This window comes from Gastrolobium bilobum, unplaced genomic scaffold, assembly GCF_033153095.1.
Source record: "Gastrolobium bilobum isolate Gb01-03AN ecotype WA unplaced genomic scaffold, APGP_CSIRO_Gbil_v1 utg10370, whole genome shotgun sequence".
Taxonomy (NCBI): domain Eukaryota; kingdom Viridiplantae; phylum Streptophyta; class Magnoliopsida; order Fabales; family Fabaceae; genus Gastrolobium; species Gastrolobium bilobum.
In genome coordinates, this window is record NW_026895774.1 from 83076 (window position 1) to 155164 (window position 72089).

Sequence of the window (72089 nt, forward strand, 5' to 3'; positions counted from 1 at the left end):
ATATTCGGTTATTGAAGTCATGTAGTGTATGAGAACTTCATAGTGGTGTCTTGTAATGGCTGTATGATATGTTATGCTAGGTTTAAATATTCTGCATTGTGATTGAGTTATAATTACATTTTGAATTATTTACGAATATGAAAAAATATTTAAGCAGCAAACGTTATATTTTAAGAAGGAATAAATTAAGTCGTATTTTAGTTCAACTGTTGTGATTCTAATTGCGCTTAATATCATAAATGATAACATACTGGTATACAATGGGTTGTTACATTTTCTATTTTTAAATTTTTCAAACGTATGATTTCATTTACAAATCAAATCAAATGCATCTATAATGATTCCCGACAGAGTCTTTAGAACTTCACTACTGAATCAAGGTGGAAAAAGCTATGGTGACCGAAATGTGAAGTGCAAACTCCACAGTTACTATAAGTCAATTATAGAAGTAAGTGGGAAACCTTGCTTGTGATAATTCCATTTCACCTTTTTGCCGAAGTTCATTCAAATTCCCAAATCTTCAATTAATATTATATGTATTCTTACTAAAAAATTTCTTCAACTAGTTGCTCAAGCAATATAAAGCTTTATCTCTTCCTTCCTAATGCAAGTTAAGTGTTTTTAGGTTATGTGTAACTCATACTAAAGAGTGAAAATGGTAAGAAATAAGAGGGAAAATTCATAATATACAAAGTATCAACAAACAAAATGCCTGCTTTGATGATATGACTTAATTATTGGTCTATATTAAAGAAAATTGCTTTGTGTAATTGATTCATTTATCATATACAATTAGTGAGAATTTAAGCATGGGTAGTGTGAATTTGATGAAGAAATTTCTTATTAAATAGAAATGTACAAAGTAAGAAACATATAAAGCAGAAGGTAAAACTCATAAAATATTTTCTCAAATATTGCAGGATCCTTTATCATTAAATATGTGGCCTTAAGGTAAAAATGCTACTTCTAGAGCATAATCAAGAGACAAATAATATAGATAACATTTTCTCTCAATATCTTATTTCAAACTATTTTGCAGATCTATTGGATCTTATCAATCAATCATGGTCTAAGTTATAGTTCTTCAGGAACTATACCACAATTTTTTTTTTGGTAATCTAGAATTATACCACAATTATTCATAAAGAATGATGACCAATTTTTTTTTTCATTTTTTGCAATCCTCCCGGGATGTATATGATATAGGGATATTTTTAATGGCGTGAGATTTATCATTCTTGCCTTTATTTTAATTAGCCATATTCATTTCATTAGCAACCTTCGTTTGGCTTCTTTCTTTTATCGTGATATGACCCAAGGTAAAATTTTATATTACCCCTTCGATTGTTATATCCTTTCCTGCGCTCATAGCCCTCAAAAAGGCTAGAGTCTTTAATAAAGTTGACATTTGTTTTAGGCAATGCTTTTGAACTAGTTGATCTAAAATAATAATTATTTCTACTTATTCGAGATGTGAAATTTTGACTTTTCAATATTGCAATAACATAATGAAAAATCCTTAAATTCTTAAAATAATAATATGGATTACCAAATGCTTAATGCTACTTCAGGAGCAAAAATAAGGATGAAAATAGAGATTTGGTAGTAGAAGATGAATTAAAAATTGATGAAAGAACATGTAAATAAATAATTATCAAATACGCACCTCGAAGATAAGAATTTTCTATGGAGATATTTGAACCTTAATTGATAGAGAGTATTATATTTGTTCGGTCCTGGAAAGACCGTATTGCTCTACCGTATGGTATGCGCTCAGAGATAGTGTATATTAGGTGTATACTAGGCTTATAGGCGAGGTCCCAATCATTGCGCATAAGCAATAGGCTTATAGCCAAGGGGTGGGTGTGTGCACAGTGTGGGCAGTAGTAGTAAATGAGTTCAGCGTGTATACCTGGGGTCTTTAACCTTTTATTTATAAGGGTTACCTCTTGGGCTTTTGTAGATCTCTCAGTTGTAGTAGGATTTAACTTCCTTTCTGTTGGGATAGGGACTCTATCCTTAGTTGCCTTACTGTTTTATATTGTTAGGATAATTGGAGAATTATCCTTTAAGGGATTCTTGGGTAGGTGGTTAGGATATGGAAATATTCCATAACAGTTGCCCCCCAGCTCGGCAGTTCGGAAGCTCGGACTGCTGGGGTGCCTAAGTTTGATTGATAGGTCGACCCTACCGAGGTACTATGATCCTGCCTTGGGTCTGGTGCGACTACCTCTTCTTGGTTTAGCTTTTTATATTGGCTTCTTTTCTCTTGAAGTCTTTGAGTGGTGAGGCGGTGTTTGTCTTTTTTTGACTTTGAGCTCGGCTTCTTATACCATAGCTTTCTTTAAATTGACTTGACCTTTGTCTTGCCTACACTTTTGAAGGCAGTATATTTGCCTTTCTGATTTTAGCCCGGCTTAACGTACCGTGGCTTTTCTAGACTTTTTGCCATATTTGTTTGAGCCCGGCTTCGCTTACCGTCTCGATTTGTCTTTTATCTTAAATTGGGGTGTGATCCTTTTCTAGGATCACGATCTCTCCAAATTCGTCTTCTCGGATTGGGGTGTGATCCTTTTTCGTAGAATCACATCTCTCCAATTCTATCTTTCTTTTTCTTCTTTTTTCGGATCGGAGTGCAATCATTTGGCTAGGATCACAACTCTCCAATTTCGTCTTCATTTTTATCTTAGATTGGGGTGTGATACTTTTCTTAAGATCACATCTCTCCTTTTCTGTCCGAGGCAATCTTACTATAATAGTAAATTTGAAGCTCTTCATTGGGCTGAGCTCAAGGCCGAGACCGAGCTAATAAATTTGAAGCCCTTCATTGGGCTTTGTTGGAGCTCAAGGCCGTGGCCGAGCTATTAAACTTGAAGCCCTACGTTGAGCTGAGCTCAAGGCCGAGGCCGAGCTAATAAATTTGAAGCCCTTAACTGGGATGAGTTGAAGCTCAAGGCCGATGCCGAGCTTTTAAACTTGAAGCCCTTCATTGGGCTGAGTTGGAGCTCAAGGCCGAGGCCGAGCTATTAAATTTGAAGCCTTTAACTGGGCTGAGTTGAAGCTCAATGCTGATGCCGAGCTTTTAAACTTAAAGCCCTTCATTGGGCTGAGTTGGAGCTCAAGGCCGAGGCCGAGCTAATAAATTTGAAGCCCTTAACTGGGCTGAGTTGAAGCTCAAGACTGATGCCGAGCTTTTAAACTTGAAGCCCTTCATTGGGCTGAGTTGGAGCTCAAGGTCGAGGCCGAGCTAATAATTTTAAAGCCCTTTGTTGGGCTGAGTTGAAACTCAAGGCTGAGGCTGAACTTTTAAACTTGAAGCCCTTTGTAGGCCTTTTTTATCTGAACCCGGCTATTTATGTCGTGGTCTTTTAATTTGTGCCCCGCTTCTTTCGTGGGGGCTTTTTAATCTAAACCCGGCTTTTTATGCCGTGGTCTTTTATTTTATAGCCTTGCTTCTTTCGCAGAGGCTTTTTTCTTTTGATTTGAGCCCCGCTTCTTTCGCAGAGGCTTTTTATCTAAACCCGACTTTTTATGCCGTGGTCTTTTAATTTGAGCCCCGCTTCTTTCGCAGAGGTTTTTTTATCTGATCCCGGCTTTTTACGCCGTGATCTTTTAATTTGGGCCCCGCTTCTTTCGCGGAGGCTTTTTTAATCTGAACCCGACTTTTTATGCCGTGGTCTTGTAGAGACGGAGATTCTCGTTGGCATTCGGGTTCTTGAGCTTCTTGCACGACGATCGCCCTTCATGCTCTTTTTTATTTCATGGTGAGCCCCATTGTATTAAGATTTGGTTGTGGCATCGCTTCTCTTGCTACCGCTGTGATTATCCGTGGCTTTACGCTTGTGCTCTGCGTGCTCACTATAGTTGGGTGGGAATCGAAGTTTACGGTTTCCCACAGACGGCGCCAATGTTCGGTTCTGGAAAGACCGTATTGCTCTACCGTATGGTATGCGCTCAGAGATAGTGTATATCAGGTGTATACTAGGCTTATAGCCGAGGTCTCAATCACTGCGCACAAGCAATAGGCTTATAGCCAAGGGGTGGGTGTGTGCACAGTGTGGGCAGTAGTAGTAAATGAGTTCAGCGTGTATACCTGGGGTCTTTAACCTCTTATTTATCAGGGTTACCTCTTGGGCTTGTGTAGATTTCCCAGTTGTAGTAGGATTTAACTTTCTTTCTGTTGAGATAGGGATTCTATCCTTAGTTGCCTTACTGTTTTATATTGTTAGAATAATTGGAGAATTATCCTTTAAGAAATTCTTGGGTAGGTGGTTAGGATATGAAAATATTCCATAACAATATTGATAACATGTTATTAATTGATAGAAAATATAAGAGAAGGGTATAAAATTCTAGATAAAAAGAGATTGTTAAATAGGGAAAAAGAAATTCCTATTAGGCTCAAATAATAGCACTTGAATACCTCTACATATATGTGAATAAAAAATAGCATTTGAATAACTTTTGGGGTTTTAGTATGAAAAGTGATAAATTTTCTATGGATAGTTGAATATTACAAAGAAAGAAAGAGAGGTTGAGGTAGCAAGAAAGATAAAGAAAAAAAGGTTAAAAAGTCGGTTGCAACGTGGGGACCTTGGAAAAGGACCTTAGCTCTACATTTTGAAAATTTCATGTCACTATAAAAGGATACAGGGTGCAGAACATTTTTTTCTTTAGGATTTGGATTCATGTTAAAAAAATATTAAAAAACTATGTGATCACGTTATTTGATTATATTTACTCATTGATAATAATATAAAATAGAAAAATATATAATTTTTAAATAAATAACCGTGATCAAATAACAATATAATATTATCACCTGATCACATTTTTACAATTATCCAATTTTTTTTTTTTTTTGGCCTCTTATACTACTTTACACTTTTTAAAACGCGTCTTTGCTTTGGGTTTCGGGAAGTTTCTCACTCTTCTGTAACCTTTTCTTATTCTTTTGGACCATTGCTGAAGTTGGGACTATCTCTGTTGAAGTTTCTTGGAAGCTTAGCAGGATTTAATTGAGCGCAACATTTTCCAAGTTCTAGATGTCATTTCTTCTTCCTCTTCTACATTTTAATTCTATTTTCTAAATTCATTTGTATTAAACACATACTCTTGTATTTCTTTATTCAATTTGTGAAATTCCAATGGATGTTGTTAGTCTGTATCTGAATTTGAGATTTAATTTCATGGAGAACTAGAAATTTTGGCCAGATCTGAAATGTATTGAAGATTACTTTCCATTTTTTCCTTCCCATACCCACAGAGGTATATTAAAACCCCATAAATAGAATCTGTATGAAAGTGATTACATTACTTATAATAGAGAAGATGTAGAGATACGAACACAAATTTATTTCATAACACTTTTTATTGTATTAGTCTCAAAGTATGAAACATCACAAATTTATTTAACAGTTTTTATTGTATTAGGCTCAAAGTATGAACAAAGCATAAGTGCATAGTGAAATCTTCGTCAAGGGACATTTGTATTTTATTTTTATTATTAAAATAAGGGAGCGGTAAGAAATCACTTGATGGTAGAGATTGTGATAATATATTATGAACGAACTCTTTTAGAAAATAAAATTATTAATTAAAAGAGCATAAATAATTTTATATTATATCCTAACCATGATCATGGTTCCTTCGTCACTATATACTATATCTGAAACAAGGTGGCCTCTATAAGTATCGTGTCTCCTTCACTTATCACGTGAGAGTATCTGAAACATGAATAAATCTTTGGTACTATTGTTGTATCAAAGATTCAGTGCATCCCACCAATAAAAATATTACATATCAATTAAATTTTTCTTCTCTCCTCTGATGTGTAATGCTCTCATTGATGAGATGCACTGAATCTAGGTACAACAGTAGTACCAAAAATTTATTCCTGAAAGAGGGTGGCCTATATAAGTAATTTCCAAGCCTTTTCTATTGTAAGTCTTCGATGGTTCCCCGAAAGGAGTGTCTTATTCACTTATTGGTTGTCTTTCCTATGTCTAGCGGTGAAAGTGGGTTGGACTGAGTCGAGTTTTGTTCTGAAAAACTCAAATTTATGTTAAAAAATTTCAATTTGCTCTTACCCAATAGCATAGTATGAGTCTAATTGTTAGCCTGACTTGGCCATTTATAAAAAAAAAAAAAAAAAAAAACAAATGGCCTGACTTGGTCCGTTAGCTTGTTAATTTTTAACTTCCAACCAGAATCATGAATCAACTTCACAAAATACTCAAAATCTATTGTTAAAACAAAAATTACAATTTCAACGTCCAAACAGAACCATGAATCTCAATAGCAACTCATCACAATTTGCATTTAAGTCACTTTCAGAAGCAAAATGCTCAAACTAAATAACCTATATTTCATAATATCCAACAAACCAATCCACACTATGTAAATTAAAATAACTACATGAACACATCATGATGCTTGTAGTAGCTAAAAACTTCTCAGCATCTTCCCTCCCCTCCAAATACAATTCCAAGGTTATATAAGTTGACAAACAATTTGTAAATGTAAAAAACAAAAAAAAAAGATTAAGAAACAAAAAACCTTTTAATGTAACGCCCGGCCGCTTTAAGAATCAATGATTATCCCTACATACTAACACGAGACTTTTCAGTGTGCTTTTTCCTCACTCGCACACTTCCTAGGAAGTTGATTCATTCGTGCATGTAACCACCCAGCTAGAAGCCTGTCAGGAGCCGCTCTTTGTCCATGCCCTTTCGCACTGACATCACTCCCCGCCCTCGTCAGCGCTCGGGATGTTACATGCCCACCAGCTTCTGCCTGGTTCGTCTTCGAACCACACCGTACTGGAAGAGAGGCCTGCTCTGATACCACTTGCAACGCCCGGCCGCTTCAAGAATCAATGACTATCCCCACATAATAACATGAGACTTTTCAGTGTGCTTTTTCCTCACTCGCACACTTCCTGGGAAGTTGATTCATTCGTGCATGTAACCCCCCAGCTAAAAGCCTGTCAGGAGCCGCTCCTTGTCCATACCCTTTCGCACCGACATCATTCCCCGCCCTCGTCAGCGCTCGGAATGTTACATGCCCACCAACTTCTGCCTGGTTCGTCTTCGAACCACACCGTACTGGAAGAGAGGCCTGCTCTGATACCACTTGTAACGCCCGGCCGCTTCAAGAATCAATGACTATCCCCACATACTAACACGAGACTTTTCAGTGTGCTTTTTTCTCACTCGCACACTTCCCAGGAGGTCACCCATCCCAGAATTGCTCCAAGTCAAGCATGCTTAGCTGTGGAGTTCTTCCGTTCTGGGTTACCGAAAAATAGATGCATCTTGTTAGTATAGGTAGTACCAATTAATTCTTATAAGCTATCCCAAACTGTGCAGTCTCATACCTGCACAGTCTTTGGAATCCCTCCCTTTCGGGGGTCGATTCGATTTATTCGTGCATGTAACCCCCCGCTGGAAGCCTGTCAGGAGCCGCTCCTTGTCCATGCCCTTTCGCACCGGCGATCACTCCCCGCCCTCGTCAGCGCTCGAGATGTTACATTTAATATATTCATATAGACAATCTTATATACTGAGATGCTGATTCCTCCTACATAAGAAATAAATTCAGATTTCTATTAAGATTTAATCAAATATAATTAAATTATAAAATAATTTCAATTGATTAAATTTATGTCTTTTATTTTTTCTTCAAGCCATACTTATTACGTAGCCAATCTCCATCACATATTAAAGCTTGGATGATATCTTCAGCCAAGGAAAAATGATAACCATTAATAACTCTTCCTCTAGTACTAAACGTTGATTCTAATGCTACTGTTGAGATTAGTATCGATCTTATGCCTCTCCTAAAGGTGGTATTGATGGGGATTGAACCGAAGTCCTTCCAACGCCTACTCAGCTCACATGCATCAACTGAGCTATCACTATTTGGTACTACTATAAATAATATTATTTTTTTATTTAAAATAAATACTTATATGCCCGGCATGTAAAAGAAAAGTCTATGAGCTACTTTCTAAATAGACTTTCCTAAAAGTCAGAGCCTGTTCTATTTAACTATATGTAATAAGCAGAGTTTGACCTAATATAGGTTAGGTTGTAGGCCGGCTCAACCTACTTTCACCCCTACCTATGTTATCTCATGTCCAAAGGAATGAGATTAATTATAAGTTATAAAAAATGTATGAATATAAAATAATGTATATATAAAAATGTATAATTATATATAGAGGTAGTATATTCAGGTTATTAATTATTTTTTCTACCAATTCATTATCACTATAATCATAATTCAATCCCACTTTTTAGCAGACAATTTCTGAAAAGTTTCTAAAGAAAGGGAAAAGAAAAATAACCTTTAATATAATCCCCGAAATACATAGTTATATTGGAGTGATAGTGGATTAATAATAAAAAAATTGATAGTATGAATATATTACCTCTTGTATACATTATTTTTAATTCAAACTTTTCATGAATATTTTCATTTTTTGAATTATTATTATTATTTTTTGTCGTAGTTGATGGAATCCTTCGTTTGAACGATGAAGTCAGCAAGTAGCAAGTGAATAGATATGCTATCAATTTAAGATAATTTGCCATGAACAGTTTGCTACGTTTGAAAACATGTGGCATACACCATAATTTGTCTTTGATCTGTTAGCAAGTTAATGTATGTTTTCTTTGATTCCCCACTTGTCTTTCTTTCATCTGCACAAACGCTTCACCTTAATTTGTCATTTGAATGGCTAAATCGAAATTCCTTGTCTCTCTCTCTACGCTTCTCCTGTTGTTCTCTCTCCTCTCCACCGCCGCCGTCACCGACGATGGTGTGTTCATGTTGAAGCTGTGGAAAGCAATAGGGTGGTATTCGGATACTGAAACGTCTCGCTACGCATTTTGCAACTGACGGCGTGAAGTGCGACACCTTCAACCGCGTGATTTCTATCAATCTGGCTTCCAAGTCACTTACCGGAAAACTCCCTTCCAATCTGAACGCACTCTCCCACCTAACTGACCTCTCTCTCCAGGGAAACTCTCTCTACGGTTCGTTACCCTCCTCGGCGAACCTTTCCTTGCTCCAAACAGTGTACCTCGACGGCAACAACTTCACCTCCATACGTGACGGTTGCTTCCAAGGGCTAACCAGCTTGCAGAACCTTAGCTTAACCAACAACATTAACCTCGAACCCTGGACCTTTCCCACCGAGTTGACTCAGTCAACCAACCTCTTCCAACTCCACCTCGGAAACTCAAACCTCGTGGGTCCCTTGCCGGATGTGTTCGATTCCTTTGTCAGTTTGCAGAGCATTCGTCTCTCTTACAACAAACTCACCGGTGGTTTGCCGAAGTCCTTTGCGGGATTGTCGATTAAGAGTTTGAGGCTCAAGAGTCAGAAAAACGAGTTTGGCCTCTCCGGTTCAATCGACGTGCTTTCTTCCATGACCTCATTGTCTCAGGTGTGGCTTAGCGAGAACCAGTTCACGGGTCCAATTCCGGATTTATCAAATTGTACCAACTTGTTTGATCTTCATCTTCAGGACAATTTGTTAACTGGTGTGGTTCCACCTTCTTTGATGGCTCTCTCTAGCTTACGGAACGTTTCTTTGTACAACAACATGCTGCAGGGTCCTGTTCCTGAGTTTGGGAAAGGTGTGAAGGTCTCTCTTGATGATGGGATCAATAGCTTTTGTCAATCAAGTCCTGGTGTGCCTTGTGATCCCACTGCCACCACTTTGCTTCATGTTGCTGCGGATTTTGGGTATCCCCTTCTGTTGGCTAGTGCCTGGAAAGGGAACAACACTTGTCAAGATTGGAGGTTCATTGTGTGTGAAGGAGGGAATATCACTACGGTGAATTTAGGAAAGAAGAATTTGACCGGAACCATTTCAGCTGCATTTGCCAATTTAACTTATTTAAGGAAATTGATTCTCAGTGATAATAATTTGGTTGGCTCAATACCTTGGAGCTTGACAACTTTGCCTCAACTTGAGATTCTGAATGTGTCTAATAACAACCTATCTGGAAAGGTTCCCAATTTCTCAGCTAAGGTGAAGTTCATTCTTGTAGGTAATGTTTTGCTTGATCGTCCAGGAGATGGGGGCAATGAAACTCGTCCATCATCGAGTTCTGGTGATGCACCGAGTGTAAGTCCATCTAAAACAGAACATGTGTTGTAAATAGTGATTATGTAGTCATTTATTAGTAATTATGTAGTCATTTATTTGTATTTATTTAGTCCGTTACTTGTATATTGGGCCAAGCCCATTAGGTCAAAATTAGGTCAAGAAGTCTCTATAAATAGAGACCCCTATGTACAGATTCAAATACGATTCAATAATATTTCAAATACCCTTTTATTTCAAGTTGGTATCAGAGCTCTCGATCCTGAGGGCTCTGCTTCCGCGCCTATTGTCTTTAGAACAAAAACCTTTTATTCTTTTTGTCTCTCGCTGCCATCAGCCGCCACCGGATTTTTTTTTCCGGGGACCTCTTGGACCGAGAAGATCTCTGTTATACTGGATCTCTGTTACTGTTCATCGTCTCCATTATTCTTCATCACAAGACAACATCTGTTCATCACAATTGGACCATTTCCCGGTGGTTTTTCAACTCCGAACAGACCCAGAAAGAACCGCGCTCACCGGACGACGTTGCTCCAGAAATTTCAGACCAGACGGCCACCGCACGCGCCCACACGCGCCGCCCCTTCAACCGCGAGTGAAGCCCACGCGCAGCCAATCTCACCGGCGTGTGGAGGCGCGTGAGATCATTTTTCCGGATCGGACCACCGCGATCTTGATCGTCCCTTCATCCTCTTTCTGGATTTGTGCTCCTCTCTTTGATCAGACATCGTTTGGTATTTATTTGTGATTTTTTGGCTTCTTGGAGCTTTTCTTTGACCATTTTCTGTGCAGTATGACCTCTTCTCAAAGGTAGTTCTTTTTCAAAATTTTATGATGGTACCTCTTCTAGACCTAAGAGAGATGATCGATGGTGTTCTTATTGTAAAAGAACAGGTCATATCAAGGATTTATGCTTTCGCCTTTATGGAAAGCAATCTGTCTTAGAAAAGATGGCAAAGTTGCGTGGTCAAGCGCATTTTACTTCCTCTGAAATAACTCCTACACCTAATAAGACCCAACCTGCATTTCGTTCAGATGAGATGGAACGGCTCCGAACCATTCTTGATTCTATGAGTAAGCCATCTGATACTAGTGCTTTGACTATGACTGGTATGAGCTCCAAAACTTATTCTTTCCTTTCTTCATGTAATGATTTTAAACATTCTTGGGTTGTTGATTCTGGTGCTACTGATCATATGGCTTGTTGTGCTGACTCCTTTACCTCTTATCATCCTACCATTGGAACTCATACAATAGCCGTAGCTGATGGCTCTCATACATCAGTTGCGGGATCTGGTGACATAAACTTACAGCAGTCCTTACATTTTAAGGATGTTCTTCATGTTCCTAAACTCTCCACGAATCTTCTTTCTATTCATAAAATTACAAAAGATTTGAATTGTACTGTAACCTTCTATCCTACCCATTGTGTTTTTCAGGATCTCGCCACGGGGAAGACGATTGGTAGTGCTAAAGAGCAAGGTGGGCTGTACTATCTGGTGTCACAATCTCCTGCAAATAAAGTAACAAATCACATCTTGATGTCTCATGGTCAATCAACTGCTGATTCTTTGATTTGGCTTCATCATAAGCGCTTAGGTCATCCTCCATTTAGTTTACTCAAATCTTTATTTCCGTCATTGTTTTTGTCTAAATCTGTTGAGTCTTTTCATTGTGATGTTTGTGAATTTGCTAAGCATCATCGTGTGTCTTTTCCTTCTAGTATTACTAAGAGTGTTGAACCTTTTGATCTTATTCATTCTGATGTTTGGGATCCCTTTAAAGTCCCTCATGGTTCTGGAAATAGATGGTTTGTTTCTTTTATTGATGATTGCACTCGTGTAACTTGGGTGTACTTAATGCGTGAAAAGTCTGAGGTACCACAACTGTTCTTTCAATTTTATAAAATGATTGAGACCCAGTTTGGTAAAAAACTCAAGAGACTAAGAACAGATAATGGTACTGAATATGTTAATCATAGCTTTTCTCGATTTATAAGAAATAACGGTATGATTCATGAACTTACTTGTGTTGACACCCCCCAACAGAATGGGGTTGCTGAAAGAAAAAATCGTCACCTTCTTGAAGTGGCTCATGCATTAATGTTTTTGACACATGTACCCAAATACTATTGGGTAGATGCTATTCTTACTGCAGCATTCTTGATTAACCGTTTACCCACTCGGGTACTTGACCATGTAAGTCCTATTCATTCTATGACTTCTTTTTTCCCTTCTATTCCAACTATGATGAGTCTTCCTCCACGAGTGTTTGGGTGTGTTGCTTTTGTTCATGTTCATAAACATCATCGCAGTAAGTTGGACCCTAGGGCTATTAAATGTGTTTTTCTTGGTTATGTTCCTGATAAGAAGGGCTACAAGTGCTATCACCCTAGTAGTAGAAATTTTTTTGTTTCTATGGATGTTACATTTCAGGAATCTGAGTCCTTTTTCCAAGATCCTCATCTTCAGGGGAAGAATCCTTCACCAGAAATCTCATCACCTCCCTTCTTTGAGTTTGAATCATCAGTGTCTACTCCTTTACCTATGTCAGTGTATCCTCCACCTGGTCCTGGTCCTGTTCCTCCTGTGTCTGTTTCTCCTTTGTCTGTTCCTCCTGTGTCTGATCCTCTTGTGAGTAATCCTCCTGTGACTGATTCTCCTATGATTGATACATCAAGTACACCAGAGATACGAAAGATTATGACACCTGAAAGAAGGAAACAACCCACATTGTCTCAGCAGCAACCTCAATCGTCTGAACCACTGGTAAGTCCTGAATCTCATATTTCTGATCATGATGTTAATACTTCTGATGACTTACCCATTACTACTGATTCTGATGATTTACCCATTGCTCTTAGAAAAGGAAAAAGAGCTTGTCTCAAGAAATCTTGTCCCTCCTGTCCCTCTTGTACTCAATACCCTATCTCCCATTTTGTTTCCTCTGCTAATCTTTCTGTGCAGCACAAAAGCTTTGTTTCAGCACTAGACTCTATTGCAATCCCAAAATCAGTACATGAAGCCTTGAAAGATAGGAATTGGGCTCAAGCCATGCAAGAGGAGATGAATGCATTGGAGAAAAATAAAACATGGGAGGTTATTGATAGACCTACTGGAAAAAAAGCAGTAGGGTGCAGATGAGTTTATGCCCTGAAATATAATTCTGATGGAACTCTTGAGAGATACAAAGCTCGATTAGTTGCCAAAGGTTACTCTCAAACCTATGGCATTGATTATGAAGAAATATTTGCTCCAGTTGCAAAGATGAATACTGTGAGAGTTTTGTTATCCCTTGCTGCCCATTACAATTGGGATATAAACCAATTTGATGTGAAGAATGCTTTCCTCAATGGTGAGTTAGAAGAAGAAGTCTACATGGAAATTCCGCCTGGTTTTGATTCTGTGAAGGGAGAAAATAAAGTTTGTAAATTAAAAAAGGCCTTGTATGGATTGAAGCAGTCACCTCGTGCCTGGTTTGGAAAGTTTACTTAGGTTATGATGACCTTAGGATATAAACAAAGTCAAGGAGATCACACTCTTTTTTACAAGCACTCCCAAAATGGGAAGCTTACTGTGCTCCTTGTATATGTTGATGATATTATTATCACAGGTGATGATTTTGTGGAGAGACAGATTCTGCAAACACGGCTTGCCTCTGAGTTTGAAGTCAAAGACCTTGGGAAACTGAGATATTTCCTAGGGATAGAAGTAGCTCATTCGAGCAAATGAATCTTTATCAGCCAGAGGAAATATGTTCTTGATCTTCTCAAAGAAGCAGGAAAGCTCGGGTGTAAACCCTCTAATACTCCTATTGAGCAGAATCACAAGATGGGTTATGAAGAGGAGAGTCCTCCAGTTGATAAAGGACAATATCAACGGCTAGTTGGGAAATTGATATATTTGGCCCATACTAGACCAGACCTAGCTTATGCTGTTAGTGTTGTTAGTCAGTTTATGCACGATCCAAGGGAGAAACATATGCAGGCAGTAGAGAGAATTCTTCAGTATCTGAAAGGTACTCCTGGTAAATGGTTGTTATTCCGACGTGATGGCAATCTATCTTTAGAAGTCTACACAGATGCTGATTATGCTGGATCCGTGACTGACCGTCGTTCTACCACTGGTTATTGCATGTTTCTTTGTGGTAACTTGGTGACATGGAGAAGTAAGAAACAAGATGTGGTCGCCAGATCAAGTGCAGAAGCTGAATTTCGAGCTATGGCTCAAGGCATTTGTGAGTTACTGTGGCTGAAAATTGTACTTGATGATCTAAAAATAAAATGTGAGGGACCTATGAAGCTGCTATGTGATAATAAGTCCACTATTTGTATAGCTCATAATCCAGTTCAACATGATCGGACTAAACATATTGAGGTCGACCGCCATTTCATCAAAGAGAAACTTGATAGCGGGTTGATTACCACTCCATACATTCCCACTGGGCGTCAATTAGCTGATTTATTGACAAAGGGGCTTTCTTCAGATAGATTTCAAGAACTTGCTAGCAAGCTGGGAATGATAAATATCTATTCCTCAGCTTGAGGGGGAGTGTTGTAAATAGTAATTATGTAGTCATTTATTAGTAATAATGTAGTCATTTATTTGTATTAAATAGTAATTATGTAGTCATTTATTAGTAATTATGTAGTCATTTATTTGTATTTATTTAGTCCGTTACTTGTATATTGGGCCAAGCCCATTAGGTCAAAATTAGGTCAAGAAGTCTCTATAAATAGAGACCCCTATGTACAGATTCAAATACGATTCAATAATATTTCAAATACCCTTTTATTTCAAGTACATGGTTCTTCGTTGTCAACTGCTAGGATAGCAGGTATAGCAATTCTTGTTGTATTTTTCATAACATCTCAGGCTGTGAAATTCTTAACGACTAATTCATTGACTCTGTCTGCTAACAGGTATTATTGGTGGAGTGGTAACAGGATTGTTGATATGTATCACTGTTTATTTTTTGGTAAGCAAGTCCTCGTCTTGGCGTGGAAAATTTTGGTTGACCAAAAAAGATAACAAAGATATTGAAGCATTCTTGAAAAGTCATGGAGCTTTAACTCCGAAAAGATACAAATTCTCAGACATCAAGAAAATGACCAACTCGTTCAAAAATAAACTAGGACAAGGTGGTTTTGGTGCTGTATACAAAGGACATCTCTTTAGTGGTTGCCCTGTGGCTGTAAAGATATTGAGGTCAGCCAAAGGAAACAATGAAGACTTCATCAATGAGGTTGCCAGTATCAGTAGCACTTCTCATGTCAATGTTGTCACCCTTCTTGGATTTTGTCTGGAAGGTCGCAAGAAAGCTCTCATCTATGAGTTTATGTCCAATGGTTCCCTTGAAAACTTTATTCACAAAAAAGGACATGAAACTGTTGCATCATTGAGCTGGGAGAATTTGTATCAAATTGCCATAGGGATTGCTCGAGGGATGGAGTACTTGCATAGGGGGTGCAATACTAGAATTTTGCATTTTGACATAAAACCACATAATATTCTTTTAGATGCGGATTTTTGCCCTACGATATCAGATTTTGGGCTAGCAAAGCTCTGTCCGAGAAAAGAGAGCATAATTTCCATGTCAGATGCTAGAGGGACAATTGGGTACGTAGCTCCAGAAATGTGGAATAGACATTTGGGAGGAGTTTCTCATAAATCTGATGTTTATAGCTACGGAATGATGCTGCTAGAGATGGTGGAAGGGAGGAAGAACATTAATGCTGAAGCCAGTGACACTAGTGAGATATACTTCCCACACTGGGTATACAATAGGCTTGAGCAGGGCATTGATTTGAGACCAGATGAGGTGATGACCACAGAAGAAAATGAGATAACAAAGAGATTGACCATAGTGGGTTTATGGTGCATTCAAACGTTTCCAAATGATAGACCTACAATGAGTAGAGTGATAGATATGTTGGAAGACAGCTTGAATTCCCTAGAAATTCCACCAAAACCTATGTTTTCTTCTCCTACTAGACGCGTATCTGAATCCTCCATTTCTTGAAATATCATTGCATTTTGGGTAAATAGTTTAAGTTATACTGTAAAATGGATCATTTAACGTACTTGTGTTGTACTTTTCAATTATCCTGAAAAACAAATGTATCTCATATGTGTATTAAATTGTTAATATATTGAATGCAAAAGCCAGTGCAATTGATGGAGTAAACTCTATGTCATGCAGAATGCTAAATGCTGAATAAAAGGCTGAATTAGATGAATTTGTTGCAGAATCCTGAGAATAGTTCATCTGATGGCTCAAATGAAGGAAGGTTCAGGACTGATTGATAGGATTTATAGTGAGAATCATCTCCCTATTGACAGTCTCCTTCTTCTTCCTTCTCTTTCCCCATCTGTTCATGAGTTCTCCCTCGTTGTCCAGTGTAGATTTTTTAATCATTATGACTGAGAACTGAGTTTCTGCATTGATCCATTGGAAATTTGGAATCCTATTGTCATTCTTTGGTACCGTTACACTCTGATTAATGTCATATGCAGTATTAATTTTGCGATAATAATAATAATTTTTTTTTTTTGGAATTTCATAATCAATTAGTTGCAATATTCTTGAAAATACTTTTTTCTTTCTTTTTTCTGCTGATGCCTAGAAGTATAACACCACGTACTACTTAAACGTTTTGTTTCATGATCTACGTTTAAAGAGCCATGTTTTATGTTTAAAAAAAAAAAATGAGCCATGTTTTATGCAAGTTTATATCTTTGCAAGTTTCCTGCAAAGATTACGTCAAAATATAAAAATGGTCATATCAATTATAATAGTCTTCCTAGCTATAATAAATATTTTAAAAACGGTTATATTATTTTTTTTATTTTTTTGATAACAAAAACTGTTATATTATTTATAATAGCAGAGAATTGTACTCGGCCGAAACCCCTTTCCTTCAAATTTAATTTTTCGGTTCAATTTAGGTTCAAATTATTATATTATTTAGGCCAGGAACAGGAAAGTGAAAATTCAGAAAATGCAACATTTCCTAATTTCGATTTTAAAAACAATGGTATGTCAAATGATCTTGACAACGGAAGGAAAAAAAAATCTTGAAAGCAAACGTACTGCATTTAATGGTACCTAGCGCGATAGAAACGGTACAAAGCACTCCTTTTAAAAACGACATAAAATAAATGGTTTCTATTGTTATAGGAGATAAATTTATTTTTTACACACATAAAATTATTAAATTTATATGAGGAAAAGAAAGAAAAAGAAAAATATCTGCCTCATTACTTCTATGTGTAAATAAGATAAATTTATCTCCTATAACATAAGAAACATTAAATTCTAAAAAAAATTGTTAGTTATCCATATAATTTACAAGGTTTATTGTTTGTCATGTCTTAAAAGATGATTTTATTTCTTATACATATAAAAATATATAGGTAGTATGAGGAAAAAAAAAATGAATCCTAAATTTTTTTTATGTATATATAAAAAATAATTTTATTTTCTAAAACATAAAAAAAATATTAAAGGAATAAATTATATTTACAAACTCAAAATTTATAAACTCTTACAAACTACACTATATATTATTTGTAGTGCATTTTACTATATACTTAAATAATATATACTATCCATAATATATAATATAATTATAAGAATTGTAACACCCCGTTCTAGAACCGGTTTGTTAACATCCCATTATGATATTAAGCGCAGTTACAATCACAGGGGTTTAATTAAAATCCGGATAAATTTTTCATTTTAAAACATGCCGAATTTATAATACCCACTTTCGTGATTATAACCACATCACCTTGCGGAATCAGATAATTCAAGCTTAACATCATGTTCCTATGCCATTTTTAAAATCCTTAATCGTTATCGGGCGCTAAAGCCTCCATCTGGGCACTTAAGCGCTCGGAGGCAGGAAGCACCAGGTATTTCAGTGTAAATGGGCGCTTAAGCGCGCACCAGGACGCTCAAGCGCTATATCCTGGGCGCTTAAGCTCCCATTGGGACGTTTTAGCGCGCAGAGACAGAAGCATCTCCTCCTTCAGTGGCTAAGGGCGCTCAAGCGCGAACCAGGGCGCTCAAGCGCGCAACCCTGGGCGCTAAAACCCCCGGAGACAGTAAGCATCCCATCTTTCTGCAGCGAAGGGCGCTTAAGCGCAAACCGGGGCGCTCAAGCGCGCAGTCCTGGGCACTTAAGCCCCCACTTTGGGCACTCCAGCGCGAGGAGACAGAGAGCATTGGCTCTCACAGGGGCAGCAGGGCGCTAAAGCGCGCTGCCAGGGAATTTCATTGCCCTCATTTTTCAAGTCCAAGTCTAGGGGAAAATGTATCCCCATTCCAAACCCCAATGGTTCATGCCTCAAAACTTAATCCTAGCACTCATCCAACCTCTCCTCATGAGATTTAGCTAGAATTTGGGCAGTATAACCTTTGTTTACTCAACGTTTCCCAATTTAAACAAAAGGTACCTAATTGATTCTCAGCCCAACCAATTCAATAACTCAATACATAACAAGCATGCATATATTGAAATTCAAGTAGGCATCATTTACAGTACATACTCATTACAAATCATGGAACTTAGCTTACAAAACACTATGATCATTCCCTTGGCTCCCACCAACAAAAGAAATGACCAAAGGCATGAGCATAGGCTAAGTCCATTCCAATATACAATCATACATCTATCAATTGTCTATGAATTACAATCCTATACATCTGAGCTACCAAAACAACATGTATAATCTCAAAAAATGCAACACTTCATGCATATGCTAATCCAGATATGGCCACTTGCCACCAGAGGCTCCTGCAGCATCCTTACCTGAAAGGGGGTCCCCACAACACGGGGTGAGATATACGAATATATCCAGTAAACCAGGGGTCCTTGGAGCATCTCTCCACCCCACAGTTCCATATCAGTGTAATAGCAATAACAATAATAATGCAGTAAATACATATCTATGCAAAGTGCAATAACATCTCCAGGAGAAATCTCTCAAGCTCTCAAGCTGTCCTAAGGAAACTCAGATGCAAATAGTCCTACTAGCCAGCTAACTACCAAGTATGATTTACGCATCGTCATGCAACATACCACATAGGGAAACACATCCTATGCCACACCAAATACATACACATACGTATAACAAAGCATTACACTATTTCATTGCAATTATATACACTATAATTACCACTACCCTTTCAGGGCTTGGTGGAACAATCAAGGGAATTATACTCTGATACCATAAAATGTAACACCCCGTTCTAGAACCGGTTTGTTAACATCGCATTATGATATTAAGCGCAGTTACAATCACATGGATTCAATTAAAATCCGGATAAATTTTTCATTTATAAAACATGCCGAATTTATAATACCCAATTTCGTGATCATAACCACAGTACCTTGCGGAATCAGATAATTCAAGCTTAACATCATGTTCTTATTCCATTTTTAAAACCCTTATTTTACTTCTTATTCATTTCACAACTTCTACTATATTGTAGATCTCTTCGTTAGCTACGTGTGGCTTCAAACCGCACTCAAATCGGAGCACTGTAGCTCAAGTTATGACAATTGAAAGCAACACAAAAAGGTGTTGATCACAGGCCCCGCGCGCTTCAGCGCGCTACCGGGCGCTCAAGCGCGCGTTATCAAGCGCTAAAGCCTCCATCTGGGCGCTTAAGCGCACGGAGGCAGGAAGCATAAGGTATTTTAGTGTAAATTGGCGCTTAAGCGCGCACCAGGACGCTCAAGCGCTATATCCTGGGCGCTTCAGCTCCCATTGGGACGTTTTAGCGCGCAGAGACAGAAACATCTCCTCCTTCAGTGGCTAAGGGCGCTCAAGCGCGAACCAGGGCGCTCAAGCGTGCAACCCTGGGCGCTTAAGCCCTACTCTGGGCGATAAAACCCCCGGAGACAGTAAGCATCCCATCTTTCTGCAGCGAAGGGCGCTTAAGCGCAAACCAGGGCGCTCAAGCGCGCAATCCTGGGCGCTTAAGCCCCCACTTTGGGCGCTCCAGCACGAGGAGACAGAGAGCATTGGCTCTCACAGGGGCAGCAGGGCGCAGAACCAGGCAGGTGTCTCACGGTCAAAATGGGCAAAGCAAAGGACCAACAATGCTAGAGAAGCAATTGTGTGACTCCTATTGTTTAGGTATACATTAAAGGTCGACAGTTCAAGTCGCCCAGACCACCGATTGACCGAGTATATCCGATAGGTTTTGACTAGAGAAGGTTCAAAGATAACTCTACCTATCTCGATGCAGTTGTTTTTCGTTGAGAAAATTACACTTTGCATTCATATTCTTATGCATTCTAGTCACGATGAATTGACTTCTTATCCATGTGGGGGATTGTTGGAATTTATATATAATTATGTAGACAATCTATTGATTATGAATAAGAAGTGGGTTGAGGAAGAAAAGAGAAAAGGGAAGTTGAAGGGGTGTGTGGGTTTAAACTCACTCACCTCCTACTAGTTGTCCAATATGAGACTTCTTAAACAATCAAAGATTGGTTAAGGTGGTACATGTTTGATTCCGTTTAAACAAGATTTTGGATTTAAGTCTTCGTGAATGAAAAATAATCCCTTTTAAAAGAGCTAACTCCATCATAATGTAAATGTTCCCGACCCGAACATGATTGTCTTCCTAAATAATACCTGTAATTTATCCAAAGAAAAAATACAATAACTAACAAAGTATAACCGTGGAAGTACATTCCTTATCATTTTCAAAATATATTATAATTATGGGAATATAGTTTCGTGAGATTGTCTCATGGACACAAAAAATAGGTGAAACTCACTTGTTTTCTTTAACACTCTTCTCCTTAATGGTCTCATCCATTTTTTTGTGTATATATGAGATAAAAATTATCTTATGCAATATGAGAAACTATTTTCCCTATAAGTTTATAAAAATTGGGTTTAAAGTTTCTTATGTTGAAGGAGTACATACACATAAAAGTGTGTGAAGTTTATAATTTTTCTTTCTCTTCCTCTCTCTTCTTCTTACATGGCCCCACAAAGACTCACAATTTTATATGTGTGTATAATATAATTTTATCTCATTAAATCCATAAAAATTATAGGGAAAAGTTTATAAATCTCCATTATAATTTTGCTTTGAACATTTATTTCATATTTTTTTTTTAAATTACTTACTGCCAAAGGTTTTTTCCAATATTATTAAAATCGGCCCGGTCATTGACCCGGTCGAGGTACTGGGTCACTGGTTCAACCGCATAACCAGGTAATTATATACAATTTTATAATTTATATTAAAAAACTATAAACATACTCAAATATCTTTAAAAAATGATAAATATTTCAAATATTTTAATATAAAAAATAATAAATCACATATTACTATCCAATAAAAGATCAAACAAAAATATAATGATCGTGATACGGGGTTTTAAGTTCAGAAAATGACATCTCTAACTATAAATCAAATCAAAAATTTCTGCATAGTGCATAATCGAGATAATATTAGTGTTGTAGGTACATAACTTATGTAAGTCAACAAGCAAAGAAATATTCAAATATGTCCATTATGAATTTTTTTATTGGGACCAGGCCGGGTCACCGGTTAACCAACCGGGTCACCAGTTTTCATTAAAACCGGCCGGGTTGGACCGGGTCGCACAAGTTCTGATGCATGATTGATCCGATGCTTCAACTGGACCGGTTATATGACCGATTTACCTGTTTCCGGGTCGGTCCGAGTTTCTTAACACTGATTTTTCCCATCCCAAACATATAATTAACACCGTTACAAACTGAATTAATTTGTCTATTTGACTCTTCTTAGAAGAAAAAAATAAACTGATGACAAGAAAGAAAAAAATAGAAGAAATAATAAGACCAATATGTTAAAAATTTACAACAATTACATAAAAGTAAAAAAATGACTAAATATGTCTAAATCAAAAAGAAAGAAAAAAATAAACCGAGAGCAAAAAAATAAAGAAAAATAAGACCAAATATGTTGGATACTTAGAATAGTAACATAAAAAAACTAAAAGTACAAAAAAATGTAAATAGTCTAAATAAAAAAAAGAAAATAGACTGAAAACAAAAAAATAAATTGAAGAAAAATAAAACCAAATATGTTTAAATATAAAAATAAGAAAATAGACTGAACACGGAAAAAAAAGAAAAAAAAATCAAATATGTTGAAAACTTACAAATTAAATTTTTTTTTTATTTCTTGTCTGTCTTATATTTTTCCTATTTTTTATAAAAAATACTAAAATTAATAAAAATGTAAAGAAAAGGAAAAAAAAGAATAAATATATCTAAATTAAGGATAAGGAGATAAACCGAGAACAAAAAATAAAACCAAATATATTAGAAACTTACAATATTGATTAGAAACTTACACATATTTTTTTTCTTTGGTCTACTTTCTTCTTTTTGACTCCCGTTTGAGCGCTGAAGTCAAAAGTCAGCAAGTAGCAAGTGAATAAGATGCTAGAGGTTTAAGATAATTTGCCATGAACACTTTGCTACGGTACTAAGATGTGGCATACACCATAATTTGTCTTTCATTCTGCACGAACGCTACACCATAATTTGTCAGGTGAATGAATGGCTGACCCCAAATTAAAATCGAAAAGCCTTGTCTCTCTCTCTACGCTTCTGCTGTTGTTCTCTCTCCTCTCCACCGCCGTAGTCGTCGCCGACGGTGTGTTCATGTCGAAGCTGGAAAAAGCAATCAGCCCAAGTGGGTGGTCGCCGACCACCGCATTTTGCAACTGGGACGGCGTGAAGTGTGACAGTTCGAACCTACCTCTCAACTCACCGGAACACTCCCACCCGATCTGAACTCACTCTCTCAACTCACCTACCTCTCGCTTCAGGGCAACGATCTCTACGGTTCGTTACCCTCTTTGGCGAACCCCACCATGCTCGTAACTGTTTACCTTGACGACAACAGATTCACCTCCATCACTAACGGTTGCTTCCAGGGGCTAACAAACTTGCAGAACCTTAGCATGGCCAACATCATCACCCTCGCACCCTGGACGTTTCCCACCGAGTTGACTCAGTCATCCAACCTCGTCCAACTCGACCTCGGAAACACAAACCTCATGGGTTCCTTGCCTGATGTGTTCGGTTCGTTCGAAAATTTGCAGGGCCTACGTCTCTTTTTCAACAACCTCACCGGTGGTTTGCCAAAGTCCTTTGCGGGATCTGGGATTCAGAATTTGAGGCTCAATAATCAGAGAGAAGGGTTTGGCCTCTCGGGTTCAATTGACGTGCTTTCTTCCATGACCTCATTGTCTCAGGTGTGGCTTGGCGGGAACCAGTTCACGGGTCCAATTCCGGATTTGTCAAATTGTACCAACTTGTTTGATCTTCAGCTTCAGGACAATTTGTTAACTGGTGTGGTTCCACCTTCTTTGATGGCTCTCTCTAGCTTACGGAACGTTTCTTTGTACAACAACATGCTGCAGGGTCCTGTTCCTGAGTTTGGGAAAGGTGTGAAGGTCTCTCTTGATGATGGGATCAATAGCTTTTGTCAATCAAGTCCTGGTGTGCCTTGTGATCCCACTGCCACCACTTTGCTTCATGTTGCTGCGGATTTTGGGTATCCCCTTCTGTTGGCTAGTGCCTGGAAAGGGAACAACACTTGTCAAGATTGGAGCTTCATTGTGTGTGAAGGAGGGAATATCACTACGGTGAATTTAGGAAAGAAGAATTTGACCGGAACCATTTCAGCTGCATTTGCCAATTTAACTTATTTAAGGAAATTGATTCTCAGTGATAATAATTTGGTTGGCTCAATACCTTGGAGCTCGACAACTTTGCCTCAACTTGAGATTCTGAAAGTGTCTAATAACAACCTATCTGGAAAGGTTCCCAATTTCTCAGCTAAGGTGAAGTTCATTCTTGTAGGTAATGTTTTGCTTGATCGTCCTGGAGATGGAGGCAATGAAACTCGTCCATCATCGAGTTCTGGTGATGCACCGAGTGTAAGTCCATCTAAAACAGAACATGGTTCTTCGCTGTCAACTGCTAGGATAGCAGGTATAGCAATTCTTGTTGTATTTTTCATAACATCTTAGGCTGTGAAATTCTTAACCACTAATTCACTGACTCTGTCTGCTAACAGGTATTATTGGTGGAGTGATAACAGGATTGTTGATATGTATCACTGTTTATTTTATGGTAAGCAAGACCTCGTCTTGGCGTGGAAAATTTTGGTTGACCAAAAAAGATAACAAAGATATTGAAGCATTCTTGAAAAGTCATGGAGCTTTAACTCCGAAAAGATACAAATCCTCAGACATCAAGAAAATGACCAACTCCTTCAAAAATAAACTAGGACAAGGTGGTTTTGGTGCTGTATACAAAGGACATCTCTTTAGTGGTTGCCCTGTGGCTGTAAAGATATTGAGGTCAGCCAAAGGAAACAATGAAAACTTCATCAATGAGGTTGCCAGTATCAGTAGCACTTCTCATGTCAATGTTGTCACCCTTCTTGGATTTTGTCTGGAAGGTCGCAAGAAAGCTCTCATCTACGAGTTTATGTCCAATGGTTCCCTTGAAAACTTTATTCACAAAAAAGGACATGAAACTGTTGCATCATTGAGCTGGGAGAATTTGTATCAAATTGCCATAGGGATTGCTCGAGGGATGGAGTACTTGCATAGGGGGTGCAATACTAGAATTTTGCATTTTGACATAAAACCACATAATATTCTTTTAGATGCGGATTTTTGCCCTACGATATCAGATTTTGGGCTAGCAAAGCTCTGTCCGAGAAAAGAGAGCATAATTTCCATGTCAGATGCTAGAGGGACAATTGGGTACGTAGCTCCAGAAATGTGGAATAGACATTTGGGAGGAGTTTCTCATAAATCTGATGTTTATAGCTACGGAATGATGCTGCTAGAGATGGTGGAAGGGAGGAAGAACATTAATGCTGAAGCCAGTGACACTAGTGAGATATACTTCCCACACTGGGTATACAATAGGCTTGAGCAGGGCATTGATTTGAGACCAGATGAGGTGATGACCACAGAAGAAAATGAGATAACAAAGAGATTGACCATAGTGGGTTTATGGTGCATTCAAACGTTTCCAAATGATAGACCTACAATGAGTAGAGTGATAGATATGTTGGAAGACAGCTTGAATTCCCTAGAAATTCCACCAAAACCTATGTTTTCTTCTCCTACTAGACGCGTATCTGAATCCTCCATTTCTTGAAATATCATTGCATTTTGGGTAAATAGTTTAAGTTATACTGTAAAATGGATCATTTAACGTACTTGTGTTGTACTTTTCAATTATCCTGAAAAACAAATGTATCTCATATGTGTATTAAATTGTTAATATATTGAATGCAAAAGCCAGTGCAATTGATGGAGTAAACTCTATGTCATGCAGAATGCTAAATGCTGAATAAAAGGCTGAATTAGATGAATTTGTTGCAGAATCCTGAGAATAGTTCATCTGATGGCTCAAATGAAGGAAGGTTCAGGACTTATTGATAGGATTTATAGTGAGAATCATCTCCCTATTGACAGTCTCCTTCTTCTTCCTTCTCTTTCCCCATCTGTTCATGAGTTCTCCCTCGTTGTCCAGTGTAGATTTTTTAATCATTATGACTGAGAACTGAGTTTCTGCATTGATCCATTGGAAATTTGGAATCCTATTGTCATTCTTTGGTACCGTTACACTCTGATTAATGTCATATGCAGTATTAATTTTGCGATAATAATATTTTTTTTTTTGGGAATTTCATAATCAATTAGTTGCAATATTCTTGAAAATACTTTTTTGTTTCTTTTTTCTGCTGATGCCTAGAAGCATAACACCATGTACTACTTAAATATTTTGTTTCATGATTTACGTTTAAAGAGCCATGTTTTATGTTTTCAAAATAAGAAAAAAATGAGCCATGTTTTATGCAAGTTTATATCTTTGCAAGTTTCCTGCAAAGATTACGTCAAAATATAAAAATGGTCATATCAATTATGATAGTCTTCCTAGCTATAATAAATATTTTAAAAATTGTTATATTATTTATCATAGCAGAGAATTGTACTCGGCAGAAACCCCTGTCCTTCAAATTTAAATATTTTGAATAAATACCTTCAATTATGATAGTCTTCCTAGCTATAATAAATATTTTGAATAAATACATTTTTTGGTCATCAGCAAATTTTACAATACCCACTTTAATTTTTAGCAAATAAAAAAGCTCATTGTGATCTCTAAGAAATTCAAAATGGATCCATTTAGTTGAAATCGCGGTCCCTCACAAATTCAAAAAAGACTCATATTAGTTCCTAAAAGGACTAAAATGGGTACATTTTGAATTATTTAAGAATTACCATGGGTCTTTTTATTTGCTAGGGACTAAAGTGAGTATCGTAAAATTTGCTGAGGACAAAAAAAAGTATTTACTCTTTAATTTTTTGGTTCAATTTAGGTTCAAATTATTATATTATTTAGGCCAGGAACAGGAAAGTGAAAATTCAGAAAATGCAACATTTCCTAATTTCGATTTTAAAAAAAATGGTATGTCAAATGATCTTGACAACGGAAGGAAAAAAAAATCTTGAAAGCAAACGTACTGCATTTAACGGTACTTATTAGCGCGATAGAAACGGTACAAAGAACTCCTTTTTAAAACGACATAAAATAAAAATTTTCTAATATTATAGGAGATAAATTTATTTTTTACACACATAAAATTATGTAAACTTATATGAGAAAAAGAAAAATATTCGTCTCATTACTTCTACGTGTATATAAGATAAATTTATCTCATATAACATAAGAAACATTAAATTCTAAAATAAATTGTTAGTTATCCATATAATTTGCGAGGTTTATTGTTTGTCATGTCTTAAAAAGTGATTTTATTTTTTATACATATAAAAATATATAGTTCATGTGAGGGAAAAAAAATGAATCCTAAATTCTTTTATGTATATTTATAAAAACAATTTTATTTTCTAAAACATAAAAAAATATTAAAGGAATAGATTATATTTACAAACTCAAAATTTATAAACTTTTATAAACTACACTATGTAGTACATATTACTATATACTTAAATAATATATATTATCCATAATATATAATATAATTATAAGAATTTATAAACTTTAAATTTTTAAATATAATCATTCTCAACGACTCAACGTTAAAACTTAACTTACATTGCGATTTCGTAAACTTATTCTCTTAAAAGTTGCTATTTCAACAATAAAAAGTAAAGTTAGGAAAGTCAGTGGTACTTTCGTCTTTTTCAAAATTTTAATTCTATTTCCTTTGGTCAATCCATGCCATTCCGTGAAATAGGAAACTCATAGGTAATTTCGTCGGTGACTCTTTCTTAAATTTTAGTTTCCTTGAGAAAGAGAAAAACACTTAAAAAGCTATATGGCATATGTGTCTGCATGGCATTAAGTAAGTAACTGCAAGGATGTTGTAGATAAGAATAAATTATAACTTTCATATACGCTTAGTATCAGTGTTAATTATATGACAGCAACAATAACCAACTCTTACGTTGTTGGGAGAGAGATGTCCAGCCCAATAAGCTGGTATGTTACTTTTGGATTTAGTGTCCTCTTCAAGGTATCTATGAAGGAGATACCCTTGAGTCAAGCAGATCACTGTGCACAGAATACTATCACTACTAGAAAAGTCAAGATTTTCAACGAAAATTTTCGACGGAAAATATTCCGTCCAAATTAAAGACGGAAATTTCAACGGAAAATGTATTTCGTCGATAATTTTTGACGGAAATTATTTTCCGTCGAAGATTTTCCACGGAAATCTGATTCCGTCGAAGATTTTCCACGGAAAAATAATTCCGTCGAAAATAATTTCAAAAAAATAAATCGAAAAGAAATTAATTTTATGAATTTTTCGACGGAATTCTAATTTCGTCGAAGATTTTCGACGGAAAAGACATTCCGTCGAAAACAATTTCAAAAAAATAAATATAAAAAGAAATTCATTTTATGAAATCTTCGACGGAAAGCGGATTCCGTCGAAGATTTTCGACGAAAAACTGATTTCGTCGAAGATTTTCCACGGAAATGGAATTCCGTCGAAAACAATTTCAAAACAATAAATCAAAAAGAAATTAATTTTATGAATTTTTTGACGGAAAATTAATTCCGTCAAAGATTTTCCACAGAAATGGAATTCCGTCGAAAACATTTTCAAAAAAATAAATCAAAAAGAAATTAATTTTATGAATTTTTCAACGGAAAACTTATTCCGTCGAAGATTTTCCACGGAAATGGAATTCCGTCGAAAACAATTTCAAAAAATAAATGAAAAAAGAAATTAATTTTATGAAATCTTCGACAAAAAACTGATTCTGTCGAAGATTTTCTACGGAAAAGTATTTTCGTCGAAAACAATTTCAAAACAATAAATCAAAAAGAAATTAATTTTATGAATTTTTCGACGGAATCTCTATTCCGTCGAAGATTTTCAACGGAAAAGGAATTCCGTCGAAAACAATTTCAAAAAAATAAATGAAAAAAGAAATTAATTTTATGAATTTTTCGACGGAAAAATGATTCCGTCGAAGATTTTCCACGGAAATGGAATTCCGTCGAAAACAATTTCAAAACAAAAAATCAAAAAGAAATTAATTTTATGAAATCTTCGACGGAAAACTGATTCCGTCAAAGATTTTCCACGGTAATGGAATTCCGTCGAAAACAATTTCAAAAAAATAAATGAAAAAAGAAATTAATTTTATGAATTTTTCGACGGAAAAATGATTCCGTCAAAGATTTTCCACAGAAATGGAATTCCGTCGAAAATAATTTCAAAACAAAAAATCAAAAAGAAATTAATTTTATGAAATCTTCGACGGAAAACTGATTCCGTCGAAGATTTTCCACGGAAATGGAATTCCGTCGAAAACAATTTCAAAAAAATAAATGAAAAAAGAAATTAATTTTATGAATTTTTCGACGTAAAAATGATTCCGTCAAAGATTTTCCACGGAAATGGAATTCCGTCGAAAACAATTTCAAAAAAATAATCAAAATGTGGACAATAATCAAGCGCAACTTTGACGGTCCATACCCTACATATAAGGCAGTTCCAACCAATGTCAAGGAGAACTGGTTGAACACATTGATGGTAATGGTTTCCCTTTAAATCTGACCATATTACCATATTAATATTTATGTATGATTCAAGGTTTTCAAGTTAATGTTGATATTCTTACTAACTTGTCTTTCTTGTCATGTTTCATCCTTGTAGGAAAAATATAAATGCTTGCCGGATGACCAATATCTTTTTGATAAAGCATACAAGATCAAAGCCACTGACATAATCAAAAATCACTTGAATTTGATAAGAAAAGGAAAGGGCGATATGTCTTGGATGAGACAAGATGTTCTTGATGGTTTGAAGGTTCACTGGTCTAATGAAAAATGGAAGAAAATGTCTGAAGCAAATTCGAGGAACAGGTCCAAATTTGATGGACCTTCACATTCTGGAGGTTCACTTCCATTTACTGAGCATGCAAGGCGGTTGGTAAGAATACTAATAATTGCATATGCATGTAGATTAAATAAATGGTAAGCCTTTTTTTATACTCACCGTATTATGTTCTTATTGTTTTATGAATTGATATCACGCAGTTGGCAGATGGGGTCACGGATCTGTCCGCCGTGGATTGGGCTGTATTCAAGCATACACACACATCTAAAGATGATCGTGATAGGTGGTGCAATGACAAGGCAAAGGCAAAAGCTGTGAGTAATATTTATTTTTACACCAAATGTTTACTTTAGAAACCTGATTAGTTTCAGTGTACATGACTTTAATACATCAATACTTTCTATGTAAATTTTAGGATGACTTTACGAGACTTAGGGAAGAGAGAGACAGTCAAGTCACTCCAGGAGTGGATGCTAGCAGTGTTGCCTCAGATAATGATTTAATCTTGCAGGCAGCTGGTGGGGTTAACAGTAAAGGACGGGTATACGGTTTAGGTACACGAGGAGGAGTCTATAAGCAATCTTGACTCTCCAATAGGCTACCATTTGGAGTGTCGCAGCAGGAGGATGACAAGATGTGCACATTGATTCTACAATTGCAGGGTACAGTTGCACAACAAGAGGAGAAGGCTACACAGCAGCAGAAAAAGGTTGACAAACAGGATAATGTAATGCTTATGATGCAGAGGCGAATGGACACCATGGAGAAGCTTTTGCGAAGGGTTCCTATGGAATTATTAGATACTGAGGATGATGATGAGACTCAGCCCCAGTCTCAGGACCTAGGTGATGACCACGATCATGCAGGTCATCCACCAGCATGACTTTTGTATCTTTGTTGGATGTATATGACAGGGACTATTGTCCATAGACTATTTTGATAAGTATATGACAGGGACTTTTGTATATGTATGTCCCTGTTTGATTAGTATATGTCTTGGACATTTATACATATAGGACTCTTTTGATTTGTATACGACATGGGACTTTTGTATATGTATGTCCCTTTTGATTAGCATATGTCTTGGACATTTTTAGATATAGTACTCTTTTGATTAGTATATGATAAGGATTTTTGTATATGTATGTCCCTATTGATTAGTATATGTCTTGGACATTTATATATATAGGACTCTTTTGATTTGTATATGACAGGGGACTTTTGTATATGTATGTCCATTTTGATTAGCATATGTCTTGGACATTTTTAGATACTCTTTTGATTAGTATATGATAGGGACTTTTGTATATGTATGTCCCTATTGATTAGTATATGTCTTGGACATTTATATATATAAGTCTGTTTTGATTAGTATATGACAGGAATTTTTATACACATAATTATATTAAAATCATATAATTGTGGTATGTTACTTTAATTATATTTGTTTATCAGGTGTGAAACATAAATTGATATTAATTTTGTAGAGAAAAAAATATTCAACAGAATTTTATGAATTTTTTGTCGAAAATTTTCGACGGAATTTGTTTTCCGTCGAAAATTATTAAGAGATTTTTCGACGGAATTTCATTCATTTTCCGTCGAAAATTTTCGACGGAATTTGTTTTCCGTCGAAAATCATTAAAAGATAAATTCGACGGAAATAATTTCCGTCGAATTTTTTCGACGGAATTAGAGATTCCGTCGAAAAATTTGTTACCTACGAAGACTTATTCGACGGCTTCTTTTCCGTCGAAAATGTCATTTTCGACGGAATTTTTCCGTCGAAAAAAATGCATTTTCTAGTAGTGTATAACAGCGTTAGTCAATGGGATGTGTGTGTGCGCACAGTGACAGCATAACAGTGAGAGAGAGAGAGAGCATAACCTACCTTTAGGATTTACCTTGCATTTATACAGAGGTTACCTGCGAGTAGTATGGATGGGCCTTTGGTTCCTCTGATAAGGGCTCTGGCCTGCTTGCTATGCTGTCGTATTAGGATTAGTATCCTTGATGAATATCTGTTCGTGATAATCACTGATTCAAATCTTGGATTGTCCCTTATTGGGTCTATCACTTAATGGGCCCCTTGTACGGGTCCATAACAGTTGCCCCTTGGCAAGGCTACCTGGGCATCCGGGTTGCCAGGGTGAATTTTCTTGTGTGTCTCTTCAGGTTTTTTGTTAGGCTGAATGTGCTTGAGTTTTTGCAAACTTTTTGCATGCTCCTCATATTCTGGAGTTTTTTCCATCGAGGTGTCTCTTGCCCCTTATGTCGACGGGCTGAGCATCAACCCGGTGAGATATTTCTCGTATCCCTTTTTCCTGGATTAGGGGTGAGCTTGAGCAGTTGGGGTCCAACTGACTAGTTGCCTCTCAAGCGTCTGCCCTTATACCTATTCCGAGTTTGTGGCTCATCTGAAGGATAATTTTTATTCATTCCTTATATCGGCAGGTTGAGCATCAAGGCCTGAAAACTTTTATCTTTTCCTACACCGAGTTTGGGATGTGCCTGAGTCGTTGGGATCCCACTGGCGATTTTCTCCCAAGCATCATACCTTATACGCAAGTCTTGATTTTTCCTTCTGGTTACGCGGATGACGAGTTTTTGCATGAACCCGGCATGATACTTTTATATAGGCAACAGGGTAACGGATGTGCTTGAGTAGTTGGGATCCAACTGGTGAGTTGCCCCCAAGCATCAAGCGTTCAACTCGGTTGAGAGTTGTATATTTACATATTTTTTTATTTGTTGGTTTATGAGTGGTACTCATTCCGTTCTGCCGCGAGCTACTTCCCGCGAGCTTTACCGTGCCACAGCCGTTTTATGCCATTTTCGCGTTTCGTGCGCATTTATTAGCAGCATCGTTTCAGTTGTCTAATCATTGCTTTTGAAGTGAAATAGCACTGGTAACCCTGACCTTTGCCATTCCCAACTGCTATGGTTACCACCCATGATGATTGCGGTTACCACCCATGATTGATGCAGTTATCACCTGCAAATGCAATGACCTTAATAACCCTGACCTTTGCTATTCGTAACCCCAGTGGTCACTACTCATGCCTATATAAGCCTCCATCTCATATTACATGCTTTTGTTTTCTCTCTGATCATTGTGCAGAAATTGCATTCCTTTGAGTGTCGGCGTCTCAAACGCATTTCTCCATCTTCTTGCTAGTTCATTCCTTTCAACAGGTATTTCACTCATCCTTTGTTTTTGTTGCTTCTGTTTTGAGATGCTTGCATTTGATCATCTGTCCCCGAACATGCTTTTTCAATTTTGAATTCTTTGCCCCATGTGTGCCATTGCATTTATTTTGTTTTGTTTTCTCGTTACACCCACAGTCTGCATTTTCAAGGGGTTGTGTGTTGCTTCCCTTCTGGCATTTTGGTGTTCATCACCTTGCCTTCATCGTCCTTCCTGGTTATTTCAAATCTTAGTGTCATTTAGTTTTTTAACCAAATGAGGGGGGAAAACCTTCCTTCTTCCGTTTAGTGTTGTAAGGGGAAGAAGGAGGAAGATATTGATTTTTTGAAAAAGATTCCCCCTGGTGCCCATTTCTGGCTTTGGGGGATTCCCAAGACCGAAGAGGAAGAACGGGAAGCCATGCTTCACGGTTGCCGCGTTGGTAGATCTCGGAGAAGGTCCGGGTTATCGAATAGGGAGTTAGGGGGCCCCCGGTGTAGAGGTTCATCAAACCGGGGTAGGGGTCGTCTAATTTCGAACAGACGTGGTTCCCATCCACTTCCCCAACCCGAGGCTGAGTCTTGCAGACCTACAATTCATCCTGGTTCTTCGTCCACCATCCGGGATTCCAGTCATTCTTCCCCTCTCCCCAGGAATGTTCCTTGTTATTCTTGTGTCTACTTGAGTTCCAAGCTCATCGAGCAAGGATATGACTCTTTGGCCGAGTCTACTTTGGCTAGTTACCGACATGGAGATATACTGGAATCGACTTCCGCAGCTGGTGGAGCAGATGATCCCATTATGATCTCCGACTTGCCGACTTCGTCATCTTCTAGTGATTCTTCTGATAGCATTTTTGATTCAGGTATGCGCATTCTCTTCTGATCCAGCTCTTTTCTTGTTTTAGGTATTTATGGCATCTTCTCCTCTCTAGAATCCCGATTTCCTGGGTAACTTACGAGGTTTTAAATACAACGTCAGAGATGAGTTCAGATGATGTGGTTGGTCTTCCCGTTGGGCAACTAGAAAATTATGACATAGCCCCTCCACGAGAAGATGTGTAACATCCCAAGAGCTGGCAAGGGCAGGGAGTGATCGCCGGTGCGAAAGGGCACGGACAATGATCGGCTCATGCCAAATCTTGCAGCTTGGGGGTTCATGAATGAATCGAATCAACACCCGAAAGAGAGGGATTCCAGAGACTGTGCTGGTATGGGACGGTACAGTAGGAATGACTTATAAGAATTAATTGGTACTACCTATACTAACAAGACGCATCTACTTTTCGGTAGCCCGCCGGCAATAACTTCACCTCCATACTTGATGGTTGCTTCCAAGGGCTAACCAGCTTGCAGAACCTTAGCTTAACCAACAAAATTTAACCTCACACCCTGGACGTTTCCCACCGAGTTGACTCAGTCAACCAACCTCGTCCAACTCGACCTCGGAAACTCAAACCTCGTCGGTTCCTTCCGGATGTGTTCGATTCCTTTGTCAGTCAGAGCCTTCGTCTATCTTACAACAAACTCACCGGTGGTTTGCCAAAGTCCTTTGCGGGATCGTCGATTAAGAGTTTGAGGCTCAAGAGTCAGAGAAACGAGTTTGGCCTCTCCGGTTCAATTGACGTGCTTTCTTCTATGACCTCATTGTCTCAGGTGTGGCTTAGCGAGAACTAGTTCACGGGTCCAATAATTTGTCAAATTCTACCAACTTGTTTGATCTTCAGCTTCAGGATAATTTGTTAACATGTGTGGTTCCACGTTCTTTGATGGCTCTCTCTACCTTACGGAACGTTTCTTTGTACAACAACATCCTGCAGGGTCCTATTCCTGTGTTTGGGAAAGGTGTGAAGGTCTCTCTTGATGATGGGATCAATAGCTTTTGTCAATCAAGTCCTGGTGTGCCTTGTGATCCCATTGCCACCACTTTGCTTGATGTTGCTGCGAATTTTGGGTATCCCCTTCAGTTGGCTAGTGCCTGGAAAGGGAACGACAGTTGTCAAGATTGGAGCTTCATTGTGTGTGAAGGAGGGAATATCACTATGGTGAATTTAGGAGAGAAGAATTTGACCGGAACCATTTTAGCTGCATTTGCCAATTTAACTGATTTAAGGAAATTGATCCTCAGTGATAATAATTTGGTTGGATCAATACCTTGGAGCTTGACAACTTTGCCTAAACTTGACATTCTAGATGTGTCTAATAATATAATAACTCTAATTATATGACTTTTAAATTAGAGGGTTATAAATAGGACTTTATGGTCATAAATAGAATAAGGATGAAATTCTAAGAATTTTGATACCCATATTGATGGTATTTTGCACAGATGAATTTTCATCTGTTAATTTTGACTGCTGACGCAATAACAATTTGTAGAATAGCTCCAAGTTAGCAAATTATAGTTAGAGAGCTAATCTAATGATATAAACATCATGAATGAGGTTAGGATATGATTTGATGAAGATTGATACTCATATTGAGGTATTTTTGAAAAGTCACTTCTGCCAGGTATTTTGTACTGCTGTAGCAGCAGCCAGTAGAATCCCTAAACTGAAAAAAGATGAGAAAATGGAAATAAAGACCAATATATTCCTAACAATTCATAATTAGACCAAAAATGTTAAAGTTAAGAAGATTATGAAATCCGGGTACAGTTAAGAACACCGGTAAAGACTACAGTGCAATTAAACAATTGTCAGTGGATCTGTGATCGACTAATCAAATTTTTAAGTTATGAACATGATAATTAGACAAAATTAATGTTAAGTACTTAAAGTTCGAGTCTTTGGAGTTTCTGGGTAAAAAAAATTTGACGACGGATTAGATAAAAATTACATCGGGTCTCACTAAAGGACGAATGGTCACTTAGTGACATGGCACCCCTATTAGGGCACCCTTCCCCTTCCCCCTCATTCTGAATCAGCAGCCCCCTTATCACTTCTCTCTCTAAAATTCAAACTTCAAACTTTGCTCTCACTTCTCTCTAAGATTCCACCTCCAAAACCTCTCCAAATCTCTTTCACCAAACTTGTTCCCCTCACTCCTTGTAACATCCCAAGCGCTGACGAGGGCGGGGAGTGATCTCCGGTGCAAAGAGGCACGGACAAGGAGCGGCTCCTGACAGGCTTCCAGCGGTTACATGAACGAATGAATCGAATCAACACCCGAAAGAGAGGGATTCCAAAGACTGTGCAGGTATAAGACTGCACAGTTTGGGATAGCTTATAAGAATTAATTGGTACTACCTATACTAACAAGATGCATCTGCTTTTCGGTAGCCCAGATCGGAAGAACTCCATAGTTAAGCATGCTTGACTTGGAGCAATTCTGAAATGGGTGACCTCCTGGGAAGTTTTCCTAGGAAGTGTGCGAGTGAGGAAAAAGCACACTGAAAAGTCTCGTGTTAGTATGTGGGGATAGTCATTTATTCTTGAAGTGGTCGGGCGTTACAAGTGGTATCAGAGCAGGGCCTATCTTCCAGTACGGTGTGGTTCGAGGACGAACCAGGCGGAAGCTGGTGGGCATGTAACATCCCGAGCGCTGACGAGGGCGGGGAGTGATCGCCGGTGCAAAGAGGCACGAACAAGGAGCGGCTCCTGACAGGCTTCCAGCGGGGGGTTACATGAACGAATGAATCGAATCAACACCCGAAAGAGAGGGATTCCAAAGACTGTGCAAGTATAAGACTGCACAGTTTGAGATAGCTTATCAGGATTAATTGATACTACCTATACTAACAAGATGCATCTGCTTTTCGGTAGCCCGGATCGGAAGAACTCCACAGTTAAGCGTGCTTGACTTGGAGCAATTCTGGGATGGATGACCTCCTGGGAAGTTTTCCTAGGAAGTGTGCGAGTGAGGAAAAAGCACACTGAAAAGTCTCGTGTTAGTATGTGGGGATAGTCATTGATTCTTGAAGCGGTCGGGCGTTACACTCCTCTTCACAACCATACCATTTTCATGGTGTGAATCAAAAATCTCGTGTCCCTTATCATCTCAAACAGCCATGGTTTTGTGAAGAACAAAGGTTATGGAGTTGTGTTCTTGAGCTCTTTTGAAGAACCACACTTGCTTGTTTGTTTCCTTTGATTTTTGGGTAAGTGTTCTTATTTTTTCATGAAAAATATCATCTTTTATTCTTGTGTTCTTGAGCCTAACTCATGAGCATGTTCATGAAGGTTTGTTCTTGCTTAAATGAGTGTTCTTGGTGGAAAAAGGTGGAGCCTTGAGATAAAGGAGGAAGCTTGAAGATGTAAGCCTCTATTTGAGATATATGAACCAAAAAGTCTCTCTTTTTCTTGTGTGTGTGCCACGGTTTCGTTATGTATTAGAGAAATATAGTTTAAAAATTTTAATGCCATGGTTTGATGATGATCCTTAAGGGTGGATGTATTTTGAACCATGGAATGATGGATTGGATGACTAGAGGTGCCACCTTTGGACCTTTGAGTGATGTTCATGTAAAAAGATAACTATGAACCCTATATGGACCCTTGATGATTTCAGCCATGTCATGTAATAATAAGGTTTGATGACAAAAAAATGTGATTAAGTTATTAAGTATGGAAAAATGATTAGAAAGATTAATTAGGTGGGTTAACTCTAAGTAAAACTCAATAATCATGATTAATAATGACTAAAAATCTTAATTAAAATAGCTCATCAAATCTATCCCATAAAGTATATAAGGGTTTAGTTGTGTTAAAATTAAGGAGATGATGAATTAGGAGATTAATTAAGGGTAGGGATTAATTAACAAATTTAAGGATTTAACTCTAAAATGAGACTAAAGTAGTATTTAGGTACACTAATTAAGTAATTAGTAAAATTTAAGTAACATGACATAATGGGATTAAGGATATTTCATAATGTGACTTAATAATAGAAAAATCCAAGAATTAAGGTGAATTAGGATTTATAATCAAAAGTAATTAAGGTTTGTTAAGTAAACACATTTAAGGCTAAGTAACCAGTTTTTAAGCAAAATTTGGGAGAACATATCTCCCCCCACAGAAGTCATATAGGTCTTTTCCATATATCAAATTGAATCTTGATATGTTAGATATGTTGTGTCAAAATTTGGTATCAATTGAAGATATATTCCATTCTGTATGTTTGTTTGAGTAAGGACTGCACAGGAAGGCCATGTGCAGGGGCTGTGCATGGCTTCAACTTCCACGAATTGTTTCTCCCTTTGTGCTAACTCAAATTAGGCTCATAATATGTCTAATTAAAGATAAATATGTCTAGTTGTCTACATAAAAATTTGAGAGCAATTGGTTTAGTATAATTTCCAGAATCGCAGAAATAGTAAAAGATGTTTAGGCCCCTGTTCGGAGTTGGCAAACAGCTTTGCTTGTCCAACTTCAAATGGTGATAACCGGAGGTAGGAAACTACAAATGAGGCATGTGATATCTTCTTGGAAAGGTAATTGAGTCTATATTAACATATTAAAAGATGAGAATTTTATAACAAGTGAGTTGCTCTCAGTGAGTAGAAAACAGAACCATGTACAGTTATGGGAAAACTGTAAAAGTGATATTTAAGCTAAGTGGGCTTAGGAGAACCCTTAGTAACTTATAATAATCATAAATATGGCTTGGATGAGTTGAAAATAATCTAAGTTACCTAAGTGAGCCTTGCATGTGATTCTAAGTTATGTAATTAATTGAAGATTTAGGTAGCTTGTAATAATGCACTAAAATGCGTAATTATGTAATAATTGGTCTAGACTTGTAATGGGCATATCATTGGCATATGAGTATGAAAAGTGGAATCATTAAATGATTAAGTAATGGATATGACTTGATTAATTAATATGTATTTAATGATGTGAATGGTTCCTACTCTAGGTGTGCCTAGAGAACCGTGCACTTGAGGATTTTGTTGGAGCATACGTATACTATTGGAGTGTGGGCTTGTGCTAAGCTCCATGAGGTAAGCTCCTAGTTCTAGTTGACTCCTCTCTCTTGTGGCCCCACCATGATGGTGGGCATTATGGTTGTATTGTATGAAAGTATATGGTATGATGTATATGTGCATTCATTCACATTCATATAGATGTTATATGATCTTGATGTTATGATGATGCACTGATGATATATGTTATGAGGATCCTGGCCAGTGATCATGGTATATAGGCTGCTTATGACTTGACTCTGGGAGCTATTTCATACTGAGGTTGTGTTGACTGTCTATGGCTTGACCCTGGAAGTCACACATGTGTAACCGTCTATGGCTTTGACCCTGGGGTTACACAAGGATGATATGATGATGCTATGTTTATGCTGTATGTCTGTATTATATGCTTTATATCTGACTTGTCATGCAAGAAGTGGGCTTAGGGTTTAGAGAATCCTCTATGAACCTTGAGCTTACTGAGATGTGGTTATCTCACCCCGTTTAGGGACATCATTTCAGGTACCCAGAGTAGTGGTGATGCTTCTAGGGGCAAGACCCCCGCATTGGAGTAGTTGATGATGCAGCTGATGATTTTATATTATGTTTAGATTTGATGTTGGCATGTAGACTTGTTAACATGCTTAATTATTTTATGGAGATTATTGTTTATATTTATTTAAGCTCATGATTGTATTCTTAGAGCCATGGATTATTTACTGATGCTTTTATACTTTGAATTAATATAGACTTAATGCATGTATTCAGTTGATTGGGCATGGAGCCTTTTTATTTGTATTGAACCATTGAGGGGATTGCAGTCTGTGTGGGACTTGCACGCTATCTGTTTTAAATTATTGTATTAATTAGGTGATCTGTATGTGTGGGACCATGTTCCCAGTTATCCGAAATACAACCGTTATGCTGTCCGTGAGACTCCGTCAGGAATGACACTTGATGTCATATCTTGATGGTCAATGGCCACTAATACTGGCTCATGGGATTAATTAGTAGATGTATGTTTTTAGAAATGTTCCCACTAATACCGGCCATTGAGGGGATTGTCATATCTTGATGTTCCCGCTAATGCTTTCGCAGTATCTCACGTAAACGTTTTTAGAAATGTTTTCATAAAAGGTTTTGGAAAAAATTTACTCGTATTTTTATAAGAAGCTCTATTTCTTTTTCAAATAAAGTCTTCCGCTGTGTATGCTAAATATCATGTATGTTAACAACTGGAGTACTACGGGGTGTTACAAATAACAACCTATCTGGAAAGGTTCCCAATTTCTCAGCTAAGGTGAAGTTCATTCGTGCAGGTAATGTTTTGCTTGGTCATCCTGGAGATGGAGGCAATGGAACTTGTCCATCATCGAGTTCTGGTGATGCACCGAGTGGAAGTCGATCTAAAAAGGAAAATGGTTCTTCGCTGTCAACTGTTACGATAGCAGGTATAACCATTCTTGTTGTTTTTTCATAACATCTTAGGCTATGAAATTCTTAACCACTAATTCATTGACTCTGTCTCCTAACAGGTATTATTGGTGGAGTGCTAACAGGATTGTTGATATGTATCACTATTTTCTTTTTAGGAAGCAAGTCCTCATCTTAGCGTGGAAAATTTTGGTTGACCATAAAAGATAACAAAGATATTGAAGCATTCTTAAAAAGTCATGGAGCGTTAACTCTAAAAAGATACAAATTCTCATATGTCAAGAAAATGACCAACTCCTTCAAAAATAAACTGGGACAAGGTGGTTTTGGTGCTGTATACAAAGGACATCGTTTTAGTGGTTGCCCTGTGGCTGTAAAGATATTGAGGTCATCCAAAGGAAACAATGAAGACTTCATCAATGAGGTTGCCAGTATCGGTAGTACTTCTCATGTCAATGTTGTCACGCTTCTTGGATTTTGTTTGGAAGGCCGCAAGAAAGTTATCATCTATGAGTTTGTGTCCAATGTTTCCCTTGAAAAGTTTATTCACAGAAAGGGACATGAAACCATTGTATCTTTGAGCTGGGATAATTTGTATCAAATTGCCATAGGGATTGCTCGAGGGATGGAATACTTGCATAGGGGATGCAACACTAGATTTTTGCATTTTGACATAAAACCACATAATATCCTTTTAGATGAGAATTTTTACCCCAAGATATCAGATTTTGGGCTAGCAAAGCTATGTGTTGCGAAATCGGCAAGTATACCGTTCGTTTCAAGTAATAAAAGTGATAAGTAAAAATCGTTCCCTCGAGGATTAATGCACAAAGTATTAATTTAACTATTTCCCGTAAGTTGAAAAGAAAATTGATTTGATTGTGAAAGTGATTAATTGTTGGAATTTTAAAAATAGGATTTTAAAAACAAGAATATTAAAAAGCATGCAAGAGTTATCAAGAATATCAAGAAAATAGGAGTTATGAAAAATTGTAAAAAGACTGTAGCCAGAATGCACTTCACCTCCGATCCTAACGGAATTTCAAATTCAACCAGTACATCATAGAAAAGAATTTTTTTTTAAAAAAAAAATCGTAATAAAAAAATAAAATAAAATAAAATAAATGAGATAAAAATAAAATATTTAAGATAAAAGTTTTTAAAAAAATGTAAAAAATATAAAATATAAAATGAAAAAAAATAAAAAAATTCCAATCATAAAGATCTAAAAGCTACGAACAATAAAAATAAAAAAATAAACTAAAAAAATAAAATAATGAAATAATGAAATTAAAATAAAAAATTTTAAAAAAAATTTAAAAAGTAAAAGTAAAAGTAAAAATATAAAATTAAAATAAAAAATAAAAAAGTCCCAATTTTAAAGATCGAAAGTTAAATTTAACATTGGCGTAATTAATCCCTGGCAACGGCGTCAAAACTTGTTGCGAAATCGGCAAGTATACCGTTCGTTTCAAGTAATAAAAGTGATAAGTAAAGATCGTTCCGTCGAGGATTAATGCACCAAATATTAATTTAACTATTCCCCTTAAGTTGGAAAAGAAAATTGGTTTGATTGTGAAAGTGATTGGTTGTTGTAAATTAAAAATAGAATTTTTAAAAGCAATTAAATTCAAACGTATGCAAGAATATCAAGAATGACAAGAAATTATAAGATTAATTAAAAATTGTAAAAAGACTGTAGCCAGGATGCACTTCACCTCCGATCCTGCCTTATATTCCTATATTGTATTTTATAATTAACTAATTTGTTTGCTCAGACAATTCATTATTTCCCTATAAAATATTTGAACCCTAATGTCTTAGTGATTTTAACCCTTTAACCGAATTAGAATCTTAGTGTCCTAGTAATCCCTCTTGAATTAAGCAGTAAACAAATGAATTAAAAGTCTGCAATCTATGTAAGCCTATGTCTAGGTCATGCACAAATTATTATTCTACCTTTGTCCAGAGTAAATCCTCAATATGTCTATTGTAAGCCCTAACCCTCAAAGTCCTACAATTAGAGTGATCATTCTAATAAGGATATGGAAAAATTAACACAGGCAGAATAAAACAAACTAACTAATTAACTTATAAAAACAATACAGGAAATATAAAGAATTTATATTGGGTCCATGATCCCAACTACAAAAAAAAAAAAATTAGCTAGACATATTCATGTCTGACTTAAACAAATTAAAATAAAAAGAATTCATAACAAAGAAAAAGAAGAAGATGAAGATAAAGAAAAATGGTATTCAATCTTCAAGTTTTCCGGAATCCTGATCTCCGACGTGAGTCTCCTCCTATAAATATTGTTGCCTTTGTCGAATTGTGTCTTGAGTTTCCAAAAGATGCCTTTTTATAGGGATAAAAATCATATATTTTAATTTTCCATCATATCTTCAATAGAATCTTCACTAGAATCTCTAATCATATCTTTGATTTAATCTTTCAAATTTTCCCCTTTTTATTCAATGGAAAACTTTCCTTAAAAATATTGAACGAAGATTTGATAAGATCTTGAGTGATTCAGAAATTCAAAGCAACTCTACTTGATCTCTCCAATTTATCTCTTTATTGAGCTGAAATTTACTACAAAATATAAAAGTGTACATTTTTGAGATGTATACTATGATAATTTTGAGTTGCAAATTAAGTTTACATAATAATAATGTACATTTTTATTTATTTGTTTTTTAAGAATTTATAAAAGTGTAATTGAATAATTTTTTAACTTATTTAATATATTTTAGATATAGAAAATATAATTAAATTTATATCTTCATATTTTTATATATTTTTATATATAATAAATAACCCAATGATCAATAATCCAATAACTTAATATACCGAACACCTCGATGTCCGAGTTGACTTTAATAACTCTGATCAAGGTTTCTTAGCTGCTTTATACTATATTATTAGCTGTAACAAGGTGGCCTCCGTAAGGAGAATATATTTGATATTAGAGATGAATCGAAAATTTGGTGTATCTTCTATTTATATTATGACACGTGTTTTATTTTATATCAAATTATTTTATTTTTTAATTTTAAAATTAATTATTTATTATTGATTTAATAAATATAAAACATGTGTCACAATATAAATGAAAGATGCATCAAATTTACGGAGCATCTTTAGTACCAAAGAAATTTTCCTCCGTAATACCATAAGTAACGTGTCCACTACGTGAGCGTATCGGAAGGGAGAAAAGGTAGAGGACTTGACAGATTATTATTCCAAGTCTTTAATGGTCCCCCGTAAAGCAGTGCCTTATTCACTTATTGGTTGGTTGCCTTAGTCATTTGGTTTCATTTTATTTTTATTTTATGAATAGAATCATAACGCTTCATTTTGATTAGAATATAGAACAAAGGGGTTAAATCAAAAGGGTAGTTCAAGTGGTATCTGATTTCGCTTGTGTTCAAGTTCTGGTCAATACAAAAAATCTTCTTTAAAAGAGCTCATTTCACTATAATAAAAATATTTTGGCTCAAATATAATATCTTTCATGAATGATATCTATAAATCACTTTTCCCTAAACTCAACTAGAAAGTGTAAGGTGAAGGTAATTTTTTTATCATTGCTCTGTATCGCTCCCTTTTTAATGAATGATACGGTGATACCTATAGTTAAAAAATAAATATATTTTTTTGGTCCTCAGCAAATTTTATGATACCCACTTTAGTCCCTAACAAATAAAAAGGCTATTTGTGGTCCCTAAAAATTTAAAATGAACTCATTTAGTTGAAATCGTGGTCCCTCACAAATTTAAAAAAGATCCATATTCGTCCCTCAAAAGGACTGAAATGGGTCCACTTTAAATTTCCTAGGGACCACGAATAACATTTTTATTTGTTAGTGACTAAAGCATGTATCGTAAAATTTGCTGAGGATCGAAAAAAATATTTACTCAAAAAATAATAATAATAAATATCTTTGAACGTATTCACAACTTTCGTTTGTGATAGAGATATTCACAAATAAAATAGTATTTTAGTACATATGTACTAGACATATGTATAGATATATATATCTATGTTTATCCTTGATTTTTTAGGGGGCGTTTGGTTGAGGAAATTTTTTTGGAATAGTAGGGAAATGTAATAGATAGAGAAATGATTGGAAAGATAGATAAAGTGAGATAGGTAGAAAAATATAAAAAAAAAGTTGTTTGATGGGGAAAAACTTTACTGGGAAAATTAGGTAACTTTATGAAATCAACAGTGCATTAAAAGCTAGATAACCGGTTTTTCGAAAAATCTCACTTTCAAATTGAGTTTCTAAACAGTACGGATATCTATGTTTCTCATAAATCCATACAAATTGGATAGATGGGTTTTTGGTGAAAATACGTTGAAACAAACATAGTGTTTCTAAAAGCCATACTTGATAAATATAGATATCCGCTGAAAAGCTCTCAACCAAACACCACCTTATGAGATTTTGAGACTGTTGAAGTGACTAATTCTGGAAAATTGAGCGACGTTGGGGACAAAGAAATTGTTGGAGTTGCCGTTTTTTTATCCAGTACCAACATACTTGATATTCAGAAAAAAGACAATGAAATTTGTTCTTCGCTATTAATGAAATGATTTTATTTAATTATTTTTATTATTATTTTTAGTAAAAATTTAATTATTTATTTATGTGCTCCCTTTCCTCCAATTTTCCTCTACAATTCATTTTCAAGCTACTAATACCTAGTTTTTCATTTTATTTTAAATAATACGGAAGAGATTCTATTATAATCAGATAATCATCGACCAATCGTTACTTAAAAGTTAGAGTAAAGTCTCTTTTGAGTCTCTGACAAAAAAATACAGTCTCCATTTTTGTCCCTTACAAAAATAAAGTCAACTTTTGGTCCCCATACAATTTTAGTTCTTAGAAAATGTGGTCCCTCAAAAATTCAATGAAGACCAAATTTAGTCCATAAAAAATGACTAATATGAATTTTTTTAAGGGACGAAAGTGAAAATCGTGTTTTTTTGTTAGATACGCAAAAGAGACTTTACTCTAAAAGTTATAACCATGCAATTACTAGAAAAACTAAGTATAACTGTGGAAGTGCATTCCTTATCATTTGCAAAATATGTTATAATTATGAAAATATAGTTTCTCGTATGGTTGTCTCATATATAAAAAAATATGTGAAACCACTTATTTTCTTTGTCTCTCTTCTCCTTTTTTTTTTTGTGCAATTACCAATCCATTTTTTTTATCTATATGAGACAAAAATTATCTTACACAACATGAGAAACTATATTTCCCATAATTATAAAAAAAAATAATTGGGTTTAAAGTTTTTCATATTGTAAGAAATAAAATTATCTTTTACACATATTTAGAGTCTATATTTTCTCTTTCTCTTTATCTCTTTTCTTCGCTCTACAGGAGGGTCACACAATTTTATATGTGTGTATTATATAATTTTGTCTCTTTAAATCCATAAAAATTATAGGGAATAGTTTATAAATCTCCATTATGATTTTTCTTTGAATCATTTATTTCTTTATTTTTTCTAAATTACTTATTGCCAATGGTTTTTTCCCATCCGAATACATCCTTAATACTGTTAGAAACTTAATTGATTTTCTTATTTAACTCTTCTTAGAAAAAAAGAAATTAACTACAAAAAAGAAAAAAATAGAAGAAATAATAAGACCAATGTGTTAAAAATTAACTACAATTACAAAGAAGATGAAATATGTCTAAATCAAAAAGAAAAAAATAAACCTAGAACAACAAAATAAAGAAAAAATAAGATCAAATATATTAGATACTTATAATAGTAACATACAAAACTAAAAGTACAAAAAAATGTAAATAGTCTAAATCAAAAAGAAGAAAATAGACCGAAGACAAAAATAAATAGAAAAAAATAAAACCTTATCTAAAGTGGCTGTAGAAATATATATAAAGTATATATGATAAAAAAATAGATAAAATTACGATTAATTCACATAAGATTACAGAAACGCCCTTCATTAATCAAAACGACGTAATTTTTGGAATAACTATAGATAACCTTATCTAAAGTGGCTGTAAATATATATATATATATATATATATATATATATATATATATATATATATAAACGCAAAATAATAGGAAATTTTTGAACATTTCCCAAAATTATAACGCAAACGTCTAAAAATGAGATGAGATTAATTATAACTTATAAAAACTATATGAATATAAAATGGGGCTATATTTTCTTCAGCCACAGAAGATACCAAATTTTCCTGCACATCCATGGGAAACTGTGTTAATAATTTTTTTATTTTATTTTATTATATAGTGGGACCCACTTCAAAAAACATGTATCTATTGCATAAGAGATCGATTTTCCTGTTACATAAGACTATGATTTCCCATATAAAATAATAAAAATATATACAAATATACATTTGTATATATTATTATTATTATTTTTAATTCAAACTTTTCATGGAACTAGGTAGCGATACTGGTGTTATGTTTTTGAATTTTTTTTTGCCGGGGGTAGTTGATGGAATCCTCCGTTTGAGCGCTGAAGTCAACTCAACAAGTAACAAGTGAATAATAGGGATACATAAATAAGTAGGGTTTTATTAGTGTTATGTTACATGATTTAAGTGTTGTTTCTAACACATACAAAAAAATGAAGAGAGAAAGTGAAATGATGAAAGAGAAAGAAAAATATGTGGACCCCATATCTTTAATGTGTGTGTAAGAAAATGATATTATATCATGTTACATGATAAATATAAAACCCAAATAAGTATTTGGAAAAAAAAAAATTAGATATTCAAATCCATCGTGGATTAGTTTGATTTGGGAAGGATTTTGATATTAGTATTTAAATTCCTCTCAAATACAATATTGGAGAGATTGAGGATGAATTTCGAGATTAAAAATTTAAATCCTTTCAAATATGATATTTAAAGAAATCGAATATATACTGCCATCTTCACCGTTCAATTCTCTAATTAATGATACATGACGTGTGTAAAGGATTTGGACTCTAAAGTTCATAGGACCCGAGTTATCCGGAGGGGATTGAGATGCTAGCTGTTTAAGATAATTTGCCATGAACACTTTGCTACGGACATAGATTGTGGCATACACTATAATTTGTCTTTCATTTGAACGAACGCTACACCATAATTTGTCATGTGAATGGCTGGCCCCAAATTAAAATCGAAAAGCCTTGTCTCTCTCTCTACGCTTCTGCTGTTGTTCTCTCTCCTCTCCACTGCCGTCGTCGTCGCCGACGATGGTGTGTTCATGTCGAAGCTGGAAAAAGCAATCAGCCCAAGAGGGTGGTCGGCGACCACCGCATTTTGCAGCTGGAACGGCGTGAAGTGTGACAGTTCAAACCGGGTGACCACTATCCATCTGGCTTCCGAGTTACTTACTGGAACACTCCCTTCCGATCTGAACTCACTCTCCCAACTCACAGACCTCTCTCTCCAGGGAAACTCTCTCTCCGGTTCGTTACCCTCCTTGGCGAACCTCACCATGCTCATAACAGTGTACCTCGACGGCAACAACTTCACCTCCATCCCTGACGGTTGCTTCCAAGGGCTAACCAGCTTGCAGAACCTAAGTTTAACCTACAACATCAACCTCGTACCCTGGACGTTTCCCGCCGAGTTGACTCAGTCAATTGACCTCGTCCAACTCGACCTCGGAAACTCAAACATCATGGGTTCCTTGCCCGATGTGTTCGATTCCTTTGTCAGTTTGCAGGGCCTTGATATCTCTTACAACAACTTCACTGGTAGTTTGCCCAAATCCTTCGCGGGATCTGGGATTAAGAATTTGTGGCTCAATAATCAGAGAAATGAGTTTGGCTTCTCGGGTTCAATTTACGTGCTTTCTTCCATGACCTCCTTGTCTCGGGTGTGGCTTATGGAGAACCAGTTCACGGGTCCAATTCCGGATTATTCAAATTGTACCAACTTGTTTGATCTTCAGCTTAAGGACAATTTGTTAACTGGTGTGGTTCCACCTTCTTTGATGGCTCTCTCTAGCTTAGGTTTCGTTTCTTTGGACAACAACATGCTGCAGGGTCCTGTTCCTGTGTTTGGGCAAGGTGTGGTCACTCTTGATGGGAACAATAGCTTTTGTCAATCAAATCCTGGTGTGCCTTGTGATCCCATTGCCACCACTTTGCTTGATGTTGCTGCAGATTTTGGGTATCCCCTTCAGTTGGCTAGTGCCTGGAAAGGGAACAAAACTTGTCAAGATTGGAGCTTCATTGTGTGTGAAGGAGGGAATATCACTACGGTGAATTTAGCAAAGCAGAATTTGACCGGAACCATTTCACCTGCATTTGCCAATTTAACGGATCTAAGGAACTTGTTTCTCAATGATAATAATTTGGTTGGTTCAATACCTTGGAGCTTGACAACTTTGCCTCAACTTGAGGTTCTGGATGTGTCTAATAACAACCTATCCGGAGAGGTTCCCAATTTCTCAGCTAAGGTGAAGTTCATTGCTGCAGGTAATGTTTTGCTTGGTCTTCCTGGAGATGGAGGCAATGGAACTAGTCCATCATCGGGTTCCGGTGATGCACCGAGTGGAAGTCCATCTAAAACAGCAAATGGTTCTTCCCTGTCCCCTGCTTGGATCGTAGGTATAGCCATTTTTGCTGTATTTTTCATCTAAAACATAATTACATCTTAGGCTGTGGAAATAAAAATACATCCAATGTTTCTTAACCACTAATTCATTGACTCTGTCTGCTAACAGGTATTATTGGCGGAGTGGTAGCAGGATTGTTGATATGTATCACTATTTTTTGTTTAGTATGCAAGTCTACATCTTGGCGTGGAAAATTTTGGTTGACCACAAAAGGTAACAAAGATATTGAAGAATTCTTAAAAAATCACGGAGCCCCAACTCTCAAAAGATACAAATTCTCAAATATCAAGAAAATGACTGACTCTTTCAAAAATAAACTAGGACAAGGTGGTTTTGGTGCTGTATACAAAGGACAACTATTTAGTGGTTGTCCTGTGGCTGCAAAGATACTGAGGTCATCCAAAGGAAACAATGATGACTTCATCAATGAGGTTGCCAGTATTAGTAGAACTTCTCATGTCAATGTTGTCGCCCTTCTTGGATTTTGTTTGGAAGGCCGAAAGAAGGCTCTCATCTATGAGTTTATGTCCAATGGTTCCCTTGAAAAGTTCATTCACAGAAAGGGACATGAAACCATTGCATCTTTGAGCTGGGAGAAGTTGTATCAAATTGCCGTAGGGATTGCTCGAGGGCTGGAGTACTTGCATAGGGGATGCAATACTAGAATTTTGCATTTTGATATAAAACCACATAATATCCTTTTGGATGAGGATTTCTGCCCCAAGATATCAGATTTTGGGCTAGCAAAGCTCTGTCCCAAGAAAGAGAGCATTATTTCCATGTCAGACGCTAGAGGGACAATTGGGTATGTAGCTCCAGAAATGTGGAATAGACATTTTGGAGGAGTTTCTCATAAGTCTGATGTTTATAGCTATGGAATGCTGCTGCTAGAAATGGTGGGAGCGACGAAGAACATTAATGCTGAAGCCAATCAGAGTAGTGAGATATACTTCCCACACTGGGTATATGACAGACTTGAGCAGGGCAGAGGTTTGAGACCAGATGAGGTGATGACAACAGAAGAAAATGAGATAACAAAAAGATTGACTGTAGTGGGTTTATGGTGCACTCAAACGTTTCCAAATGATAGACCTACAATTAGTAGAGTGATAGATATGTTGGAAGGCAACATGAATTCCCTGGAAATTCCACCAAGACCTACGCTTTCTTCTCCTACTAGACCAGCATCTGAATCATCCACTTCTTGAAATATCTTTGCATTTTGGGTAAATAGTTTAAGTTATACTGTAAAATGGATCATTCAACATATTTGTTTTGTACTTTTCAATCATCCTGAAAAGCAAGTGTATCTCATATGTGTGTTAAACTGTTAATGTATTGAATCCTAAAGCCAGAGCAATTGATGGAGTAAACTCTATGTTCTGCAAAATGTTGAATGCTTAATAAAAGTTGTATAAGATGAATCTGTTGCAGAAGGCCTGCGAACAGTTGATGACTCAGATGAAGGAAGGTTCAAGACTAATTGATAGGATTTATAGTGAGAATTATGTCCTTTTTCACAGTCTCCTTCTTCTTCTTGAACTACTTCTCTTTACCCATCTGTTAGTGAGTTCTTTCCTTTCGTAGTGCATCGACTCTTATTTGTCTTATTCCATCTATCATTTCAATAATCAATAGTTTTGTCTAGTGTGAATTTTCTAATCATTGTGATTAGGGGTGTACAAAAGAACTAACAAATTGAACTCAACTATAAATTTTTAAAAACTAGTTTTCGAACTTACCTGCTTTTTAAAAATAAGTTCTGTTAATATATTGATGGTAGAACAGTCAGTGCGTGTTTGCAGCTGAAACAGAGCCCACTAAAACACGCATGCTTGCCCATTCTTCTGCAAAACTCCATAACAAGGGAAAAGAAAAGACAACCGAAATTGCTGATATAATTAATTAATATAAAATAAAAAATAATATCCAAATGGCTTTGTTGGTTTCACATTTAGAATAATAAAATAAGGGAAAAGTGTCTATACATTTAAATTACACAACTTACATCCTTTCACTCTCACAAAGAGGTGGGACCCACAACTTTATTTTTTTTGTCAACTCTCTCTCCTCCTTTATCTATCTCTTTCTCTCTCTTAAAATGACACAACTTTACATCCTTCAAAATTATACACACTTTTCCCATAAAATAATTATATGTGCTTGGTGTGTGGCTTTATTTTCTTTTCTCATAAAAGGGGGGAGAGAGAGGAAGGTTTGAAAAAGAAGATGATGAACACTGCAATTCATTATTAATCCCGACCCCGGTATCACGACCCAGTTGGGTGTTGGAGTAATGAGTCATTAATTGAGTCGGTAAGTGATCGGTAGGAATGGTTAATCTGTATATATATAAATATATATAATAATATATATAAATATGAATATGTAAATTTAATTATATTCTGCATATTTAAAATAATTTAAACATGGTTTATTAAATAATCTAAAATATTATCTAATCGCACTTTTATAAGTTCATCAAACATAAATAAATGAAAATGTACGCTATTATTATATCAATTTAATTTACAACTCAGAATCTCCATAAGCATATCTCTCAATAAGTGGTGTGCACTAAATACTGCTCCATGCAAAAATAAAAAATAAAGGCACTCTAAGAGCACAAGTAGTGATTAGTGAAGTACTTTGACTTTCTGCTGTACATACAAGCAAGTGCAAGCAGTGGGGGAATCAAACTCCCAGTACACAGGGCAGTGTTGCTCTTTTACCAAAGTGTTTAGCTATCACCAAACAGTATGATGTGTTGTAACATAACATCTATAATGTGATCCTCTGGCTTTATTTTCGGTTTTGGTTTGAATGTTAAAGAGCCTCATTCCAATTTTAATTTTCAAACTTTTTGGAGATATAACACAATTATGTTCAAGGAGTCAAAACATAATTAAACAATCAAGGTTTAAAACATATGTTCAAAATCATAATTACAAGTCTATCATATACAGCACAATTAAGTTCAAAGAGTAAAAGTTGTGCCAAATTTGGACCCTCATTAAAGACTCCTTGAAGGGAACAAATATTGTGCTAGCAGCTTTATTATAATATTTGATATAGTTCAAGCTAGGGGTGTTCAACATGTCCAAAAAAACCAAACAGATCCATAACTAAACTGCTCCACATTTTAAGAACCGGTTATTTTTAAAAACTGGTTTCATATAAAACTGCATTTTATTTTATAAACTGATTATTTACCATACTAAAAAAATAATTGGTTATCCATAATCAAACTGCTCTACAATTAAAGAACAAATAACATGTTTATTAACCGATCGCAATCGATTCAAACTGCGATGACCGAACCGCAAAATCGATAATCGAATTAACCAAAAATTGAAAAATCGAAAATCGAATAAAAATTACAAAATTTAATTAGATTAGATCGATTTTCGATTTGGTTGGTAAAAATCAATCCAATCCAATGATTTCCCAACCCTACACTCTATCTACTTAGGCCTTTCACTAATCATATCCCAAAAACCATATACTGAATTTCTAAACTCAAGACACATTAACTCATCATGTTGGAGAAAGTGGGTTGTACTTGATCTATGTTATGCTTTTTTTTTATAAGATACATCATATTTTTTTATTGCATGGGTTATTGTTGTACAATAGCTCCTTTGTAGGATAAAATTTTTGGTTACTCCGTATCTCAAGCAACCACATTGTAATTTTTTTGTTAGAGGTAAAAAATAGTAATTCAACTTTTTGTTGTACTATATTGAAAATTAGATTATCGATTATTGATACTTCTAGATTGCATAATAAGCATCATACAAACTTTACAAAGCCAATACATACAAAATATATGTTATTTACACAATAATCATCATAGAAATTTTAGGTTTTTAAAATACCGAAAACCAATCCAATCCAAACCGAATAAAATTGAATTGAATTAGATCAGATTTGAAAATAAATTCAAACTAAATGGATAATTATATGATCGATCCGAAGGAATTGGATTGAATAATTTTTGCTTCTAAAACTGATCCAATCCAGACCACAATTATAATAACCCTCACATGTAGTGTTGGATTTAATTATGAATTAATGATTTTAATCATGATATTGAAGAATAATTATAAGAAAAGTAGAAGAAAAAGAAATAAAGTCACCTTTGGTGAAAAGAGTTAAAATGGCAGTTAAGGGGTAAAAATATAGGTAAATAAAGTTATCCAAAAAGTGAGAGTAAAAATAGAAACGTGACTAGAAAAATATTCTAGTCCATCGGGTAAAGTTTGGTAGTGAACTTATGTGCGTAGATAGATAAGCTTTTACCCAATTAAAGTAACTTGAATACTTAAGTTTAGAAACAGTGCTTCATTTCCTTTCTCTCCTCGCGTGCGCCTCGTTCTTTCTTTCTTCTCTGTGCATCGAACTCGTAGCCAATGGAAGGATGCTTAAATTGCAACTTCTTCATTTCTTGATGAAATCAAATGAGGTAAAAAGCAAAGTTGCTTAGAATTGGGAGATAAACACAACCCCTAATCCATAATCTATCATAAACCTTGTATTGAGAGAAAAATGGAAGGGAAAGTGGCGCCCTTTTGTTGACTAAAGGTCCAAGAAGGTATTTTGATCTCATTTGAGGTTAGAAATTCACTCATTGGGTGATTCTAGGTAAGTTTATGTTAAGAAATCCTAATTTTCTTTGAGTTTTAAGAAAGATTGAATTTAGGTTTTCATTTTGAAAGTTTGGCTTGAATGAGCATGTTAGAGCTTGATTGAGGCTTAGCTCATGTTGAGAAAATTGTTTAAATGAGAATTTTAACAGTGAAAATGTATTTGGAAAAATTAAAGATACAGTATTTTTGAATAGTTTCGTATACATGATACGTGAATAGTACTATAGAGATGAACAATACCGTATATATGAATTGATGATGGATAATGATGTAAATCTGTTCATCGGTTATAGTGTGAGACCAAGTTGACTTGTGGAGCAAGAGCATAGACATTGAGCAAGGCTCTTGATTACTTGAGATTGAGGTAAGTATCAAACAATGGTTTGATGTGAAACTTATATGAAATGGATATATGTTTAATTGTGATAAATTCACCATGGATAGGTGTGTTGTTCATTTGTTAAGCATTATGTTGGCTTGCGGACCTTTGACATGGAAGAGACTAGAAAAAGAGCTATTCCAGGTAAGCTTTCGGTTCTTGGGGTTAATCCCTCGTTTGTCCCACCAAACTCCGAGGGAGGGTGGTAGTTTGATATGGTATGTTGAAAATAATTTGTTATATGTTGCATGTATATGTATGTATGTTGTGTGCTATAATAACCCTAATTTTATAATTTCGAAATTAGGGGATTATTATGAAGACCTTAGGGATATAAATGGAATGAGGATGAAATTCTAAGAACTTTGATATCCATATTGATAGTATTCTAAACAAGTGAATTTTCATCAGTTATTTTTGACTGCTGACGCAATAATAGTTAGTAGAATAGCTCCAATTTAGCAAATTTGAGTTAGAGAGTTATTTTGATAATATGATTATCATAGATGAGGTTAGTATATGATTTGATGCAGTTTAATACCCATATTGGGGTATTTTGAAAAAGTTACTTCTGCCGGGTATTTTGTACTGTTGTTGGAACAACCGGTAGAATCTCAGAACAGGAAAAAGATGAGAAAATAGAAAGAAAGACCAATCAATATATGCATAACAAATCATAATTAGACCAATAATGTTAAAGTTAAGAAAATTATAAAGTCCAGGTACAGTTGAGAACCCCGGTAAAGACTACAATGCAATTAAACAGCAGTTGGTGGATCTGTGATCTACTAATCAAACTTTTATGTTAGGAACATGATAATTAGACAAACTTAATATTAATTACTTAAAGTTTGAGTCTTGGAGGTTTCGGGTGAAAAAATATATAACAGTTCAGATAAAAATTACACTGGGTGGCACTAAAGGGCAAAAAGTCACTTAAGTAACTTGGTCAAAACCCTAAAAGACTAAGGCACCCTCCATTCAGAATTTCCAACGCCACTTTCTCTCTCTCTCTCTCTCTCCACCATTTTTGAACCTCAAGCTTTTCTCTTCCTTCTCTCTAGCTTTCCACAACCAAAACTCCACCAAACACCATTCACAAAACTTGTTCCTCTAACCCTCCTCTTTAAGAACATGCCATTTTTTTTTCTTGAAAACCAAATTTTTGTGGTGAAGCACTCTCCATACAACAACATTCTTTTGGCTTCTTCAAGCCATGGTGATGGTGTTTTGAGTTCTCTTGGAAGAACACTCATTTGGTGCTTATTCCCTTGAGTTCTAGTGTAAATCTCTTGAACCTTGTTCTTGAAAATTCTCACCTTTGAGTTGTGTTCTTGAGTTCTAACATAGTGTCTTGCTTAAAGGTGTGTTCTTTGTGGAAAGAAATCATTTTTGCTTGAGAAAGATGGGAGCTTGAAGCCTTGGTGCTCACTTGAAGAAGTAAGCATGAAACCTTGGTGAAATGGTGATCAAAACCCTCGTCCAACCACCTATGCAATTCGGCCACCATGCTTTCATATGGGGTTGATGTTTTGATTTTTGTAAAAATAGGTTCTTGAAGTGGTAAAGGGTGAAAAATCATAAGTGGAACCAAGAAAAATTGTTAAAAATGTAATCTTTAAATTAAGAACCCTAATCTTGATTAAGGATGGCTTTGGAACCCTAATGAAACTATCATGTCAAATCTGCCCTAATGAGTGTAATTGTGGTTTTATGTTTAAAATTTGGGTTATCTTTTTCTATAGTTACTGCAGATAATTTATCTGCAGTAAGCCCAATACGACGTCATTTTGGGGAGGAAATCATGGTGGCTTTGTAATTTTAATTTATTTCAGGGTTATAATAGTCTTTATATTTATAATTTTTTAAGATTTCAATACCAAAACGATGTCATTTTGAAAATAAATGCAGATAATTTATCTGCATTAACTGCAGAAATATTTTTCCCTTAAAATTTAATTAAATAATGGATTAGTGGACTAATTAAGTGTAGGACTTAATTAACTAAAGAAATGGGGAAGTTGACAAGTTAAAACCCTTGTTTATAACAATTAAACAATTCAGCCAATTAGGGATCAATTACGGTTAGTATGTTAAATATTGGTTTAAGACCTAATTAGGATACTAATCTAAAGTTTAAGTGAGGTGGACCATGCATAAAGAACTAATTAATTATAAAATCCTAAAATTAGACATAATTAGGGTTTAGAAGCACTAATTATATAATTAGTGAAATTGATGAACTAAAACCTAATGTGAATATGTGTGAATGCATAAGTGACATAATAATGGAAAACCCTAAAATTAAAGTAACTTAGGGTTTTCAACTAAACCTAATTAGGATTTGCTAATTAAACCCATTATGGTTAAATGATCAGTTTTTAGGCTAACTTTGAAAGAGCATATATCCCTTCACAGAGGTCCAATAGGGATGTGCAATACATCATTTTGAAGCTTGAGATGTCAACTATGTTGTGTCAAAATTTAGTACCGTTTGAATATGTGTAGCATTCTGTAGGTCCAATTGAGTGGAGACTGCTCAGGGAGGCCATGTGTAGGTACTGGACATGGCTGCATCTTTCACGAATTGTTTCTCCCTCAATTATTACTCAAATTAAGCTTATGATATATAAAATTAAAGCTGAAGGTATCTAGTTTTCTGTGTAAAATTTTGAGAGCAATTGGTTTAGTATATTTTTTGCATAATCGCAGAAATGGTAAAGAATGTTTGGGGCTCTGTTTGGAGTTGACAGGCAGTTTTGCTTGTCCAACTTTAAACGGTGATAACCAGAGCTAGAGAACTCCAAATGAGGCATATGATACCTTGTTGGAAAGATATTTGAGTCTAAATTAATATACTAAAATATGAGAAGGTTATAACAAGTGGGTTGCGCATGATGACTAGAAAACAAAAGCATGTACAGTTATAGGAAAACCGTAAAAGTGAGGTTTAGGCTAAGTGGATTTATGAGAACCCCTTAGTAAGTTATAATAATTAATGTTCAAAGTTATGAATGACATATATTGATGATAAATGTCTTGATTAGTTGTAAGTAAAGTGAAAAAGGCCTTAATCTAAGAGAGTTTATTAATGGACTAAGTGTCTAATGAGTTATTGTAGACTTAGGGAACAAATGAACACCTTATGTATCCTATGTATGGCACAACCATGAAGGATATATATGGCTAGGATGAGTTAAAAATAATACAAGTTATCTTAGTTGCCTTATAGTGTAATCTAAGCTGATCGAAATGCTTAAATCACATAGTTAATTTTGTTGTAAGATAACAATCCCTTATGAACTAATTAAAACATGTAATTATGTAATTAATGGTCTAGACTTGTGTTGGACATATTATTGGCATATGAGTATGAAAAGTAGAATCATTAAATGATTAAGTCTTGTATATGACTTGATTAATTAATAACTAATTCGTAATGTGAATGATTCCTACTCTAGGTGTGCCTAGAGAACCTTGCACTTGAGGATTGATTTCGAGCATACGTGTTTATATTGGAGTGTGGGCTTGTGCTAAGCTCCTTGAGGTAAGCTCTTCGTTTATGATGTTCCTCTTCTCTTGTGACTCTACCATGATGGTGGGCATTATGGTTTCAATTGTATGAAAGTATGAGATATGTTGTATATGTGCATTCATCCGCATTCATATAGAGACTATATGATTCATTATGTTATGATAGACTGATGATGTATGTTATGAGATTCCTGGTCAATGAATATGTATGTAGGCTGCCTATGGCTTGACCTTGGGAGTTATTTCATACTACAGTTTGTGTTGACTGCCTATGGCTTGACCCTGGAAGTCACACTAGGCATGTGGGACATGTCAGTTAGTTATTCTTGTGTAACGCCCCGTTTGCAGCCGGTTAATTAATGTGGAAGCTAACTGAATAAATTTTCTCCTTTTTCCTTATGTATTGCAAACCTTTTCACTTCCATGGCCAAAATAAAACAGACAGATTTTCCTCTGTATTTTGGACCACTGGGGATAATTCCCACAAAGATAATTTCTACCTGATTGACAATTTAATATAATTCAGGCATCCACTATATTGCCCAGCCGTCCATGGCGTAGGCTATCTCAGAATCATAACATATCTCAAAATAATATCCATGGAGTTACTTACATGATTACATCAACCAACCAAAAGAGATGTAATCAAATAAGTAACCTAAACATATACAGACATAACTAACAACATAGATAAACTATCAACATGGCATAGACATCTCCTATGCTCTCAAAATAATGACATGGCATATAAATACATATCTAAAATAAAACCATGCCAAATACGTATCAGCATAACAAGCCAATCCTGACTATCAGGTCAGGTAATATCTCTCGTCTGACTTCTTGCCATGCTATGCCTCAGCACCATCAGCTCCTGTACCTGAAATGGTAATCCCCATAACATGGGGTGAGATAATATAATTACCTCAGTAAGCTAGGGACCCTTGGAGGGCTCCTCCACCCCTAAGCTCACTTCTTGTATAATCACAGTATAAAAATCTATGCATGCATCAAAATATATATGACAATGCAGTGTGCAATAACGTAATCCTACTGGCCAGAGAATACAACAAGTATGCATTACGCAAGGAAACACTGTCTTGCAACATACCGTATGAGGAAACACCATCTCATACTATGCATAAGGAAACACCGTCTTATGCCTCACACACAAGGAAACACCGTCTTGTGTGGCACACAAACATACATACATATACATACACAATATATCATCATTTTCACATACCATATGAAACTACCAACCTCCCTCGGAGTTTGGTTGAACAAACGGGGGATTAACCCCAAGGAACCAAAGCTTACCTGGAATAGCACTTTTCTAGCCTCTTCCAAGTCAAAGGTCCACAAGCCAACAAATGACCAACACACATATCCATGGTGAATTTATCACAATTAAACATATATGCATTTCATATAAATTTCACATCAAACCATTGTTTGATACTTACCTCAATCTCAAGTAATCAAGAGCCTTGCTCAATGTCCATGCTCTTGCTCCACAAATCCACTTGGTCTCACACTATAATCAAGGAACACATTTCCATTAGTATACAACATCAATGTATACATACGGTACTGTTCATCTATATAGTACTATTCACGTATACGTTACAATTTACTATTCACGTATACGGTACTATTCAAAAATACGGTATACTAAATTTTCCAAATACATTTTCACCGTTAAAATCATCATCTGAACACTTTTTCTCAACATGAGCTAAGCCTCAATCAAGCTCTAATATGTTCAACCAAACTAAACTTTCAAAATAGAAAAGTATATCCAATCTTCCTCAGAACTCAAAGAAAATTAGGATTTCTTAACATAAACTTACCTAGAACGAAGGGGAAAGCTTACTTCAAGCTCCCATGGCTTCAAGCTCCATCAAAACCCCCATTTTCCATGAAATCCTAATTTTAGAGGAAGAAGATCTCTCTCTACAGTGAACCCCATCCAGAAATATTGGTACCAATGGATTCCTCTCGAAATTTCTCACAAGTTTGGCTTTGGAACGAAGTGATTTGGAGGTTTCTGGCTCAAGTTATGAATTTTGGAAAAATTTTATTCAAAACCTCCATTTTCATTTTCTTTCCTCTGTCTCTTCGTCTCTGCCGCCCCGTGGAAGTCGCGAATTTAAGAAGGTGAATAATGACTCCTTAGTCACTTAAGTCAATTCACTTTATCAGCGGTATAAGTTTATCTATCTACACACCTCGATTCATTACCAAACTTCACCCAATAAATTAGAATATTTTTCTAGTCATGTTTCTATCTTTACTTTCACTTTCTGGATAACTTGATTTACCTGTATTTTTATCACTTAACTGTCATTTTAGCTCCTTTTTCACCAAATGTGACTTTATTTCTTTTACTTCTAATTATTCTTCAATATTAAATCCCATCTACTAGTGAGGGTTATTATATCTTGGGAAAAGCCTTTGAATAGTTAACCAAAGGATGAGTTATGATGCTATGTTTATGCTGTATGTTTGTTATATGTGCTTTATGTCTGACTTGTCATGCAGGAAGTGGGCTCAGGGGATTAGAGGATTAGAGGATCCTCTAAGAACCTTGAGCTTACTGAGATGTTGTTATCTCACCCCTTTTTGGGGACATCATTTCAGGTACCCATGGTAGCAGTGAGCAGTCTAGGGGCAAGGGCCAAGCTACAGATTAGTAGATTGAGGCTGCTGTTTATTTTACGCTATTATATGTGATATGGCATATGAAGTGTTTTGACATGCCTAGTTAGATTGTTGTGAGACTATATTGCTGTATCTAATAATGCTCAGAATTGTTATTATTTGAGCTTCTGGATTATGGATGTATCTATTATGAGTTATGTTAGATGCATGTGATGAGGACACATAGACGTGATATATGGATGTAATTATTTGGGCACAGAGCCATTATGTATGTACTGACCCATTGAGGGGATCATAGTCTATGTGAGACTTGTGAGCTGTCTGTTTATAAACTGTTTCTATCAGGATTGTATTTGGAGTGAGATTCTTATCTCCCGGTTATTCGTTAAACAGCCGCTATGTTGTCCGTGAGACTCTGGTAAGAATGACACTTGTTGTCATATCCGGTTAGTCAACGACCACTAATACTAGCTAATGGAAATAATTAGTAGTTGTATGTTTTAGATTTACGCTTTCGCAATATCTCATGTGAACGCTTTTGGAAATATTTTCAGAAATTGTTTTGCAAAAATTTTACTCGTATTTTTACAAGACGTTTTATTAATCTTTCAATAAAATCTTCCGCTGTGTACGTTATGATATCATGATAGTAACAATCAGAGTACTACGGGGTGTTACATGTTCCACACAAGACGGTGTTTCCTTGTGTGAGGCATAAGACGGTGTTTCCTTATCCATAGTATGAGACTATGTTTCCTCATACGGTATTTTTTAAGTCGGTGTTTCCTTGCGTAATGCATACTTGTTATATTCTCTGGCCAGTAGGATTACATTATTGTGCACTACATTGCCATACATTTCTGATGCATGCATGGATATTTTATGTATTGTGATTATACCAGAAGTAAGCTTAGGGATGGAGGAGCCCTCCAAGGGTCCCTAGCTTACTGAGGTAATTATATTATCTCACCCCGTATTATAGGGATTACCATTTCAGGTACAGGAGCTGATGGTGCTGAGGCATAGCGTGGCAAGAAGCCAGACGAGAGATATTACCTGACCTGATAGTCAGGATTAGCTTATTATGCTGATATGTATTTGGCATGGTTTTATTTTGGATATGTATCTATATGCCATGTTATTATTTTGAGAGCATAGGAGATATCTATGCCATGTTGATAGTTTATCTATTTTGTTAGTTATGTCTGTATATGTATAGGTACTTATTTGATTACATCTCTTTTGGTTGGTTGATGTAATCATGTAAATAACTCTATGGATATTATTTTAAAACTTGTTATGTATGGGATAGTCTATGCCATGGATGGCTGGGTAATATGTTGTATGCCTGTATTATATTAAACTGTCAATCAGGTTGAAATTATCTTGGTGGAAATTATCCCCAGTGGTCCAAAATACAGAGAAAATGTTGTCCGTTTTATTTTGGCCATGAAGTGAAAAGGTTTGCAATACATAAGGAAAAAAAGAAAATTTATTCAATTAGCTTCTGCATTAATTAAGTTGAGCATGCTGCGTTTACTATCATATGGATGTTAATTAACCGACTGCAGACGGGGCGTTACAACAAACACTCTACTTCTTTTAAAAGAAAAATCTCTTGACTAAACCAAATTTGTACTGATTAGGAGTAGCATTTGATAAGAAGATTTTTTAGTTTTCATAGATGTGTCAAAACTATGACAGAATAGACATTGACATATAACATGTTTATCAATGAATGCCTATTATTGTCTTAAATCCAATTTCATGCCATGACTTATGGGAATCAAGGAAGATGGTCAGAAAGAAAGAAAAGGAAACGGATTAAACTCACATTTTAGCTAATGTCTTATAAAGAATAAATTGATAGTGTTATAATAAAAACTAATTGTAGGTAACATTTTAAAAAAGTTTGGAAGTGGTGTAACTAATTTGAAAAGAAAAAAAATTAGTGATGATCAGACCAATCCAAGATGGGTTGGACCAAATTATACACGGATGAAGGTTGAAGACTTTGGGCTATGTATAAGCGTAATAAATGGGCTTGAGATGATTTCTGTATGTGTAAGGGCTATTGAATGATTCTAGCATAATGGAAGAGACTGAGGGTACCTACAAAGACACTCTGACGCTCAAGTCAGTATCAATGCTAGGTTTATGTTATATTAAATTGAAATCAGATTATCATACTTGGTTTTGTACCCCTCATATTTATAGCAAGTATTATGCCGCCTTTTGTAGGCATCATACCTTCTTATTGGTTATCATGGACTGCTGCCCTTCTGTCTCAGTTGGTGCCTTTCTGCCTTATTTCCTTGGTGAACAAATATATATATATATATATATATATATATATATATATATATATATATATATATATATATATATATAATAGCCTATCTTATTAGTGTGGTGGCAAGCTGGAGCTGTCTTCCTCGTGTTGGCCCTTACGCGCGGTGGATCTCATCCTATTATGAAGACTTTCCTTGGCCTTTAAGTCATATAAGGCGGCTTAATATTATAATCCGCGCAATGCTTAATATATGTATTCTGCGTAAATCGTAATGGAATTATTGCTTGGGCCCTTTCTGGCTTTAAACCCCATGAGCCTAAACTAACATTCTAACGTTTTAAATTAAGTAAAGAAAAAAATTACAAAGTAAGCTGCTATAATTGAACCTTTTTAAGTATTCATACAGATGTAATAAGGGTAGTTAGGATCGTTTACCAAAAAAAAATAAAAAATATTTTTGTTAAAATCTATACTCACAATGTGATTCTTCCGTTGAGATATGAAGTTTTAAATTGTTATTTGTAAGTTCTCATTGTTAGGTAAAAGGGAATTTTTTGTTTGTTTTATTAGCACATTTGTAAATCTATTATTTATATTTTTTATTAGCACATTTGATGATATGGCTTAATTATTGGTCTATGTTGGAGAGAATTATTTTTATGTAATTGATTCATTTATGGTATAAAATTATTGAGAACTCAATAATGAGTATTGTGGATTTGTCTGAAGAAATCTCATACTAAATAGAAATGGACAAAGTAAGAAACACAAGGTGAAAGGACCACTATCTCAATGGCTTAATATAAAATTATTGTTTTATAAGAAGTGAAGAGGAAGAAAAAGAAAAAGAAATTGTAAGATTTAGAAAAGACCAACTGTCCAATATTTTGGTCAAATGGTCCAATACAAATCCAAGCCCAAATCATGCGAGTGCAAAAGTCATACTCCGTACTCAAATCTTCAAGCTCAAAAACAACACAAGACAATAAGTGGGGCTGAATGACCAAGTCCAAAGAAATTGCATTTTTTAACATTATAGCACTCTGTATCGTTAAAATATTTCGTTTATTTTATTTTATTTGAAAACATACTGTAATTACTTTTTTGAAGTGAGTAGATTTTCTTGGTATTTTCACAAATTTTGACGCTTTAAGTCGGCTATAGAACTAATCAGAAATGCGGGACGGGTTAAGTATAAATATTTTAAACCTCTCTAAAAGGTGACAAATGAGGATCGAACCGAAACTCTTTTCTTTTCACTACTTACCTTTTATGTATCAACTTAACTACCTTTATTTGATACTTTATTTATTTAACTGACATTTTACAGCCTAATATTTTATTTTATCAAATTTACATATATAATTGTCAAATTTGATCCTTGAAATGATCCATAAAGTAAATATTATCCTCTAAAGTTCACAACTAGAGTTAAAACAAAAAAATTTAAGCATACACAAATTTTCATCCAAACAAATTAATACACCTTCAAAGTTTTGAAAGAGGAAGGATATTATTACTATTAAAATTTTCTACTACCAACTCACTACTTATCTAATTACCTTTGGATCAACCTTTTCTTTTTTTCAAAAACTTTTTAGCATTCTCTCTCTTTGATCCAATTGTGATTAGATAGGTAGTAAGTTAGTAATAGAAAATTTTAATTGTAAGAATATCCTTCCTTTTATTTTAAAAGCCTTAACAATTATTCCAGTAAACGAGAAGTTTTTTGGTGAGCCTAGACTATGGTAGTCCCTCCCTAAAATAGAAAAAAAAATGAATTAAAAGGAAAAAAATTAAAAAAAAAGATAAAAGTGAAAGAAGTTTTCCATTTATAAAAAAACAAAATCACTGAGTGATCGTCTGGAACCTAATAATTTTTTTCCCAATAAACAATACCCTTAAAAAGCCTATAGTGTCAGGATTTTCTACTTTGAATACTTGCATTGCAGGTGTTGCCGGTAAAAAGGTTGGCAATATAAATAGAAAGTTGTGCATTTGGACAAAAATGGACGCCCATGTCCCCTTCCTTAGGTCCATCATCATCATCGTCATTATCTCCTCTTTCTTCTTTGTTTTCCATAATTAATTTCAATGACCCCCTCATTGTGATAAAAAATAAGCATTGTCCATTGAACACGGATTTTGCGTTGATCAGTGAGTCAAAAGTCTTGCACCCATTTTCTATTTCTAATATAAAAATGGTCATATCAGTTATTAGAAAGGGGCAGATTGATGTTATGTTTGTTAGGGAGGGTAAATTTTTGAAATAATTTTGAATGAAGGGCAATTTGATAATTAATTATTAATTAAGGGTCATAAGGGTCAAAAAGCCTGAACTTATAATAGTCTTCCTATTATAAGTACAGGCTGAACTTAATTAATCAAGACTCTTTACATATTTTTAAATTATTATTTATGAATTACAAAGCATTTGTATTCGGGAGAAACCTCTATACTTCAAAAAAAAAAATTGGTTCAATTTAATTAGGTTCAATTATTATATTATTTAGTGCTAGTGCAGGCCAGAAACAAGAAGGAGAAAATTCAGAAAATGCAACATGTGCTAATTTCGGTTTTAAAAATCGTATGTCAAATGATGAAACAGTGACCATTTTGTCCCGTTTGGGTAAAAAAATTACCAGCCACGTCAACGGTAAATTTTGCCAAAATGCCACGCGGCATAATTCGTTACGTAGCGAATTATGCATGCAAGTATTTCGCTACACAATGTAGCAAAATATGTCACGTCAGAACCAAAAATGCCACATGTTAAATTTTGAAAAATTTGCTACCCTATGTAACGAATTCTCAAAATTTGACATGTGGCATTTATTTTTGGTTCTGTGTATTCTGGCGTGCCATATTTCGCTACACTGTGAAGCGAATTACTTGCATGTATAATTCGCTACACTGTGTAGCGAATTATGTCGCGTGACATTTTGGCAAAATTTACTGTTGGCATGAAAGTCTGATAATTTTTTTGTCCAAACATAACACTTTGATCATTGTCGCGTCAAATGATCTCGAGAACGGAAGAAAAAAAAAATCTTGAAAGCAAATGTACTGCATTTAACGGTACTTATCTCCCTAATGACAGTCTCACTCTTTCTTCCTGAACTACTTCTCTTTCTCCATCTTTTCATGAGTTCTTTCCTTTCATAATAGATTGACTCTTATTTGTCTTATTCCATCTATCACTTCAATCAATAGATTTGTCCAGTGTGGGTTTTCTAGTCACTGTGACTGAGAGTTGAGTTGCTGCATTGATCCATTTGAAATCTCATTACCATTCTTAGTTACCATTACATTCTGATTAATGTCGTATGAAGTAATAATTTTGTGAAATTACTTTTTTTTTGTTGTTGCGAAAGTTCATAACTAAGTGGTTACAATATTTTCGAAAATACTTTTTGTTTTTCTGCTGATGCCCTAGAGCCGTAACACCAAATACTACTTAAACGTTTGGTTTCGTGATCTACGTTTTAACAAAATTAAAGAGCCATGTTTTATTGAAGTTTATATTGAAGGTACTACCTGTCTGGTAACATATTTACGTCAATATGGGAACAATGACTATTGTGCCACTGTTCTCACACAAATATATCAAAATGCCACGCGCGTAAACTTATTTCTCAAACTGCCACGCATGCAAGGTCGCTTGGAGCAGTAGCGAACTATGCATGATGAGGTGTCAGCAAGCTGGTAGTGTCAGAGTTCGCTTCTGACACAAACGACCTATGTTGCAATTAATATAAATAAAGACAAAGAAGGCAAATGAGAGAGAAAGAAAATTAAAAGAGGAAGAGAGTGAAAGAAGAAAAATAAGAGAGAGAGAGAAAACGGAGGGGAAGGGGGCGCTGGGATGACGGGGGAGAGGGGGGTTTTATATAGGGGTGAGAAAAGTGACCGTTGCATCAAGTTCGCCCAAGTGGGACGCGACCTTGGTGCATGTCAGCCACGTGGCACTAGCCGTTGCACACAGGTCGCCCAGATGGGGGGCGACCTCTGTTGCATGTCAGCCACGTGTCATGGCAGGTGAGGCATTAATTGCAACAGAGGTCGCTTGTGTCAGAAGCGAACTTTGACATCACCAGCTTGCTGACACCTCATCATGCATAATTCTCTAATGCTCCAAGCGACCTTACATGCATGACAGTTTGGAAAATAGGTTCACGCGCGTGGTATTTTGGTATATTTATGTGGGAACAGTGGCACAATAGTCACTGTTCCGTCAATATGCAAGTTTAATGTTTCTAATATGCTTTTCACCAATAAATATTAAAGAGAAAAGAAAAAAGAATAGCTACTAAGGAAGCACTGGTTGTTTAGATTAGAGAATTTGGTTGGAGCTTATAATTCAAAATCTGATATTAACATAAAAAGTTATTAAAAGAAGAAAGAAATAGAAAAAGTCATCTTATCTGAACTTGCAACTAAAAGAATTTTTTTTTTTTAATAATGATATAATTATATAATCATTTAAAAGATGAAATTTCATAACTAAGGAAGCTTTATCATCTATACAAACATATCAATTTTAAAAGGTTATTCGCATCAGTAGATGACAGAATTCAGACTTTAACTGGGTATATTCTACCAGTTGATGCTGTCTCTACTTATGTATGTAAACCTAGATAAGGTTAACAAGTAGAAACGTAAAAGAAGGTTCCTTTATCCACTAGCATTTGGTGTTGTAGACTTGCTCACAGCATTTGAATCTGGTGATGGTGGAGGTGGGTCATCCTTCAGCAACACAACATTTTCTGTTGAGCTTGAGATATCCATTACCTCGGGTTGGCTTTTATATTTTCCATCACTTTGTATATACTTGAGAGTATTAAACACTTCTTCCATAGAAGGCCTCACATCTTTGGAACTTTGCAAGCATTGAAATGCTAATTCAGCTACAGCATTTATCATTTTCCTTACCTTGTAATCTGATTCAAACCCAAGAGTTGGATCCACAAGCTCATGCAATGCCTGGTTATGAATCTTGTTAATGGCCATGTTGGATAAATTGATTTCATGCCTATGCCTTGTGATATCAACAGCAGGCAAGGATGATATCAACTCAATCAACACTACTCCAAAGCTATAAACATCACTTTTGTTAGTAAGCTGGTAGCACTCATGATACTCTGGATCCACATAACCTGGAGTCCCTTGTGGAGCTGTTGAAACATGACTGAGATCGTTTGGAAAAAGACGTGAAAGTCCAAAATCTGCTACTTTCACACGAAAGTGATTGTCAAGAAGAATATTATTGGTTTTCACATCTCTGTGGATGATGCCAGAAACATGTAGATAGTTCAATGCACTAGCAGTCTCTACGGCAATATCCATTCTAGTATGCCAAGAGAGTGTTCCAGGTTTGGCTTGTTCACCATGAAGATTATCAGCAACAGTTCCATTAGGAATGTACTCATATACAAGCAGAAGTTCACGGCTGTGTCGAGAAGTGCATCCATATAGTGATACAAGATTTGGGTGGACTAACCTAGTTAGGATTTGAACTTCATTTATGAATTGCTCCACTCTCCTGCAATTGTTCTCATACAACCTCTTCACTGCAACACAACGTCCATCTCGCAGTTTGCCTGGACAAGAAACATCAGAAGACATAAATCAATGTAAGAGATTATTGAAAGCACAAAGATGCCAATAAATACAACAAAAGGATGCTTGTTTTTACCAAAATACACTGTCCCAAAACCCCCTTCTCCTAGTTCTCTGGATGAATCAAAGTGGTTTGTGGCCTCTTCAAGTTCACTGTATGCAAAGAGGTGTGCTCCAAAGTATTGACTTCCCCTCTCAGGATCTTTTAAAGATGGTTCAGAAGAGAAGCTCTGAGATTGTACATATGACTTTGCATAACTATTCTTCTTTTGGCGCCGATAGAAATAAAATGCAATGGACGCTACAAGTGTTACGAACACAGCAGAACAAACACCTACGAAGAAGTCAAGAGCCATAGAAAATTTCAATTCATATATTATTATTGATGAAACAAATACTAGAAAAATAATGAAAAATAAAATATCAAGGAAAATGGCATCAATTACCTATAATGATTATCGTCTTCGAATTCAATTTCTCTGCAACAATTAGCAGCAAAAGGAAAGATGAGTTAGAGCATTGTGCCAATTCAAGGAGGATATTCTACTTGAATCTAACAAACGTAAACATGTATATTTATGTACATTCACCAAATGCTTCATGAAGAAAGTAAGCACTAATGTCTATGGTCTAATAAAAGAACCTGTAGAAAGGCAAAATGGGAAATACAAATAACTGTATACTACACTAACATCAGACAATTCAAAAATTAACCAATCAATATTCGTTTTCCATTTCAAAGTAATGATATCACCAGTTCCTGACTGGAGAGCATTTAGGTTGTTTCCTTTAAATTCTAAACATAAAGAATACTCAATTTCAGCCAATTTTCTGCATATTTAGATGATAAGCAATCAGTGCCTGACAACTGACAAAGACGTAATCACATTGAAAGAAGGACAAAAAGTTATAGGTAGCTGAATCTTTTCAACACACAGTTGATGATGACATCAAACAACTACACAATTGATTTTGTTACTGTGTCTATAAAAACACAAAGAGCTCTTATGGCTGTAAGTGTGGCCGCACATTATGTTAATGACACACATTTTGAAATAGTGAAACCATAGTCATCTTATCTGTAGATATACTTTAAGATGTGTCTGAGAGGTCAAAAGGAAAACCAATGTTCTGTTATAGTTAATTGGTTAGCATATTCTGAAATGGCATATTAGCAAAGAAACTGCATTGTACACAAAAGAGAAAGAAAAAAAATGAATAAAGGGAAAAGAAACTGCATACAAAGAGAAGAATGCTTGCTTAAGAAACTATATAAAGTACGATCAGTATATTTTCCAAATGTTTTACCACCACCACAACTTTTTAGGTAGGACTTATCCTTGCAGAAGCAGAGGAACTGAGAACCATCAAAGCCACAGCGTCCACCACTTTTCTCACAGTACTGGCAATCAGGTGCAGTCCAATTCAAAAGAAACCCCATCTTCAAAATTTCAGTGTAATTCATTCGCAGTAAGCTACTGAAATTAACAGCAGCATTCATGTACAATGGTGCATTAACCATAAACTGACACTCATTAAAGGAGTTTTTGTGCTCCAGTGCCTCCTTATGAAAAACAGCAAAAGAATAATGTGTTGCATTTTTAGCACAGTCAACACCGTAAGTGGGGTAATCTATTGGTTCTGTGGTACAGTTGTAGAAGAAAGAGAGATTGGAATTTTCAGAACTATAGGAAAATGGAGTTTGATCAAGGCTGTAATTATAGATAGGAGCAGGACACTTGTCCTCAAAGACAGCAATGTTGGTTGCAGTAAATGAAGAGTTAGAGTAAGAGATATCTTTTACTAAAAAATCATAATTAGATGCTGTAAGAATTGGATTTTTGTCCTTGCAGGTGATCTCAAACTGAGGATAGCCACAATATGGTTCCTGTTCATAAGGAATCCAGAAAGGATACTTAATGGCTGGGCCATTTCCACAGCTTTGAGGTGTACAAGCCTCAAATTTTGGATTAACAGATAGAGCAGTGGTAGACAAGAAGAAGATAATGGTAATAATGCATAGTTGAGGTTTATTGTAATGGAAGAAGATCTGAAGGATCATTTAGTGCTTGAGACTTGAAAAAGAAAAAAAGGTAGCACAGAAGAAAAGAGAAGAGAATTTGGATGGAGTCTGAGGAAAGCCTTCAGAGGAAATTTCAAGGTGGTTGGTAGGTATGTATAGTGGAAATTTATCCAAGAAAATATGCTACTATTTAATAATGGAGTTTATTAAGATTGGTGTTTGAAAAGACAGAGGAAGACAAAATAAAAGTTCAAGCAACAGATAACCAGAGATTGGCTCATTTACAAAGATTGGAAAAGTAGGCCAACTCACAATCTTTGTTTTCCTGAACTAAGAAGAAACTTGCAGTTTTGTGAACTTGTTAAGGGTGTTTTTGTAGTTTTATAGGTGGGGGTAGATAATAACTTGTCAAAAGTTGAACCTCCACAATGGGAAGTAGGTGAAGTACCTTGCAATAGAAGTGTGCAGACACCATTTTTTGTAGTCATATAATAAGTATAGACAAATAACTGAATACTATTGAGAATTAAGATACCCTACGTCATTCCCAGTAATAGTGACATCACAGTGATACTTCACATAATGTAATATATTATGAAATCAATTAGTGATCAATTGCTAAGTTAGGTGTTTTGTACTTTAAAATACAAATTAATAGCCAAGAATTATTTTTAGAATAAATACATTTTTTGTGCAAATTTCACAATTGGCCCTAGCAAATAAAAAGGTTACTGAGAAATTCAAAATGAACTCATTTAGTTGAAAGTGGTCCTTCACAAATTCAAAAAAGACCCAAAGTCTCTCAAAAGTATTAAAAAGTCCACTTTGAATTTGGCGAATAGCCTTTTTATGCACAGAAATTTGTAACTGTATTTACTCTTATTTTTATCCTTTGATTGGCCCCATTACTTCCATACCTACAGAATAAATTTAATAAGCAACAATGGGAAGCACAGAATTGTAACTGCATGCAACTGCAAGTATGGAATATTGTTGGCTGCACTTAATTAAAGTTAGATAAAGTCATCTATATAAATTTTACACACTTGTGACTAAAAGCTATGGATATAAAGTTTGCATACTTATGACTAAAAGTTATGTAAATAGTAATATTATAAAAATGAATGATCTTTTGTGAGGGGACAAAAAAATGAATAAGTGAATGATTTTAATTAGTGTGAATTTTGTAATTGAGAGTGGAGAAATCAAAGCATGTTTTTCAACATCAATAATTTAAAATTTTCTAAAGTAGAAGAAAGCTGAAAATGAAGTCTATGACAGCGAAAGACGTGTTGGACCAGAAAGAAGGAATATATAAAGACTTGCTGCAATTTCATACAAATGCAATACAACAACTCCGTTGACAACTGAAATCACCAATTTACCCTTAAGATGTAGTTGTTGCCAAATCAATAATTGGAAATGGATCCTCTAAAAAAAACATGACATGGTCATGTGAGAAGATCACAACCATACAAAGGTAAATCAACGGTTATGATTTTGTAATTACTTATTTTAATATATATTTTCTCTCCTCCTTTATTATTATTGATGTACCTTTGTATGGTTATGATTTCTCACATGACATAGTCATGTGATTTTTCACATTAGAGGATTCATATCCTCAATGATTTGCCTGCTTTTCTTTTCTTCTTTCCCTTGCCTGAGTCACAGTGAAAAAATTGACCTATGACAAACATCTTAACGCTATTTTATTACTGTCACTTATCTGAGATAAGCTTCAACCAATTGATTGCTTTGCCCCCACAAAGGTGCAAAGTTTCAATCAACTAAATCCATATTAAATTGTTTTATTAACAGTGAGATGATTGAATAATGGTTGTAAGTATAGAAGCTAGTGAAATGAAAGTAAAAGAAGAAAATAAAAGGAAAAAGTATGGATCATATGTATTATTATTTTTGTCTAAAGAACTTTGTTCATAATTGTAGAAAAAAAAATTATAATTATAATTTCTAAAATCAAATTAATTGTTATAAAAATAATATTAAATAAAAACTATTAATTTAATTTTGATTCAACCATAATAAAAGTAGGTAGAAGAAGAAGAAATGAGAACGGAAAAATCAAATCATGAATAACTGGAGAGCATATTCTAAGGGAACTTTTAATTATATCATTGACACATTCAAAGGTAGACGTTGGATCTAATCTAAGTGAAGCTGTGAAGAAGGAAAAACCCAAT

At 35.5% G+C, this 72089-nt stretch overlaps 4 protein-coding genes and 2 pseudogenes across 4 annotated transcripts in view; 4 read left to right on the plus strand and 2 right to left on the minus strand.

Annotated features, from left to right (window-relative positions):
* Positions 1-8739: 8739 nt before the first annotated feature.
* Positions 8740-16141, plus strand: LOC133295772 (receptor-like kinase TMK4). Its single transcript, XM_061494626.1, has 4 exons — positions 8740-8760; positions 8858-10170; positions 14949-14956; positions 15042-16141. The coding sequence occupies exons 1-4, from the start codon at positions 8740-8742 to the stop codon at positions 16139-16141; spliced, it is 2442 nt and encodes an 813-aa protein (XP_061350610.1).
* A 6566-nt stretch (positions 16142-22707) lies between these two features.
* On the plus strand, positions 22708-25335 carry LOC133295773 (receptor-like kinase TMK4; annotated as a pseudogene).
* Positions 25336-33167: 7832 nt separating this feature from the next.
* LOC133295774 (receptor-like kinase TMK4) lies at positions 33168-41006 on the plus strand (annotated as a pseudogene).
* Positions 41007-47254: 6248 nt separating this feature from the next.
* LOC133295775 (receptor-like kinase TMK4) lies at positions 47255-49932 on the plus strand. Its single transcript, XM_061494628.1, has 2 exons — positions 47255-48740; positions 48833-49932. Exons 1-2 carry the CDS (start codon positions 47255-47257, stop codon positions 49930-49932), a joined length of 2586 nt encoding a protein of 861 aa, XP_061350612.1.
* A 16787-nt stretch (positions 49933-66719) lies between these two features.
* Positions 66720-72089, minus strand: part of LOC133295768 (LEAF RUST 10 DISEASE-RESISTANCE LOCUS RECEPTOR-LIKE PROTEIN KINASE-like 1.2) — an 11883-nt gene continuing 6513 nt past the window's right edge. Inside the window, exons 2-4 of the mRNA XM_061494621.1 lie at positions 68309-68341; positions 67939-68196; positions 66720-67843 (exon numbers count right to left, since the gene is read on the minus strand). Of these exons, the coding sequence (XP_061350605.1) occupies positions 66918-67843; positions 67939-68196; positions 68309-68341 (1217 nt within the window). The 3' untranslated portion in view covers positions 66720-66917. The remainder of the gene's footprint in view (positions 67844-67938; positions 68197-68308; positions 68342-72089) is intronic.
* On the minus strand, positions 68679-69927 carry LOC133295769 (LEAF RUST 10 DISEASE-RESISTANCE LOCUS RECEPTOR-LIKE PROTEIN KINASE-like 1.2). The gene has a single exon (XM_061494622.1). The coding sequence runs from the start codon at positions 69922-69924 to the stop codon at positions 69034-69036; it is 891 nt and encodes a 296-aa protein (XP_061350606.1). The 5' UTR covers positions 69925-69927; the 3' UTR covers positions 68679-69033.

Excerpts from the sequence above, each read along its gene's own strand:
- LOC133295772 (XM_061494626.1), top strand. The coding sequence starts at position 8,740 with ATGGCTAAATCGAAATTCCTT. Across the intron at positions 8,761-8,857 it reads TGGCTAAATCGAAATTCCTT|GGTGGTATTCGGATACTGAA; the intron begins GTCTCTCTCTCT and ends GGAAAGCAATAG.
- LOC133295775 (XM_061494628.1), top strand. The coding sequence starts at position 47,255 with ATGGCTGGCCCCAAATTAAAATCGAAAAGCCTTGTCTCTCTCTCTACG. Across the intron at positions 48,741-48,832 it reads AGCCATTTTTGCTGTATTTT|GTATTATTGGCGGAGTGGTA; the intron begins TCATCTAAAACA and ends GTCTGCTAACAG.
- LOC133295769 (XM_061494622.1), bottom strand. The coding sequence starts at position 69,924 with ATGATCCTTCAGATCTTCTTCCATTACAATAAACCTCAACTATGCATT.